Source organism: Adiantum capillus-veneris, chromosome 5 (genome assembly GCF_014529385.1).
Source record: "Adiantum capillus-veneris isolate H3 chromosome 5, ASM1452938v2, whole genome shotgun sequence".
NCBI lineage: Eukaryota > Viridiplantae > Streptophyta > Polypodiopsida > Polypodiales > Pteridaceae > Adiantum > Adiantum capillus-veneris.
In genome coordinates, this window is record NC_140935.1 from 92,563,664 (window position 1) to 92,624,611 (window position 60,948).

Genomic DNA, 60,948 nt, shown 5'->3' on the forward strand with positions numbered 1-60,948 from the left:
AAGAGTTGCAAGCCATCCATCAAAAGAAGGCTGCCAAGGAACAAGCAGAGCTTTAAAAAATCCAAGCAAGAGTTGAGGCTCGAGAACGACAACAACGTCTTAGACGCCAAAGAGAGGCTAATCTGGGAATCACGCAAGCATTTTTCGAGGACACAGATGACGACTCATTAGAATCTGAGCCACCCCTACGATACCCAATTGAGCTAAATAGCCCCTATGGAAAAGTACTATACAATGCCTTATTACATACGGGAGCTAAACACAATTTGTTATCCTATGGAGTTTGGTGTCAATTAGGGAAACCGACCCTATCCCCGAGTACGATGCAAGTCAAGGGCATTAATAAAAAGAAAACTGCTATTCTTGGAGTCCTTCAGACCCCTGTTGTCTATGACAATGGAAGCATAGTGCAAAGGTTTCTAGTCATGCCCGCAGGAGCTATGGAAGGCAACGTAAACCTGGGACGCACGTGGATGTTGGCAACCAAATGCACTATTGATTGGGATACTGGTAGTGTCACAACGCGACCACCGACTCTTACCCCTATCATTCAAGAAAAGTCACCTATGTTGCAAACTCTAGCAAAGTTGAAGGATAGCCAACATTCACAAGCCAAGATGGTTAACTCGTCTTTGCCGGCTACCCATGAATCTAGCACTTCAACACTTGTAGTTGCAACAAGCAGTAATATTGCAAGTACTCAACTTGCACGACCTAAGAGTACATATCAATGGGTCCCCAAGGCCTTACTTCCAACTACCTCAACCCTCCCATCCATTCCAAGAAAAAATTTCCCGGGAAAACCAAGAGCGCGCCCTAGGAGAGTCAAGACCAAATCACGATGGATTCCAAAACAACTATTAGAAGCCCAAGGCTACTATGATGGAAATGAGCAAATTTGGGTACCTAAACGTAAAATGTGTCCTTCCCTATCGACAACAAACCCATATGAGTCAAACAGTGTAACGCTAAAGCCAATGGCAGACCGTGGGAAGGGAAAGATCACAGAATGCTACACACCTAGTCCAGAGCTAGTTTGGGCTCCAAGGCAAAACCAATTTATTCCACCTAGCTCAGGAAGGGGGGAGTTCCATGAAGCTTCTAGCTCCTCATGTAATACATCCATAGAGGTAAAAGCTTCTACACAGCCTCCATCTATAGTAGTGGACCTCCATGAAGCTACAAAAGAATCCACACCTCCCAGTGTTCAAGAATCACCTGATGAACCACTTCAAGTTCGATCCTGGGAGAGTACCTTACCACCCTTGCAACTTGATGAGGCACCTAGGGTAATAGAAAACTACTGGCAAAAATCCTCACCTATTACCAACTGGAACAATTGGTTTCAAAGGGTGACGAAATCATTTCAAATGGTATGATCTACCCAAGGAAGGGGGGAGTGTTTGTGGACATCCATCATTCACTTGCTTCCCTCTCAACCTTTCTCCCTGACCTCTTAATCTCCAATCTTAGGGAATGTATATATAAAGCCTTATACTCACAAAAACAAGATAAAAAAGTAAAAGAGCAAGAGCCATAACACAAATCATAAAAACAAATTATGCACAAGAACACGACCCTTGTAATATTTGCACTCTAACCATCATCTATTTGCGTGTACAGATATGGCTAGTACGCTAGAGTCATCCACTCCTGCCTTGGGTGAGAGATACCCTCGTTACTTTTCACAAATATTTCACATGGTCTTTCCAGTGCTTGCATGTGAATGGGATTTGATAGGTACGCTAGCATGTGAGAGGAATTTTGAGGAGTTAGAATGGCTGATACGTCTCTTGACCACGTCTGATCCATACTTAGTAGAGAGCGTTTCTCCCATTGCACAAGCCTACCCTTTTGACCAAGATGACTATAGGCGTCTAGTGACCTTCTTAGTAAACATGGGCACCTATGATGAAGAAGAAAATTTACACGACTATACGGATGGCACATATGGTCTCATGGATGATGACTTTGTTTATCTCGATGACGAGGATAGGGGTTTAGCCTTAGGGTTTCCCCCAACCTCTACAATATCCTATTCCCTTGACTCTCTATGGGGAGTGCAAATAATTAGGTTAGGGTTCCTTATGTTTTTGTTGTGTTCAATAAGTGTTGGTACCTTTTTCCACTAATGTGCCTCCTGGAGGTATTCCTTTTGTTTCCTAGTGTGTACAGGAGCGTGTTGCTATTGGTAGGATTTGGACCTTCATGGAATCTTTATCTCAACTCACTCTTCAAATCAAGCGCGACCATCGACACAAACAGGTGTTTCTTGTCCATTAGCATTGCCCCTTATCTTTTTTGCATCTATGATTGTCAACTTTAATTGTGATTGGTAGCCTAATATTCACCGCATTTGCTTAGTATCAAACATTTAATTCAATGTAATTTTTTGTCATAATCACTTGTCTAGGTTTAAAAATCAAGCAGTCCGACAAACTAGTTTGACCAAGTTAGGTGTTAGAAATCTTCTCTTAATACCATGGGGAATGCCTTCCTAATAATTAATGGTTACTTAGGTTCTTAATTCGATTTAGGTAGCATTGTGTGAAATGTACCAGGGCTTTCTAGTGGGCTTGACCCTATTGACCTTTAGCTTAAGTATTATAAAGGGAGTTTACCAGTGTGATGAGCCTGGGGAGGTGTATCAGTGTTATATGACCCCCCAAAGTTACAAAATTAAAATGCTGAAAATGAACAAAAAAAAAATCAAAGTGCCACACTGTAAAATCTTAAGCTGGAAGAGAAATCTCAGCTTGATTTGGTACTTCACTCACATGTATTGCCTATGGTACTAGAGCCCTAGAGATTCCCAGTATGGGCGCTTTTACTTGAAAAGCAAAAAACCCAAGGCATACAAAATAAGCACACACATAAAAATTGAATCACTGTGAAAAGACTTTGGGGGGTCAAAGAAAAAGTAATCAGTCAGGCGATGATTTCATGAGAAATTCCTTTTATGGTAGCTTAACTACAAGGTCTTTTAGATATAGCCTCTAGTCATCCCTCGAACATGAATACTTGGCTCTCGCGATTAAACAACTTAATTGACCACAGAAAATTAAGAAGCTTACCCATGGTATTAATATTCGATCTCTAGTGCCTTTGGACCGTCAAATTAGCGACCCCAGACTTGTTTAATTTTTTACCTTTACATCTGTTTATGCATTTGATTACATTGCAATTTAATGTTCATTGCTGACAAATTGTTTGAAATTCTTTTACCAATCAATTTGTCTACTTAAAACTGCATATGCTTTTTAATCACTTATGAGAATGCAATTACTGTGCCAATGTTGTTTGATTTTGCAGTGATTGAAGAAGGCTAAGGACATTCATCTCAAATGCTCTTCCACCTCGACGAACGAGCTTCAACTCAATAGCTTCCGAGGACGGAATCTACATCAGGAAGGGGGGCATGTTAACCCTCACGGCTCACGGACACCCCATCACCTACGACGGACGTGTATTATGTATTTGGTAGAGTCAGGCACCGGGCTTGTCGGACCAATAGGAAAAGGGTAAGAGTGATCGCCGATGAGAGACGCACTCTAACTGGGACATTCAAGGGATTAGTTAGCTAAGCATGGGCGCCCAAGTGTGAATGGGGTGAGCTCATATAAAAGCCAACTAAACCTAAAATTCACTCATTCTCTCATTTGTGCAATAGAAGAGTGCTCTTGCTCCATCTCCATCTCCATCTTCTTCTTCTTCACCTCCTCGTGTGTGTGTGTATGTGTGTGTGTGTGTGTGTGTGTGTGTGTGTGTGAGAGAGAGAGAGAGAGAGAGAGAGAGAGTGCGATCGAGCATTGCGGCGGCACGACGGCGGTGAAGCGGTTGAGCGCGTCGTAGCGGCGTCTCCTTCTTATTCGCGGCGAGGAATCCTCCACGGCGGGAGCATAGAGCGGTGAGTGACACACCATTGCCCTCTTTTGAGCTTACTAGTTAAGCTAGTTGTGTGCTTGGAGCTGTCTATGGCTCGCACACAGTGTTAGGCAAGGCCCTTGCTTCGACAGTGCGGCAAGGAGCGCACAATATCTTATTAAGTTAAAGAATTATTCTTTTAAAGATGCTAAACTGATGCAAGGAACCTAGCTTAAGGATAATATGAACCTTGTCAATGCTTACAATGATGCCTTCAAGTAAGCATATGAAAATGCATTTTAAATGAACAATGTTTTTATCTCATAAGACTCATTCTATTTCTTTTATTGTGCACAAAATTTAAGAGGTATGCATTCTTAGGAATGTGTTTGTGGTGACGATGTCTCCCAAACACCAAGTAGAACTTGTCACTCTACTTTCGAAGTATGATATGGACCAAAGAGCAGACATGCTTGCAGCAGCTAAGTCTTGCAAGCACCAAATGGATTAGTCATCCATTTTGGAATGATGTTTTAGGGTAAAAAGGGATCCTCTACCCGCTAAGAAACATGGACTAATGACTAGGCTTTATCTTCTCTACCTCATAGTCGAGGACGACTATGATTTCAAGAGAGAGGTAATGTCATAAAATCTAATATCTAGCAAACCCAAACGATTTTCTCATATTAAAATCATCATTCAATGTGGGAGAATAAACAGGAACAAGAGTTAGAATAGAGACATGTGCTTCTAGACCTATATCAGTAGGGGACCAAAAGGAGAGATGGTTACATGTCAATAGAGGTCCAAAAGGAGATTGTCTACCAAAGAGCAATGTGTAATAAGTGCTTTTAGACTTATCTCAACAAGGGACCAAGAGGAGAGATGGTTACATCTCAATAGGGGTCCAAAAGGAGATTGTCTACCAGAGAGAAATGTGTAATAAGTGCTTCTAGACTTATCTCAGCAGGGGACAAAAAAGGAGAGATGCTTACATCTCAATAGGGGTCCAAAAGGAGACGGTCTATCAAAGAGCAAGGTGCATCTAATGGAGCTCAAAATACCTTAGGGTTAACTTCATTAAATACCTCCAAATGTTAGTGTTAAAAGTCCTTAGACCTAGGACCTTATGCAAGCTAAGGCTGAGCTTGAGGTGGGAACCCGACCCAATCTTGAGGTGCTTGTCGTGCTTGCTGACTAAGGTGCTTGTCATGCTTGGTGACTAAGGTGCTTGTCATGCTTGATAAGTAAGGTGCTTGAGGTACTTGTCGTGCTTGTTGTTTTGCTGACTAAGGTGCTTGAGGTGCTTGTCATGCTTGATGAGTAAGGTGCTTGAGGTACTTGTCGTGCTTGTTGTCTTGCTGACTAAGGTGCTTGAGATGCTTGTCATGCTTGATGAGGAAGGTGCTTGAGAAGATTCCCATGCATTGAGGGTAAGGTGCTTGGGTCAAAAAGAGACCCGACAAAGGAGGGGGACAACCCCAAAGTTAGGGGAATCTTTAACTTAACCTTCCACCCAGCCAAAGGGCACCCCCTTTTTTAAGGAGCACATGGACACATGTCAAGCTCTCCCTATGCTTAGCCACGTGATGTACTTGAATCCTATTGGCTTGGCTAAAGAGGGGTCCAATGAGCTTCTAGTTCAATTCAACAAATATAGATATTTTCAACTTCTCTCTCTCAAAGAGATAAGGAGGACACCTGTCCTAATGCTACCCATGTTGCTTGAAATACATTATGTATGTGATTGGCTAGGCTTAGAGGGGTCCAATGGGCTTCAAGCTTGTGATACAAGGAAGGGTATGCTTGGGTGTATACACTCTATTACACACTCATTTTTCACACATTCTCACTTGGTGAAAGTAGAGGAACTCCACCTCCTTTTCCAAGCTTGTTGAGAAGTGAGAGCCTACACCAACACTCTTCGCTATGGAATGCAAATCCAACCAAGAGCCATGCTTCAATGCTTAAGCTTGCCATCTTCTCCATGTTCATTACTATGCTATTATGTATGCTAGCAAGAAGAGTGATGATAAGTGAGGAACTATTTCTTTCTCCTATGGAATGTTTCTTCTTTATCTTCCCTGCCCTCATTCCCCGCTAGCTCTCTCCACCTTTGAAGGTGTTTGAGGCCTTGGGACTGAGGCTTAGGATAGTTAATGTTTTTCTACAAAGTTTATGTTATGCTTGTGATGCATGAAGCTTTTCATCTTCATTCCATCACCTCGGTCACAAGGAACACAAAGATTGTATTATACCAAGTGTCTCTTGATGGGAGAAACTATGATACAAATGCCTATTGGAGGGGGGATCGGCTCCACATAAATCCGGTGAACTATTGTCAAGTTCTCTAAACTCTCTCTCTTGCAAAAGCATTGTTTAACTAAGTACCATGTTTATGTTGCTACTATCAAAATTAAGTTCACCCGCTATGCTCACAAAGTAATCTCACGTAAGTTCTTTTCTCTAATCCGCTACTCTCAAAGTTCATAGGCCATTTCCATTACAACTTTCCATGTAATTTTTTGAGATTTACATATTTTCACTCGCAATCTGTAAGAATTGTTCCTAGAAAAGTGTTAAAAAGAATAAAATGGATAAGTTTCATGACCATAGGTAATTGAGGTTCAATGGGTTAGAAACAAAGGTTAAGTGTGATATGGTTGAAAGATCAGCTAGGACAAGATTGTTGGGTCAAGTCTGAGTGTATATAGTGTATAGGATTCAAGGACATATCGGAAGGAATAAGCTAAAAGAGTTCAACCTATTTTATGAGAGGAAAGTATGGAATTAGGTTGAAGTAAGGATTTGGTTGTAATGTAAGAAGAAATCATGACTTCAAGAGGGAGGCAATTACGGGGTGGGAGAGGGGAGAAGATCGAAGCTCACATCATAGATTTGTTTGTAAGGAAAGACCTTTAGAGATATAAGGTTGGGTGACAATGTACATACTAGGGCTATGATAACAATTGGAGTGGAGCAAAATAGGAGTTTTGTAAAAATATTCTCAAATTACTTCAAGTGACTTGAGTGGCTTGACATGATTAGCAGTCTACGAGTGGAGGGGGAGGCATGAAATGAGGTGGGAGGGAAATAGGACGAGATTAGGAATCACTTAACTGTTTAGGGGGGAGGGGCCTTACAGAGAAAGGTGGGTTAAGGTTGACACAAAGGAGGGAAAAGGTCTTATACAAAGGTCTAGGGGGAAAGGTCGTATAAAATGATATAGGGAAGTCTAGAAAGCTTGTAGCTAGATGGTTCAATGGACTATTTGTGTATGGTTAAAAAAACGTTTGTTTTGGTTGTAATTGGTCCACGAGGGGATAGCAAAATTAGAGAGTAGGCCAGAGTGAGGTATGAGACAATCATATAATCATGGCCAGGAGTAAAAGTTACAGAGGCTTGATGAAGTTGCTACTTGATGGAGCAATACACGAGAAGGACTACTAGGCTCTGGTCCCTCTTTTTTCTTCTCTATTAGAAGCTCTTATTAACAAATGTAGGTCACACCTTGCTAACAATACATGAGAATGACTACTAGGCTCTTGTCCCTCTTTTTTCTTCTCTATCAGAAGCTCTTATTAACAAATGCAGGTCACGACTCGTTAAAACATCAAAGCTCCCTGAGGGTGATTACAACATCTAAGATGAAGTTGGTAATACTTTTGCTCAAGTGACTATTAATGGAATGCTTTCTGATACCTTTCCTCTAAAAATTTATAAGACAGGTTCTCCTTAGATGTATGCAATAGCATTCGATGCTTTGGGATGGCTGGTTTAGCACTATATGCAACATTATCCAAAATTGGATTTAAAATTGATGATGACTCTACCCCAGTCATTATAGCTCAAAGCAGGTGCAGAAAGCTAAGAGGTTCAATATGGCCTTGAAGTAGAGATGGGATTGGCTTGTTAGAAAAATTCAAGAAAAAAGTTTTCAGTTGGTCCTCATTTCAACCTTCTCCACCCTCAAGAACTTTTGAACTGAATCACTACTTACTGCCTTTTGTTGTTTTCTTTCTCTTGTGATGTAAACCATCCAAAGTAGCCTGAGCCAGATTTATTCTCTAGCTAGGATGCTTTTGTGGGGGTTCAGAAGACACTAATAGGATTTAACCAACCACTCCACTTGTCACCTTACTTTGGGTTAGGGCTACATTTTTTCTTGTAATGAAAATAATTTCTTCACGTGCCATCAATGCCCATATAGATAGAAGCAAGAAGCATGATACCCTCTCCCATTTTCTCTCTCTCTCTCTCTCTCTCTCTCTCTCTCTCTCTCTCTCTCTCTCTTCACACACACCAATATTCCCTAGAGACATTGGTTCCAACCAACAAAAAAAGACGCTCTCACATATTTCTAGTTTGTGTGTCAACATTTGAGGATTTAAGCGACACAAATAGTTGAATTTCGCACTAGCTTCGTTTCACAATCAAAATGCAGAGGGTGACCCCCCCCCCCCGGACTAAAGAACACGGGGTCTTCAATGAAGACCCCGTCATGGGATCCACGGCAAGGAGTTGCACGACCAAAATGTGAGGTAGGCTCGGCTGTCCGATTTTAAACAGACGTGTCCGAGTTTACTTTTTCCTGCCTGCGATTACTTTATAGGGTTTATTTTTGGCTTTGTGGACAACAAAATGCAAGTGCTCGTATGCCATGGCCAAGGTCCTGGGTTCGAATCTCGAGGGGGGGGCGACGTTGACTTGGCTTTTTGTTAGACATCGATCGTCCTCGAGATTCATGCATGCTCTCCCTACCGTGGATCCCATGACGAGGTTTTCATTGAACAATGACCCCCCCCCCCCCCCCCCCCCCATCACTATCTCACACGGGCATGGGCAGGAGGGGATTAATGGCCCACGCCTTTCTCCTGGAGCGCGATCATCGTGGGCCGTTGATCTTGTAGGACGCCCCGAATTTACCGATTTGCCCGAATTTACTAAATTGACCCAAGTTTACATAGCGACGGGTTTATCATAGAAGAAACCCTTCTCCCAATGCTTTCAAGAAGCACGTGCAAGTGAGGTGGCTAAGGTGATAGGCTTGCAAAGGTGATAGGTGGCGTCTCAAATTTGATGCACTCGAGTTTATCTATTTTACTGAATTTACACAAAGTGTATCGGATGGCTGAGATCGCACCCGATCCCTCGAAATGGACGTGGGCCATTGATCCCCTCCTGCCCATGAGATAGTGAGCCCCTCCTCCCCAACAACAACAAAACCCAAACAAAAAACAAAAAAATCCACATTAAACAGAGGTGAACTCGTCATACCTGAATAGAGAGAGAGAGCACTCCTACAAGGGAGAGTGAGCTCTTTCTCTTGCAACGACAGCAGCCAGCGCTCGCCCATATGAGATCTGCGGGAAAAATGGCAGCTGCGTAGATGTGACAGATTTGTGGTCAATTGAAGGAAATGGCTATGGCGGGCAGGATGAAGGAGGGCTTGCTGAGGCTGGGAGATCTTTCCTTGTTGGCCATCGCTGTGGGCTGTGGCTATGTGGGCTACAACATGAACGCTAGTGAGGACGCTGCTGCCAAGCAGGAGCGAATCCGCCATGAGGAGTCGCTTGCCCATCGTCGCCGTGTTGAAAAAACCTTCTTCCAGCTCGCTAGACAGTACGATCTCAAGGTTGATGAGCTGATTAAAAAGCGTGATGAGGTATACAAGATCAGAGACGAGACCCAGACTCTCTCTGCCAGGGTTCTTCAGCATAGCGTGGAGGTTGGTCGTGAAATAGAAAAGCTTCAGAAGCTCTTAAAGAACAGAGAAGATCTCCGAGTGCAAGCTTCCTCTGTTCGTCGGCAGAAACGCACCCTCAATGCCGAAGTGGAAGAGTTATCAAAGCTTGTCAAGATTAAAGAGGATTTGCAAGCCAGATCTAAGTGCGCATCAGACAGTCCTGCCTTGGCTGCTAATGATGAACTCCAGATTCTCTCATCAAAGGTGCAAGAGAGAAATAGGGTGCTTGAAGCAGAGATTGAGGAACTTATGCGGCTTGTGAAAGTCAAGGAGGAGTTGCAGGCAAAGGCAGAAGCTCTTGATGAACCCACCATTACTCGTCTAGGTGACCCGCTGTGCAAAAAAGACGATTCTGTTCGAAGCTGAAATCGCTGCAGAAGGCCTACAAGGTGCTGTAAGGGTTTAGGAAATGAGAAACTGGTTTCTGTAATCGTCAGAAGCATTGCACTTCAACTCTTTTGATGCTGCATGTTTTCAGCGTTTTATGATGGAAATCGTAGAAAAGGCTTATAAATTTCTGATGTTCTAGGTATAGCCTAGGTAATCCAGTCTACTATCATGAAATTACTGAAGTTTTACATGCACGTGATCCATATTCTCTGCGTAATGATTTGCTCGCTACATACGCTTTTAGCCGTTGCCTAGTTTTGGTGCATGAATAATAACATATTGATATAGAAACGCATCGCATATTGGTGAAGGAGAGACACATTACTTGCAAGGCTTCATTCTTGCAAGTTCAAGTATTTGAGGAACCAGCATTGAAATTGTATTATTGGTTCTGTAAATCTTTTTAGTCCAATGCCTCGAATTGGAAAAGAAGAGACTTATTTATCTGTGTTGTTTTATGTTTTTGTCTTTTATCATGGAATTTTATTCTTAATGTAGGTATGTGTGTTCTAATATCATTGGTAGGAGGTTCTGAACTGCACATCTATCGAACAACAATCACTTAAGCATGTAGGCATACGAGCAGTCATTTAAGTCATTTATTAATAAGTGACTTTGACATGACATATATAAAAAGTGCTAAAAAACCCTGTAAAGGAGTCACTTGGCCTTCAATTTTTAGATAGATCAGAACCCAGTACTGTAGCGGCATGTAGCGCCCATGACACCTCAACACTTAGCGTTTCCATCGCTAGTACCCCAACATGATCAGTGTTTTGCAGCAGTTCAGCCCATCATTTTTGCACAAGATCAGCCCAACGTTTTTGCGCCAGATCAGCCTTAGTGATTTTGCAATTTTGCAAGACATTAGCATCATCAATCAATATTCAACATTTAGCCATTGTATTTGCATTTGTGCAAGTAATCTAAATCAAGTACTTGCTCTGGCAACGGAGCAAGGGGGTCTTTGAGGGTGGTTGTGTAATCACTTCGAGCGAGGGGACGGATACACAAAGATAATTGCAATGTACACGCTTGGCAGTTTAACACTTAAAGCACTTGAAAAACTATGAAAGAAAGAGAGAGAGTAGGCGACACGACTTGGCGGAGTTCCGAGCTAAGATGCATTGGCCCCAAAGACAGGTGCCCCTTTCGGTATTTCTTTATTATTATTGCTTGCAAAGTACAACTCCCAAGGGTCCGACTCTCTGTGAGACTCTGCGTCCAGATGCCTTTTGAGAAGTGGCCCTCTAGGCACTTATAAAGAGTACAAGGGATGCCAAAAGCAGAGCCCCAAAAGCATTTAATATGAAAAGCATCAAGGCTAAAAGCATCTGCACCGAAAAGCTAGCAGCTAAAAGCTGCCAAAATTAGCCAGCGTAGTTTGCGGAATTTTTGTACAGCTGCCATGTCATCAACCAACGCAATTTGCGGAATTTCGTACAGTTGCTAGGTGGCATGTCAAGGTAAATTTTGGGATTCCGTACGGTTGCCACGTGTCTATCACTCCGTGCATATGGTTCTTTGTGTGTGTCCTTTTTATGATTTAGGCCCCCTCGGCAAGACTTTACAAGTTGGTATTTCTGTGCTTCTTCTTGTTCTTCTAGGTTTCAGGCCCCTTGGCCGGAATTTGCAAAACATAGTCAAGTTAGCCTAGAACCTGAAGGTCACTCAGATGACGTAGATGATCACAAATGCAAGCACTACATAGAGAGAATTGTTCAAGGCAAAGAGAATTCTGGCTTTGACCAAGAGCTTGGTATGGACCACCTTTCTAGGAAGAGTGAGTTTATGACTGGCCAAACGAACGCATGGATGAGATGCGTCTATGACCTTGACGTAGAAACCCTTACTCTTAAAACCTAGTGTCGTCTTTCTTTTCTCTCTCTCTCTCTCTCTCTCTCTCTCTCTGCCTCTCTCTTTCATTGTGTTCAGTTCAATTTCTCTCAAGTGAAGTAAAGTAACCTCGTGTTTGTGAAAGTACTAGATTTGAGTTGAAATCCTTGAACCCTTCTGTTGCATCTGACATGTGAGGTAGGGAAAAGGGTGCGATCACTTCCAGAGAGAGAGAGAGAGAGAGAGAGAGAGAGAGAGAGAGAGAGAGAGAGAGAGTTCTATTATCGTCCTTGGAGGTCAAATATAACCTATGGGACCAAATGAACATGTCACGTGGTGTGAATGGAGGTCATAAGTGACTCTCGATGCTCAAAAATGGGTGAAATGAGCGTTGCAATAAAGAGTCCACATCGTGGTTGGGAGAGGAAGGTATGTAGGGAGAGCTCATGGCTGAATATATGGGGAAAAGAGGACCTAATGTGGTCAAAAGCTGAGCACTCAAGTAGTGTGTGGTACTCACTCTCTCGCACTTGACGAGGGCATAAGGTGCAAAGTCGATGAGACTCCTCGCCAGGGCCCCAACGTCCTGTCTCGCAACGTAGAGAATGGGAGCTAAGACGAATGGAGGCAATGGTGCGGATCGCACTCAATGGGATGGGCTCAAGGATGTAGGGATGGGTTCGGTTACCTCGTTTGGAGAAGAAGAGAGATTTGTAGTTTGGGGCAACCTGTGTGGTGTAATGGCTGAAGCGAGAACCTCCGGATTTCTCCCAAGCCGCGATACATTGGTGTCGTAAGAAGGCCTCATTAACTTCTCATTAACTTGGGAGTCGATGGACGCATCCTTGACCAAGTGACATGCATCCCATCTTCCAAACATTTCTTGATGTGAAGCATCCACCCTGAACTTAGTATTTTGCTCTTGCATGTCTTTTGGACCTTTTGACTTACTTCATATGCGATTCTAGGAAGTTGATGCAAAGGGCTACGTTACATGCTTAAGACCTCAATGGGAAGCGATCCGGACTCAAGAAGTAAGAGCATGTAGGGTGTTTGTGTCTTGACTTGGAGAAAGTCGGTGAGAAAACGCTTTTGAACATTCTTAAACTCTTTCCAAGTAGACTTCTCGATGCTTCCACCCCACACCTCCACTCCATAAAGAAGCACGGTGTCACCAATGTTTCAAAGAGGTACTTTTTGAGAGCCCAACACTTGATCTCTCCAACATTGTGTTGAGATGTCGAGCTCTACACCTTGAGTTGGCATCCACTACGGGTCTTGGCCGCTTACGACATTTACTCACTGGCGCGTTAGGTGACCGACACGGAGGATCTCTGCCAGTGATTCTATAGCTGGACTACACTTATAGTGCCAGCCTAGTACGCTTCTAGCGAGTTCACACTTAGTGACCGCATGTACATATGTGCTACTTTTCAGCTTTAGCACTAAGTCATTTTTTGTACTCTCTTTTCTGTGAAGAAGAAGAAGCTTTCCATCTCTGTGTGCTTTGTGCTTGTCTTGTGTAGCTCTCTTGCATCCGTTCCAAGATTTGATTTCTATGCTTATTCTGGAGGAGAAGAACCTTGACACATCTTCTTCTCATGGCAGAAATAATTCTGAACAGGCCTTGTATTCTAACTCCAATAGAGGTAGAGGTAGAGGTCGTGGTCGAGGCCCAAGGGGTTGCAGGGGCCAATTTCTGGAAGGTCAATTAAATCAAAACAATACAGGTGGCAGGGGAAACCAGTCTCAAGGCAGGGGGAGTCAAAGAGGTCGTGGTGCAGGATCAAGCAGGCAGCAACATACTCCAGATAGCAGAGAATGTTGGACTTGTGGTGAAAGAGGTCACATGTCACGTGACTGTCCAAAGAGAAAAGCAAGTGGAAAGAGAGAACAGGGCAACTATACATCTACTAGCAGAGATGCAGATGACAGCAAAAACGAGCGCATGTTTGTTATGCAGCATATAATGAATACAATGACTGCAGAGAATTCCACCCAAGATGATGTTTGGTATGTGGATTCAGGTGCCTCTAATCACATGACGTCTCGTGGAGAGTGGTTTAGAGATATGCGCAAACCAGATGTGTCAGGCTATGTGCAGAGGAGATGACACAGCTCACCCCATTGCTCATGTAGGAGACATACCTCTAAATACGAAGAGTGGCAAATCAAAGTACTTAGCAGATGTACTTCATGTCCCAAACATTACAAAGAATCTTGTTTCTGTTGGACAAATGGTTGAGCAGGGTTTGCAGGTTCGTTTCAATCCGAATGGCTGTTATGTAGAAGATTTTCAGAATGGCTGTAAGCTGATCACAGAGGGCAAATGTGTGGGCAGAATGTTTACGCTGAATGTAGACATGCCTGAGGTAAAAGCTGCATTATTTGCACAGGGCACAGGTGTTGTGGCTGATGTTGACATTTGGCACAAACGCATTGGCCATGTCAATGAGCAGAGATTGTGCAGCATGCAATCAAAACAGATTGTAAAAGGTTTGCCCTAATTCAAGGTGAATGGTATGCATAAAGTGTGTGCAGCATGCCAGTTTGGAAAACAGTCAAAGGGCTCATTTCCACATGAGCGCAATGTATGTAAAAAGCCACTTGAGGTGGTGCACACAGATGTTTGGGGTCCAACCGATACTGCAAGTATACATGGTTGCAGGTATTATGTCTCTTTCATTGATGACCATACAAGGAAAGTATGGGTCTACTTCATGCGTAACAAAAGTGAAGTGTTTGTCACTTTCAAGACTTCAAAGTCATGATTGAGAAGGAGACAGATATGCAAATCAAGACATTGAGGTCAGATGGAGGGGGAGAGTACTTCTCCAATGATTTTTCAGATTTTCTGCGAATGCATGGTATATGCAGGCAGTTTACATGCAGATATACTCCACAGCAGAATGGGGTCGCAGAAAGGAAAAACAGACACATTGCAGAGATTGCACGTGCATTGATGAATGAGAAGAACATGCCTCATCATTTCTGGGCTGAAGCTGTAAGTACAGCTGTGTACATTATGAACAGGACACCTACAGCTGCGGTGCATGATGTAACACCTAAGGAAAAGTTTACAGGTACAAAGCTTGATTTGGCACACTTGAAAGTGTTTGGCTGCATAGCTTACGTGCATGTACCAGATGAGTTGCGTAGGAAATTGGATCCTAAAGCAGAGAAATGTATTCTTGTGGGATATTCCCTTGAACAAAAGGGGTACAGGTGCTACAATCCTACTACACGAGAATTACGAGTGAGCAGAGATGTAGTCTTTGATGAGATGAGCAGTTGGTACAGTAATGCACATGGCACTATTGGGGTTGATGTAAAAGATGATGTGGTTGTACAAAATGTGAGGCCACAGTCACAGGTTTTGAGTGGACCACAAGAGTCCTCTTCTCGTGGCTCTGTTGAGAAGCCATGGAATGGTAGACTACGTACACAGGTTACTCCACTAGCAGGTACAGGGAATGTATCACGAAAAGGAAAGGAAAAGGTTGATGAACCTCCCCTTATGGTTGATGCATCATCAGGTTTTTCACATGTAAACATGGATTCAGATGGTTCTGAACAAAGTCTTGATGAGGAATTTGGAATTCCGGCTGTCAGGACACCTGGTGTAAGGAAAGTACAAGAAGATGCTAGAGGGCAAAGGAGTGACCCAGGACCGCGCAGATCTAATAGAGTCATAAATCCAGTTCAAAAATTGACTTATGATGGGTATCTAGCGCATCACCAAGCGTACATGGCTAAGGTGATACAAGATGTGGAGCCCACATGTTTTGAGGATGCAGTTGGAAATGTGCATTGGGATGATGCAATGAATGAAGAGATGGCTGCATTGGAAGCAAACGACACATGGGAGTTGGTGCCATTGCCAAGTGGCAAGAAAGCTATTGGCTGTAAATGGGTGTATAAAACCAAGCATAAGGCTGATGGTAACATTGAGCATCACAAGGCAAGGCTGGTCGCAAAGGGTTATGCACTGACGTATGGCATAGACTATGAGAAGACCTTTGCTCCAGTCAAAGATGACGACTGTGAGAGCTGTCATAGCAGTGGCTGCATCTAGAGGATGGATTATGCATCAAATGGATGTAAAGAATGCCTTCTTGAATGGTGAGTTGTAAGAGGAAGTGTATATGGATCAGCCACCTGGTTATGTCGATCCAGGTTACCCAGATTATGTATGCAGACTTCTCAAAGCTTTGTATGGTTTGAAGCAGGGCTCTAGAGCATGGTATGACAGGATTGCCAAGTATCTTGTTAGTATTGGGTTTAGGAGAGCTCATACAGATCATTCACTCTATGTACGTGAGAGTGATGTGGGGATTGTGGTCATTACCATATATGTAGATGACCTTATTATTGTGGGTGACAATGCTATGGAGATTGACCATGTGAAGGGTCTTCTCAAACAGGAGTTTGAAATGAAAGATTTGGGCGAGTTGCGCTACTTTCTTGGCATTGAGGTGATCAAGACTCCAGAGGGTGTATAGCTGTCACAGAGAGTATGCTTTGGACATGTTGTCAAAGTATGGCATGGCTGATTGTAAGCCAATTTCTATTCCCTTGGATGTGAATGCAAAGCTGAGTGCAGAGAAGGGTGATGTTGTTGAGGATGTCAATATGTACAGGAAGATGGTGGGTAGTCTAATCTACTTGACTATCACGAGGCCAGACTTGAGCTACACAGTAGGCTTGGAGAGTCAGTTCATGCAGCTTCCGAGGAAGCCACATTTGGATGGAGTACGACGCGCACTTAGGTATGTGCAAGGGACTCTTGACTACGCATTGTTCTATGCAGCAGATGCACCATTAGCATTGTATGGGTATATAGATGCAGATTGGGCAGGTAGCATTGTTGATAGGAGATCTACGAGTGGCTTCATGTTCTCTTTTGGGAGTGCTGCTGTTACTTGGAGCAGCAAAAAGCAGCCTACGGTTGCTATATCGAGCACAGAGGCGGAGTACAGAGGTGCAGCAGTTGCGGCGTGCGAGGTAGCTTGGCTACGCACATTACTTGAGGACTTGGAAGTGCAGGTGGACCATCAAATTTTCATTCATTGTGACAACCTCAACAGCATGCAGTTGGCTAGGAACCCAGTGTTCCATGCTAGGACCAAACACATAGAGGTCCATTACCACTACGTTCGAGAGCGAGTGTTGGCGGGCGACATTGACTTGGTCTACGTCAGCACAGAGGAGCAGATAGCGGATATCTTTACCAAGGCCCTCGGAGCTGAGAAGCTTCGACGTTTCCGGACTATGCTTGGACTCTGCGACATGCAGAGCTCGAGGGGGGAGTGTTGAGATGTCGAGCTCTACACCTTGAGCTGGCATCCACTACGGGTCTTGGCCGCTTACGGCATTTACTCACTGGCGCGTTAGGTGACCGACACGGAGGATCTCTGCCAGTGATTCTACAGCTGTACTACACTTATAGTGCCAGCCTAGTTTGCTTCTAGCGAGTTCACACTTAGTGACCGCATGTACATATGTGCTACTTTTCAGCTTTAGCACTAAGTCATTTTTTGTACTCTCTTTTCTGTGAAGAAAAAGAAGCTTTTCATTTCTGTGTGCTTTGTGCTTGTCTTGTGTAGCTCTCTTGCATACTCATTCTTTACACATTGCACATGTTCTCAAATGCATAATAAGCCCTCTTTCCGGCTTCCAAGCGACGCATTGCACAATCCTTCCATTTATGATTGGATGGAACCTCAAGGCCAAGGTACTTGAAGCGATCTACCACTTCAAGTTGCTCATTGTTGTATACAATGCATGGATTTTCGTCATTGAGGGTCTTTACAAGCATAACCTTGGTTTTGGATCCATTTACGATCAGTCCGCTATGTAGGCAAAAGCGTTCCAAGACACTCGTAAGCTTTTGTGCATCTTCTAAGGTATGCGCCAAGAGCATTACATCATCGACATAAAGCAAAAGCATGATCACCGCATTTCCGATCTTAACCTCTTCTATGCCTTCTTGCTGCATAAAATCAAGAACCATACATTCCAATTCATCAATGAGTAGCCCAAAGAGGGTTGGGGAAAGTGGGCATTCTTGTTTGACACCAATGGTGCTTGCAAAAAATTCTGAAATTCCATCTCCCATACGTAATCGACAGATCACTTTTTGGTAGATGCGAAAGATTGCATGCATAAATTCTCTTGGCACTTCAAGGCTTTGCATACGTCTCCAAAGATTTCCTCGCGGTACCATGTCAAAAGCTTTTTTGAAATCCACAAAGCAACAATATAACTTTTTTCCTTTCAATCGAGACGCTTCCATAAGAACTCGAAGAGTGACAAGGTGATCAATAGTGCTATGATGCTTTCTAAAACCTACTTGGCCAAGCGTACATTTGCCATTCTTTTGAGCCCATTCACTTACCTTCATCTCCATGATACATTTAAATAACTTTGCCATCAAAGAACCAACCATTATAATGCGATAGTTGTTCACATTGTTTACATCTCCTCCTTTGTGCAAAGGTTTGATCCAATTTGCACTTCAATCATGAGGCATGCCATGTTGAAGTGCAAGGTTAAACATATCGCATATCCAATATCGTGTTTTCTTGCTTGTCCATTTAATCATTTCAGCCTTGATACCTTGAAGGTCCCCTGCCTTGCGAGTAGCAAGTTTCTCAAGCGCGCGGCATACATCTTCAATGGTAAAGAAGGGAGACGTAAACGGAAGGGAGCTACAACACTCCATCTTATTAACATTGGGTTGCTCATAGAGGTTCTTGCAATGCATATACATATCCTCAAGAGTCAAGTCACCAAAGCTCTCAACGCGCTTGCCTTTTAGATTTTGGCAAAACTTGCCGCATGCATGTGCTTTCTCTTGCGCTAAGAGAAGTTGTTTTTTGACTTCCACCTTCTCCTCTTCTTTTGAACAAGTGCTTTGCATGTGTGTGAACATTCTAAGTAAACTTCCCTGTCTTTGCTTGCTTCCAATCTTAGCAAGTGTTTTCGGGCTTGATTACATTCCATGTTGTTATGTCCCGCGCAGGAGAGGAGATCTAGCCCAGATGCCGTCGGGATGGGCGTCCAGTGTCCGGGCGGACGTAGTGTGAACAGGCCAGTGTGGCCGGCCATTATTATAAAAGGGAGGCCAAGGCCTCATTTGCAGTTATCGACCCCCATTGGTAGAGTGCCAGTGGTTAGCCCGCAAGGCTAGGAGTGCGCGAGGTCACCTCGAGGAGGTGAGGCTGGGTGGTATGGGATGCTCGGTCTTACAGGTGCACGCCTACGTCCTCGGACGCTGGCCCCAACACGGGGGAGCTGTCGGATGGTGGCTATGGTCGGGTGGTTTGTCAGACGCATGTCTGTAGGCGGTTCGTGTGGCGGGGAGATCCACTCCCCTGCTTCGTTTCATGGTATCAGTGCGCGAGGTCACCTCGAGGAGGTGAGGCCGGGTGGTATGGGACGCTCGGTCTTACAGGTGCACGCCTAGCCTCGCGAGCTAACCACTGGCAGTCTGCCAGTGGGGGTCGATAATTGTAAATCTAACGCCGTAGACAGTGAGAGTTTAGTTGGTTGAGTTTGGAAGGGTAGAGCGGTAGCCTACGTTATATTTGGTATCATTAGCTACATTGTTTCTACTTTCTTCAAAAAACAATCATTATGGTTGAATAATAAACCTTTGGCTGCCCCCAACTCAAAAGGTCAGGTCGGCGATGAGGCCTTGGCCTCCCTTTTATAATAATGGCCGGTCATACTGGTCGTGTTCACACTACGTCCGCCCGGACACTAGACGCCCATCCCGACGGCATCTGGGCTAGATCCCCTCTCCTACGAGTGGGACATAAGACATGTCAAACCATTTCTTCTGGGTGCTATCCTTCTTAGACCTTTTGCAAGACGTGTTTTTTACCGAAAAGCATTCCTTCGCACAAGAGCAAATTACTTCTTTGAAAACTTTCCACTTGCATTCTAATGTTGGGCTCTCTTGATGCTCTATCATGCCTAACATTTGGTCCACCATATCAGCATATATATGTGCTCGTTTGAAGTCTAAACATAGGTAGAAATGATTCACATCATGATTGGAGGCTACATACTCGAGCTGTTTAACACACTTGAGGTCAATACATAACATCCTATGATTCGATTCCGGATTCCATTCACCAAGTGTAAAGCTTTGTATGCATTCTAGAGTGGCTTCCAAGAACAACATATAGTTAATCACGCTATTACCATTGTGCTTTCTACATGTAAAGTCATTGGTGCCTCGCCATAGAGATACACCATTTGCAATGAGCATTCCGGTATTGTTGCACATATGTAGAAGTGACTTTCTATAGTGATCCAGCTCTTTTGCATCATTAGAACTTCGATTATACATGTATGAGTCATCCATTCTTCTTGAGACATGCGGCATGTCGACTTGTTGTGTGTCGTGTTGTAACGTATTTGTGTGAGCATTCATGTCTCCAAAAACAATGACTTCACCTTGATCCTTGTAATGAGCAATGTCTTCCTCTAGTTCAACAAAGGGCCGATCTCTATCCATATCCAAGCGAGCATAAAAGTTGGAGTCATAGTGAGGAATGTAGCAACCAGCCACAAACATGACGTGACCATTTGGTGGGCTGATTTTCAGCCATAAGTAGCGTTTATACTTATCTTTTTTGACAATGGAAACATCTTTCAAACCCTTTTTGGTCATACATGCTATGCCTCCTTGGCCTCTCCGTTGCTTTGCATTTTTGACCCACATCAAAGAATGCACATCGTATTTGTCAAATCCAAGAATTAGTTGCGCATCATGCTCCCATGTTTCGATAAGAAGTATCACATCGGAGTCATTGGTAAGCTCATCAATGCCAATTCTTGTATTCCATGGATACTCGTTACAATTCCAAAAGCTTATTCGCAAGCGTGAGTTGGTCTCATAGATCATGTGTCCTTATTTGTTGGGTGGACTTGCATCCTCCTCAAGTGGCTTTTCTTCTTGAGATGACACCTTAACCTTCGTGCTTTTTTCCTCATATGCTTTGCGACGTACATTTTGTTGCATAAGAGTGCGATCCTCATATACATTACAACCCGTTCCTTTGAGGTAGATCCAACTATTGTCAAGGATGATCTTTCTCTTTACCTCATCAGCCATGGTACATACAATAGGTCTTTCTCCCGAGCAAGGGACTCCTTGTTTTCCAACTCGATGTGCACCATAAGCCATGATTCCTGACATGCCAAAGTGTGTAGCAAAAAACTCTTCAATAGCAACCGCAAGAGATTGGGGTGTTTCCATGCTTTCCTCCTTGATTCCACGAATGACGATGTTCTTTGAGCGTTTTTGTCGTTCTTGCAATTCTTGAGTGTCCACATTCTCTACATTCTTTGCTTGGACAACGGCTTGTGTGATAGGAGATGTAGAAACCACATTATCCTTACATATATCAGCCCATGATTTGGATCCATTTCTCATCTCACATACATCATGTCGTATTGTATCTATCGTTTTCTCTTTCAATATATGATCACCCTCAACTTTGCTCAAGCGCTCTTTCAATACATTCATGTCAACAAGAAAAGCTAACACAACTGCTAAACCTAAGCTTACTCCAGATGAAAAGGTAGCACAAGGAATTGTAGGAGGATACATCACTTCGAAAGAACAAAGCAAGTATTCTAAGGAAGGTCGTTGTTTTCATTGTCACATTAAGGGTCACATAAAACGAACATGTCCTAAGCTTGAATCAAATGAATCTAAAGAACTCACAGTACCCACTACATCTGTCAATGCAATGAATGATAACACGATTGTGCCCAAAGTTTCTCAGGACCCTCCCATTGATGATTCTCTCATTAAATGTTATGGTCGTACATCGGGGCACCGTTTTGTCATATTGTTTGACCCAGGTAGTATGCATGATGTGATCAGCCCCTCTCTTGTTGAGAGAGCCCGCCTCGAAGTTAGTCCGAGATCTCCTATCGAGGTCTCTGGCTTTCGTCCTGGTATGGACGCTCTCATCACGAAGGAATGCCTTGATGTGTTGTTTGCAATCCAACAAACTGCCTTCATTAGAAGATTTGTTGTTTCTTCTCTCTCAGGATGTGATATGATTTTAGGCATGAAATGGTTTCGTGCAGTCAACCCTCTCGTTGATTGGGAGGCTAGCACTTTAACTCTTAATGCCAAAAGTGATTCTCCTACTGTCTTTCATGGAGTGGATACTTCTCCTTCTCCATCTCTTATTGCTAATATGCAGGACAAGGTTGAAAGGATTCGAGATAAGGAGACTCTCTTTCTCTTTTTCTCCAGAGCATGACACACAGGAATTGCATGATTATGAGAAGCATGATGATTTGCAGGATAATGATTTGCATGATGACTTGGATGATAAAGACAAGCATGATGAATTGCATGAACAAGATGTGATTGTTCACAAGGATGAGGTGTTAGTTGATGCTTTTTCTAGCGAAGCTAACCTCGTTGTAGATGCGATCAATCACCAAGAATTGATCTTGGCTTTCGAGTCAAGGTCCACATATCCCCTACAAGAAGATTCGATAGATCCTGAAGAAGCAATCTTGGCTCTCGAGCCTTGGTCCAAAGATCCCTTACAGGAAGTATTATGTGTTCGCATGATTGATACGCACGCATTGTTCGAGTGTTTCATTCGTGAAGGTTTCCTGTATTTTCGTCAACATCGTTATGTGATCCCTTTTACTAGGCATAACATATTGAATGTTGAGCACGTTTCTTTCATGGATGAGCACGAATGTATGCGGATTGTTTATGAAAAGTTGAAAAGTTTGTATGTCAGGAAGTCACATTCCATGTCTCTTCCTTGGCATGACACAGTTTCCGAAGGAGCACATGATTGTATGAGCACCAAGCATGGGCATTTCCATTGTGATTTGCCACAGTTGATTGTTTTTAATCAAACAGAAAAGATTCTATCGCATTGTTTGCATGTGTTTGATGAACGGTTTGTCACTCCGTCTTAATGTTCATCGACATTGCATACACAGTCTTTAGAGAAGACAATATTTTTTTCCTTCACTTTACATGGAATGGGTATGTTCATGGTTTTGTGTTGGAGATTGTTTCAAGAATTTTCAGCCATGGAGATTCTTGAAGACGAAAGAAGCAGGACTCTAGACGAAGTTGGAGATTCAGAAGACTTTGTGTCGCTTTCGGCGCGGCCCAAAGAAGCAAGCGTTGCAGACCTTTATGAAGTTCAAGTACCGCTCGACCCAAACAGCAGAGTGGGCCGACGAAGAGTCCCTTCCAGGATTCCGAATGCTGTTGGCGATCTCCCTCGACGCCGTACAGTTCGGTACCAGTATCTCACTTTGAAAAGGAGGTGATGTCACGTGACACATCCCAACCCTATGTGTCCGTGGACAAGCTACACCACAGTAGGGTTCAATCAGTCCGATCAAGTTAGATTAGCAGTGATCTGGCACTTTTGTGAGTCTATTCGTAGACCATGCATGCCTAGTCACTTAGTGTCACCAGGAGGTGTATTTTTCTTGTTGCCTTCCGTAAATAAGTATTAGATATATTTATTTTATTTTTACTTGTTTGTCCCAAAACCCTTGAAAAGGTGCAAGTGGACATTGCATGGCCAGTGTGAAACGGCTGCAGCCAAATGGGTTTCTCACCGGGCCAGTTTAGCATTGAATTCTGATGAGTATGGAAGCTCGTGTGCGCCAAACTGGAATTTGGGTCACTCGTCAAGTCACTGCAACTTTATAAGTTGAAAGGGGCTAGTAAATTAACCCACATTGTAGATGTTGGTCAAATGGTAGTCTTCAATGATGGTCAGGAGACCGATAGGGACGCCATGGAAGCATCTCCTAAAATTTAGGGAACTGCTATTTTTGACCGGAAAATGTGTTCGCGTCATTAGCTCTGGAATGACAAGGGGAACATTTTATTGCTTTGCTGCCAAGTCAATTGACGCACCAGTTGAGATATTTTTAGCAGGGAAAGCCCAAACTCGGAAACTGGGCGACGTGTCAGCCTGTGAGCGATTCTGCCACTCTGGGAGGCAAAAACGAGCTGCATATCAACAAAGGGGGCGCCATTTTCAGCCTCAGGTGGATTGTAGCAGGTACAAAAGCTATGGAATGCTTACCTTGCCCTCTATGCACAGTATGGTGACGGGAGTGATGCCCCGCACGCTACATACTGCTCTCTTTCTCCCCTACGTACAGTATGTTATGCCCCACTAGTGGGCTTCTCATTTGACCTATGTACAGTTCTGGGGGTTTATGCGCGTTTACCAAGGCAAGAGCCTTCTGAACAGGAACCGGATTAGCTAATTGCTAATCCCCCACAGGTACGCACAGTTCCATCACGAAAGATTGCGAGTTTGGAGAGTTTTCTCGCGTGAAAACTTGTCCAATTCACAGGGGAACTGTCCCATTGCGTGCGGGGGCCCTTGGGACACGCGTAGGCGTGTTCGCTCCGCTAAAAATGATCCGAAACAGGGAATTACAGCGTACTGTGTTTTCCTGCAGGTTTAGGGTTTCGCACCTAAACTGCAAGGGAACATCGGGGGAGCCTCGTGAGAGCCTTGGGATGCGTGTACAGGCTTTTGGGCTCCCGGCAGTGAAAAACAGAGAATTACAGCCCGCTGAATTTCTGTGACAGCTCACCAGAAAGCTTCCAGATATCGAGGGAATCTGTCCTAGACAGGTGTTTTTGACCTACAGGGGTTTTTGCGCCGTTATGCTGCCAATATCAGGTCGAAAACCTGCGTTTTCAGCCCTCGCCAGGTTTGGACAGCTTTGTGAAAGCTTGTGCGAAGTGGTCGGATCGTCTACTTTAATTTGAATAAAGAAATACCGAAAGGGGCGCCAGTCTTTGGGGCCTACAGGGTGCGCAGTGACATTCTAGTCGCTGGACGCAACTGTGTTCTCTTCCCTTCTCAATGCTTTGTGTAAAGTTAACAGGTAATTGAAATAGTACCGCCCTCTACGTTGTACAGGCCGGTTATATGGTTCCATCGATTGGATAGTCACTTTTTCTTCAAAAAGTGCAGCGTGGATTGTTGTGGGTGAAAGCAACACAGAGCTTGTCGATATGGCAGAGAAGAGAGACCAAGTACCTGAAGAGGGATCTTCCTCACATGGCACAGAGAAAATTCCTTCAACTCTTCAAGAAGAGGACAGGTTGTTTAGAACTCAACTGCGTTGTTGCATGGACATGTTTCAGCAGTTGGCTAACAACCCAAGGATGCAGGAATTCTTACAGGCTCCGACACACGGTTTTCAGCCTCCTACACAGGGCATGACTGAGCCGTTGCAGGAAAAGGAGATTTCCAATGCGCAGAGGACTCATGATGCTCGAGGGAAAGCCCATGTGGTTGAGCAACTAGCGGTGTCCAATGATCCAAAGCAACTTGCTTTAGCTGGACAGGAACCGTTTGTGAATGGTCAAGGGAGCAATGAACAGGCTATGCGTCAGACCCTTCCATTACCTAATACTTATCCTGGTTATTTTGGAGGTGGTTCAATGTTTCAAGCTATGGCTGGACCTTCCACAGGTTATATGCCAGGGAATGTGTTCGGGACAATGCAAACAGGCATGGGTAACCCTATGTACGCGAACATGGGTGTCCAACCAGGTTTTCAGGGTGCCTATGGCCAGTTTCGAGTGCCTGGAACACAATTTGGTATGGCTGGTTTTTCGCAGCCATACGTACAAAATGCAGATATGACAGGGAAAACAGTTGATGCGAGTGCTGGAATGAACACTCATGGAGCACCATTGTTACAGGCACCTGTTTATGATAATGTGGCTCCTTTGAGTCAGCCTAAGGATTACAAGGAAGGTGGGCAGGGAGTGAAGTTTGAAACTTTCAGAGGAACTGAGGACCAATTGAAGGCTTTGACCTTCATATAGCAGTTCGATGCAGCTTATGCTGGAGGCAACTTCACGGAATCTTCAAAGATACGCAAGACTGCCACTTTCTTGAAAGGGAATGCGCTTCAATGGTGGACCGCATTGTTGAACCAGGGTCAAGCCCCAACAACGTGGGTCCAATTCAAACAGCTTTTTGCGCCTGCATGGTTGACAAACACTTTTGAAGTGGATGTAATGACGGAATGGCACGAGTTGAATGCTAAACAGTGTGCGGATCTGGAAGAGTACAATAAACGGTTTTGGGCCGCACTGTTGCCAGTCACCTCTTACAGGTTTGTGCCATTGTCAGAACAGATTGAGAAGTACTGTTGCGGATTGCCCAAGAAAATCAGGGACTACTGCACAAAGACTACTGTCATGAATATGTTTTAGTTGATAGAGAATGCAAGAGTGGCTAGCAATCTGTCGAAGGGAGATTCCGATGGATTTAATACCCACAAGAAAGGGTCCCAGGGCAAACAATTTTCAGCCAAGGGCAATGTTGCAGCAAAGCCTTCTGAGTCTCCTGCAAAGAAGCCCTCCACTGCAGAAGCTGATACGTCCAAGAAGCAGTCTAAATCTTCTTCGGAACGAGGACAAGGACAAAAAAGGCATTTTTCTGGCAAAACTTTTCAAGAAAGGAAAGCTCTTAGGGAGGCCAAGAAATGCTACATTTGTTGACAGGAAGGACACTTTGCAAATGAGTGCCCACAGAAGAAGTCACAAGATAAGGATGACAAGTCAGACCATAAAGGGAAGAAGCCAAAGCCGAGTGCAGGACTTGTTCCAGATTTGGTTGGAGATCAGCCAAACACAGATGCCACGGAGCTGTGCAGAGCTTGGGGCAAAGTTATAGACCAGACAGTGCTGGTTTTCTTTGATCCAGGAGCCCGTGCAAATTTCATATCACCAGAATTGGCATCAAAGTTGGGCATTCGTGCAGAGGAGATGGGTATGACAGGCGAAGCAGGTTTGGCATGCCCAGGACATTCAGAGCCTGTTACTCCCATTCTAGGAAAGCTTCGTCTGCACATTCAGAGCTATGTGGATGCGGAAGAATTTCATATTATGCCGCTTGAGGGCTGTGATGTGTTATTGGGTATCCCATGGTGTTACAGGTTGCATGCTATGGTGGATACTTACAACAAAAAGATTACCCTTGTACATAGAGGAAAGACTCATGTCCTTGATGTAAAGCTTAGAGGCGAGTCTGTTCCAGTTGTTTCTGCTTCTGCTATTTCATCTGTAATAAAGAATCATCTTTCTACGTACTTGATCTTTGCAAAAGAAGTACCTCAAGTTGTATCTAATTTGTCTACCTTAGATAAAGACAGGTCAACTTTTTTGAGTGGTTTCAGTGATTGTTTTTCGGACTCTTTGCCAGGGGAGTTACCTCCTGAGAGACCTGAGGATCATACTATAGATCTTGTGCCAGGTTCTAGTCCACCGAATAGACCACCATACAGGGTTAGTGCAGCCCAGCAGAAAGAGATTATGGGTCAGGTCAACAAGCTTTTAGAGAAGGGGTTGATTCAGCCCAGTTCATCCCCTTTTTGTTTGCCTGTACTCTTAGTGCAGAAGAAGGATGGTTCATGGCGCATGTGCATTGACTATCACGCCTTGAATAAGAATACTATCAAGAACAGGTTCCCCATACCGAGGATAGATGACATTCTTGATCGGCTTGAGGGAGCGTCATTGTTTACAAGAATAGACCTAAAGAGCGGGTATCATCAGATACGCATTAGACCAGAAGATGTCCATAAGACTGCGTTCAGGACAACATTTGGTCTCTATGAGTTTCTTGTCATGCCATTTGGTCTCACAAATGCTCCTGCCACATTTAATAGAATGATGGATAGAATTTTTAGACCACATAGAAACTTCGTGGGTACCTTCTTTGATGACATGATTGTCTACTCAAAGTCTGAAGAGGAGCATAGGGATCACTTGACTGCAGTTTTCAATGAGCTACGCAAGAATAGGCTACTCATTAATGCGAAGAAGAGTGAATTCTTTTTGCAAGAGATTCACTTCCTTGGGCACATTGTTTCAAAGGATGGGGTACGCATGGATCCCGCTAAAGTGGAAGCAATTAGGTCATGGCCAGACTTGAAGTCCGTACATGACATTCGAAGCTTTCTAGGCTTATGTTCCTATTACAGGAGGTTCATCCGAAATTTTGCTGAGATTGCTTCTCCACTCCATGCACTGCAAGGAAAAGGAGTTACTTTCAAGTGGACAGCCAAGGAAATTTTAGCGTTCAAACACTTGAAAGAGAAGCTGACTTCAGATCCGGTAATTATTTTGCCAGATCTTTCTAAACCTTTTGTGGTTCAATGTGATGCGTGTGGCCATAGTCTTGGTGCAGTTCTAATGCAGAATGGCTGAGTAGTCGCATATGAGAGCAGAATTCTTTTGAAGACTGAAAGGAACTTGCAAGTCTATGAGAAAGAATTGCTGGCAGTAATTCATGCTCTCACTAGTTGGAAACACTATTTGCTAGGGGCTGATTTTGTTGTCCAAACGGATCATCAAACCTTGCGATATTTTCTTACACAGACGAAGTTGTCTGAGAAGCACATGCGATGGGCAAACATCTTGTCAATGTTCCATTTTCAGATTGTGCATGTGCAAGGGAAAAAGAACGTGGTGGCTGATGCGTTGTCACGAAAGCCCCAAATTTCAGCAGTGTCAATTCTGTACCATTGTGAACTAGAAGAAATGAAGACACAATATGCTGAAGATTCAGATTTTGCAAGGATCTATGACCAGCTTGTTGATGGGCAACATCATGAGCACTATATGCTTAAGAATGACTTTCTCATGATGCATGGAAAGTTATGCGTTACTAAACAGTTACGACCAAAGATTTTGATGGAAAGTCATGCTCCACCTTATGCTGGGCATCGTGGAATTGATGCGACAGTGAAAGGGGTTGAGGCATTCTTCTATTGGCCAGCTTTGCGTCAAGATGTTGACACATTTGTAAGATCATGCTTAGTATGCCAAAAAGTCAAATTTGACAGACAAAAGCAACCGGGATTGTTGCAGCCATTGCCGATCCTTGATAGGCCATGGGAAAGTATAGCAATGGACTTTATCTTTGATCTTCCAAGGACGCAAACAGGAAATGATGGGATTTGGACTATCATTTGTAGGTTCAGTAAGCAGGCCCATTTCATTCCTGTTAGGAAGAAGATAAAGCCAGAACACATGGTCAAGATATTCATGAGCAATATCTTTAAATATCATGGGATGCCTCAGTCAATTGTCAGTGACAGGGATCCACATATGACAAGTCTTTTCTGGAAGGCATTGTTTGAGAACATGGGCACTACGCTCAAGTTCTCTTCTTCGTTTCATCCGCAAACTGATGGACAGTCAGAAGAGGCAAATTCTACTGTCTTGGACCTACTTAAATGTTATGTCTCAGAGCACAAGGCAACTTGGGAACACCATCTCCCATTGGTTGAATATGCTTACAATAGCACTGTGCATACATCAACAGGTAAGGCACCATTTGAGATAGTGGAAGGAGGAAAGAAAGTCCCACCCATTTTGTAGACTAAGGACAAGATATTTGAGGCAGACAAGTATGTGCAAGATATGGATGAAACATACAGGAAGATAAAGATTGCTCTTGAGAAGACTCAGGCTAAGCAAAAGAAAGCTGCTGATCGTCATCGTCGTGAACTTGTATTTTCACTTGGTGATTGGGTACTTTTGCGCTTTGAAAAGGCCAGGTTAAGGAAAAGAAAGGCAAGGAACGCTTGTTTCCTAAGCTCAGTATGCGATATTATGGTCCTTTTCAGATTTCAGAAAAGATCAGCAATGTAGCTTATAGGTTAAAGCTACCAGAAGGCTGGAAAATACATAATGCTTTTCATGTCAGCCTTCTAAGGCCCTTTGTTGGTGATGTGCCAGAGAATATGCTTGATGAGGAACAACCCGAAGTGGAAGAATTGGATGAAATCCTTGTTCCTGAACAGATATTGGCACATAAAGAAAGAAAGGTTAGAGGAAAAGTTGCAAGACGCTATTTGGTGAAGTTCAAGAACTATCCATCATTAGATGCCAAATGGATGGAAGAGTCTGAATTGCTTGATTCACCTTAGCTATTTGGTGAAGTTCAAGAACTATCCATCATTAGATGCCAAATGGATGGAAGAGTCTGAATTGCTTGATTCACCTTAGCTATTGCAATTGTATCTTGAAGCCTTTCAAATGGAACCCACAGTGACTTGATGCAACCTTTTTGGAGCAAGGCAAGAGCATGGTTCATGATGCCCAAGAGAGTAGTTAAGCAATTGTATCTACTCTTTCCATACAGAATTTAGCTAGAGAAGTTTGTGCTCAAGAGTACACTAGAAGACTTCTATGCTTGATATATGTCGTAGCCAGGCTGGTGGGATTGTTTAATCGTCCAACGCTACATTTCCGGAAGCATGTATATCTTGGCTTCCCATCATAGAATATATGTGATATCAGGAGATATCTGCATGTATTATTGGCATGCAAGCGAGGTCGCTTGCAGTATTTCAAGGGTGGGGTGTGTCACCAAGAGGTGTATTTTTCCTGTTGCCTTTCGTAAATAAGTATTAGATATATTTATTTTATTTTTACTTGTTTGTCCCAAAACCCTTGAAAAGGTGCAAGTGGACATTGCATGGCTAGTGTGAAACGGCTGCAGCCAAATGGGTTTCTCACATCAGGAATTTAGGTCGGTCAGACAGGGATTGCCCGGGCCAGTTTAGCACTGAATTCTGATGAGTATGGAAGCTCGTGTGCGCCAAACTGGAATTTGGGTCACTCGTCAAGTCACTGCAACTTTATAAGTTGAAAGGGGCCAGTAAATTAACCCACATTGTAGATGTTGGTCAAATGGTAGTCTTCAATGATGGTCAGGAGACCGATAGGGACGCCATGGAAGCATCTCCTAAAATTTAGGGAACTGCTATTTTTGACCGGAAAATGTGTTCGCGTCATTAGCTCTGGAATGACAAGGGGAACATTTTATTGCTTTGCTGCCAAGTCAATTGACGCACCAGTTGAGATATTTTTAGCAGGGAAAGCCCAAACTCGGAAACTGGGCGACGTGTCAGCCTGTGAGCGATTCTGCCACTCTGGGAGGCAAAAACGAGCTGCATATCAACAAAGGGGGCGCCATTTTCAGCCTCAGGTGGATTGTAGCAGGTACAAAAGCTATGGAATGCTTACCTTGCCCTCTATGCACAGTATGGTGACGGGAGTGATGCCCCGCACGCTACATACTGCTCTCTTTCTCCCCTACGTACAGTATGTTATGCCCCACTAGTGGGCTTCTCATTTGACCTATGTACAGTTCTGGGGGTTTATGCGCGTTTACCAAGGCAAGAGCCTTCTGAACAGGAACCGGATTAGCTAATTGCTAATCCCCCACAGGTACGCACAGTTCCATCACGAAAGATTGCGAGTTTGGAGAGTTTTCTCGCGTGAAAACTTGTCCAATTCACAGGGGAACTGTCCCATTGCGTGCGGGGGCCCTTGGGACACGCGTAGGCGTGTTCGCTCCGCTAAAAATGATCCGAAACAGGGAATTACAGCGTACTGTGTTTTTCTGCAGGTTTAGGGTTTCGCACCTAAACTGCAAGGGAACATCGGGGGAGCCTCGTGAGAGCCTTGGGATGCGTGTACAGGCTTTTGGGCTCCCGGCAGTGAAAAACAGAGAATTACAGCCCGCTGAATTTCTGTGACAGCTCACCAGAAAGCTTCCAGATATCGAGGGAATCCGTCCTAGACAGGTGTTTTTGACCTACAGGGGTTTTTGCGCCGTTATGCTACCAAAATCAGGTCGAAAACCTGCTTTTTCAGCCCTTGCCAGGTTTGGACAGCTTTGTGAAAGCTTGTGCGAAGTGGTCGGATCGTCTACTTTAATTTGAATAAAGAAATACCGAAAGGGGCGCCAGTCTTTGGGGCCTACAGGGTGCGCAGTGACATTCTAGTCTCTGGACGCAATTGTGTTCTCTTCCCTTCTCAGTGCTCTGTGTAAAGTGAACAGGTAATTGAAATAGTACCGCCCTCTACGTTGTACAGGCCGGTTATACTTAGCATAGATGCATATCCTCCGGTTGTACACAGCATGATCATCGGAATTCCCATTAGAATCCATTCGCATCAGTTAGGGGAATTTTCCAGTGCATTTAGCATATTTTCCTATTTATTGGGATTTTCACTTATTATTTTTAAGTGACTTTCCAACAAAAGTAGGTAGGGCAATTTTGCTAAGTTAATATATAAGCAAACCAAAGTTCACACTTTCTGGCAGAAGAGGCAGCAGGAGCTCCCCGCTCAACAGGCAACTTCTCATCAGTACCCCCCCTCATGACCCCCATCGCCATACCTCGCCCTTCTTCAGTGTTAGTTCCCCAACAAGACAGCCCTGTCCTTGGCGTTTTCCCGCGATCAACTCACTTCAGCCTGGCGATTTTATCCCTGCATGCTCAGCGTTTTTGCATCAAATCACTAACGCTAGAGAGCAGTAAGACCTCAGCGATTTCATCCTTAAGTGCCAGCGTTTTGGAGCCAACAAGACCATCAGCATTAGCGTTTTCCATTTGCAAAAAAGCCATACTTCAGCCAGCGTTTTTCATCCAAAAATGCCAGCAAATCCTCAGCCTTTCCCAGCGTTTTCAGCCCCAGCAATAACGCTAGGAAAGCTGCAGATTCAGCAGGGAGAAAAACTCAGAATTCAGCAGTTAGAACAGTAGCAGATTCCCCCATTCAGTTGCAGATGATCCCCCAATTTTAGCCCAAGAAAACGCAGCCAAAACAGTCCATTTTCAGCCTTGAAACAGTCCAAGAAATTCAGCATCTAGAAGATCTCAGATTTCAGCCCAAGTCGCGGTCGTCATCATCGGCATAGTCCCATTGCATCAGTCCATTGCATTCGCATTGTACACCTTTGTGCAATCATAGAATAGACCACTCTCGCCGACGAGAGTGGGGCCTTCGGAGGAGGGTTTTACAACCTCTCGGTGTCGTATCTCTTCTCTCTTCTTCTCTCAGTCTCAGTCACTTGCACGCACAATATCCACTCACTTTGTTCGTGACCAGAGCACTCTACAGACGGAAAGCTCTCTCTTTTTCCCTAAGAACTAAAAGGAACCTTGAGCAATAAAGATCACTAATCTTGAGAAAATACAACATTCATTCCGCTGCACCTAACACTTTTGGGACAATTGCTTATGAGTGAGAAGCTTTTCAAGTTAATGATTTTGGGGCTCTGCTTTTGGGCATCCCTTGTACCAATAAATAAGTTGGTTGGGCCTCACTTCTCAGAGCATTTGGACGCAGAGTCTGCGAGCAGGCACCCGCCAACTCTCTTGTACTTTGAACACAGATTAATACAAAAAGAAATACCGAAAGGGGGGCCAATCTTTGACGCCAATACCTTTGGGCACGGAACTACGCCGGGCCGTGTCATCTTTGTGAACTGTTTTGAAGTGAATCTGTCACGTGACACATCCAACCCTATGTGTCCGTGGACAAGCTACAACATGATAAGGGTTCAGTCAGTCCAATCAGTCTAGCGTAGGAAGTGTTCTGGCAATTTTGTGAGTCTGTTCGCAGACCGTGCATGACCAGACTTAGAGTAGTTGCATATCCTCTGGTTGCACTCAGCACTATCATCAACATTACCATCAGAATCCATCAGATCCTATCAAGAGCATTTTTTACAGTGCATAGACCTATTCTCCCTATTTTTGACATTTTTCACTTATTATTTTTAAGTGACTTTTGTTGGAAAGTAGGTAGGGCAATTTTGCTAAGTTTGTATAAATAGAAACCTAGCGCTAGCACTTTCTAGCAGAAGAGGCAGCATGAGCACTTTGCTCAACAGGCAACTTCTTAGTAGGACACCTCGAGATGGCCTAGCGTTTTTGCATCCCCAGCAATGACCTAGCGTTTTGGACAAGATCAGCCTAGCGTTTTGCTTTGGCAGGGCTACCGGCGACTACAAGGAACAGATCAGCCCTAGCGTTAGTGGTTTGTACAGCAGATCAGCCCCGACAACCCTAGAAGACAACAAATCCCCTAGCGTTAGCAAGATTCCACCGCAGAAGACAGTTTTCAGCCTAGGGTTTTTGGAACAACATAGACACTCAACGTTTTTGCAGTTCCGGTGCGACAAGACCATCAGGAACACCAGCGTTTTCAGTTTTTAGCATTCCTTACCCGCAATAGAACCCCCAAACCTCGCAGATCTCACCTCCCGCAGCAGTTCCTCGCCGCACGGTGGAATATATCGAAGTTAGCAGTTTCAGCCCGGAAAACGCAGATTTCAGCATCTACGTTTTCAGCGCGTCGTCGTTGCATCGTCGTCATCGTCGACATAGAGTCAGAATTCAGCAGATAAAGGTTTGCAAATTTCAGCCCTTAGCATTTTCAGATTTCAGCCCGCCTCGTCGTTGTCCTCACCGTTGTCGACATCGTTGGCAAGTCCAAGCATTGTAGAGATTTGTGCAATCATAAGTAGACCGCTCTCGCCCTAGAGAGTGGGGCCTTCGGAGGAGGATTTGACAACTTCCCTGTGTCGTATTCTCTTCTCTCTCTATCTCTCAGTCTCATGCACTTCCATTCACACTATCCATTCACTTTGTTTGTGTCCATTGCACTCTCTCACTGAAGGAACGGAAGGCTCTCCCTTCCGTAAGTGAAAGGAACCTTAAGCACAGTTCGGAGCACTCATTTTGAGCAAGGTTCAAACATTCATTCCGCTGCACCCAACATTGGTATTAGAGCTTTGGCAGTGTTCTGTATCACTCAAGGAAAGAACCACAAGAATCACAAGATTTTTTTTTGCTTGTTGCGATCGCACGAACCCAAGCTCACTTGGGCGTGTCGATTCCTATTCGTGTTTTTGAAGAGTGACAGGAATCCCAAGAAAGAAGGGCTTGTCCAGCCTCCCCTTATGCCTCTTTTCACTCATTGAGAGCGGACCGTGCACTTAGCGGCCGGCCAATCGACGTGAGGTGGAAAAAGCAACCTTGGTGTGAGCGCAAGGCCGCCAAGGGGTGCGTCCGCGGAAAAGAGCAGAACTCGGGTGAAGAGAAGATCCTTCTCTAACACAGATTGCAAGCTAAAGAAGAACCTCAAGAACCTCAAGACCCACAAGAACCTCAAGAACTCAAGAACCCCACGAACCAAGATCCCCAGGAACCCAAGTTCCTTGTGAACTTACGAACCAAAGACCAGAAGAACCCAAGACTTCAGTGGATGGTCATCACTCGAAGCGGAATGGATACTTCGCTTGGAGGTGATGAGCATGAGAGAGGCGAAGAAGAATTTTCCCCACCAGGAGGTTTTTCCGACCCTCCCCCTTTCCCATCTACGACAAGGATTGCACTAACTCCTATGAAGGAGTTGACGCAGTTGTTTATGGACAACAAGTTGGAACGCGAAGCAAGAGAAGTAGAAAGAAAGGCCTACAAAGAAAGCATGGCAGCCATCGATCGTGAATACCACACAAAAATGGAAGCCATAGAGCGTGAGCACGAGCGCGAGAACAAAGAAAGACTAGTAGAATTTGATCGCGAGAACAAAGCAAGAATGCAAGAGATGTTGCGACTCTTTTCAATGTAGGCACAAATGCAAGAGATTCGGAAAAAGGAGACTCTCTCAGTCTCTTCTTCTCCAAAGCATGATACACAGGATTTGCATGATGATAAGCCTGATGATTTGAATGATAATGATGAGCATGATGATTTGGATGATAATGACAAGCATGATGATTTGCATGATCAAGATGTGATTTTTCACAAGCATGATGATTTGCATAAAGATGATGTGATTGTTCACAAGCATGATGAGTTAGTGGATACTTTTTCTAGTGAAGCTGACCTCATTGCAGATTCAATCAATCAGGAAGAACCGATCTTGCCTTTTGAGCCTAGGTCCCAAGAACCCTCAGGAAGAACCGATCTTGGCTCTCGAGCCTAGGTCCAAAGAACCCTCACAGGAAGTAATATGTGTTCGCCTGATTAGTCAGCACACATTGTTTGAGTGTTTCATTCATGATTGTTTCCTGTATTTTAGTCCACGTTTTTATGTGATCCCTTTCCAAAGGCATGCTATATGGTACGTTGAGCAGGATTCACTCATGAATGAGCACGGATGTATGTTGATTATTCATGAAAAGATGAAAAGTATGCATTCAAGGAAGTCACATTCCATGTCTCTTCCTTGGCACGACATAGTTGTAGAAAGAGCACAATAAAGTATGAGCACCAAGTATGGGCATTTCCGTTGTGAATTGCCACAGTTGATTGCTTTAGACCAGAAGAGAAAGACTTGTTTTTGTTTTTTTTTTCTTTTCTTGTGTCCCTTGCTTTATAGTTTTATGAGTGCTTTATTCCCTCTTATAATTCGTGAGTTCAAACTATTCTGAACTTATGAAGGTATATGCTTTAGACCAGAAGAGAAAGATTCGATCGCATTGTTTGCGTGTGTGTGGTGACCGGTTTGGCACTCCGTCTCTTTGTTCATCTACATTGCATGCACAGTCTTTGAGGAAGACAAGATTTTTTCCAGTCACTTTACATGGATCTCTGTTGTGTCGTGGTAGAATCTTGACTTGGGGTGTCCAAGTTTGTTACAATGGTATTAGAGCGCAGTCGATTTCTCTTCCATCGGGAAATCTGATCCTTTTCTCGTGGCACTTATGGATTCCAACAAGAAACAATTGACTTCTTCTGCATCTGTGAATGCGGGAGGAGATCACAAAGAAGATTCTCATGAGCAATCTGAACCATTGTACTTGATATAAAACTTAAGGGCGAGTTTGTCCCTATTGTATCGGCTTCGGCCATTTCTAAATTAATGAAATCTAGTCTATTTGTTTACTCTTATCTTTTTGAAAGAGTTGAGTGATGAGGATAGGACAAATATGTCTGAACTTGATAAAGAACTCCAAGATTTTCTCCACTCATGCCGATTGCTTCTCAGAAGACGTGCCAGGCGAGTTACGACCCGCTCGTCCTGAAGATCATACCATTGATCTGATTCCTGGAAGCACACTACCGAAATGGCCATCTCACCGTGTGAGCCGGGCCCAGAACGAAGAGATTATGAACCAAGTGAAAGACCTCTCGGAAAAGGGTTTTGTCCAGCCCAGTATTTCACCGTATTGCTCTCTAGTGTTGCTGGTTTTGAAGAAAGACGGATCTTGGAGAATGTGCATCGATTATAGAGCTCTCAACAAAATCACCATCACGAATAGATTTATGATTCCTAAAATCGATGATATACTCGACAGATTACAAGGATCCGCGTGCTTTAGCAGGATTGATTTGAAGAGTGGATATCATCAGATCCGAATCGTGTCGGGAGACGTCCACAAGATAGCCTTTCGGACGACTTTTGGGTTATTTGAGTTTTTGGTGATGCCTTTTGGCCTAACCAATGCTCCTGCGACATTTAACCGGATGATGGACAGGATTTTTCGAGAGTATAGACTATTTGTTGGCACTTTCTTTGACGACATCATTGTTTTCTCCAAGGATGAGGCAGAACATAGAGTACATTTGCTTCAAGTCTTTCGGGCATTACGAGATCACAAGTTAGTGATTAATGCGAAGAAAAGTGAATTTTCCCTACCAAAGATACACATTTTGGGACACATTGTGTTAGCAGCAGGAGTGCAAATGGATCCGGACAAGATAGAGACTATTCGCGATTGGCCCGATTTGAAGAATGTCCATGAAGTTAGAAGCTTTTTGGGATTGTGTTCGTACTATAGGCGGTTCATTCAAAAGTTTGCAGAGGTTGCTTCCCCTTTGCATATCTTGACACAGAAAGGAGTCTCTTTCTCGTGGGGACCCACAGAGGTGACTGCCTTTCAGACTTTGAAAGAGAAATTGACTACGGGACCAGTTTTGACTTTGCCGGACTTACAGTGTAAGGTGCAGCGGAATGAATGTTGTATTTTCTCAAGATTAGTGATCTTTATTGCTCAAGGTTCCTTTTAGTTCTTAGGGAAGGAGAGAGCCTTCCGTCTTGTAGAGTGCTGTGATCACGAACAAAGTGAGTGGATATTGTGCGTGCAAGTGAATGAGACTGAGAGAAGGAGAGAGAAGAGATACGACACGGAGAGGTTGTAAACCCTCCTCCGAAGGCCCCACTCTCGTCGGCGAGAGTGGTCTACTTTGATTGCACAAGGTGTACAATGCGTATTCAATGGACTGATGCAATGGGACTGTGCCGATGGCGACGACGACGACGACGACGATGGCTGAATCTGTGATCTTCTTCGACGGGAATCGGGGACTGTTTTGGAGCTCAAAATGGACTGTTTCGGGGCTGACTTGTGGCTGAATTTCACTGTCCTTGTCGGGGCTGACTTGGTGATGAAAAACGCTGATCTAACTGTGCATCTGGGCTGCGTTTTTCCTTGCTTAAGTACCTGCTGTAAAACGCTGATAACCTGCTGTAAAACGCTGAACAGGGGAGGCCAAAACACTGCAAATCTGCTGCGTTTTTAATGGCTGAATGCTGAAGAGAAAATGCTGGTCTCCCTGCAGGTTGAAGGCTGAATTACTGGCTGCGTTTTGTTGCTTGGAATCGCTACTTATGCAAGGCTCATGCTAGCGTTAGTGGGTTCTGGGGGCTGCTGCTAGTGGAGGGAGGAAACGCCTGGCTTCAAAGGTTCAAGGGGATGGCGATGGCTGTCTTGGAAAACGCCAAGGGAAGGGATCACGGTGGCGATGAGGAAAACGTTGAGGGAAGGGTGTGGCCTCGCCAAGGACTTGGAGAGGGTCTTGCTGAGAGAGGGTGGGACACCTGTTGCTTGGGGAAGCCTGCTGTGTCTTTGCTCATCTGCCAAGTTGTGCTAACTTGGGTTTGCTTATATATTAACTTTCCCAATTTGCCCTACTGAGTACCCAACAAAAGTCACTTAATAAATAAGTGAAAAATGTCATGGGATAAAGTCATCTGAAAAATCCCCAAACTGACTCTGATGGAATCTGATGGAAATGCTTATGCTTATGCAAGGTGCAACCAGAGGATATGCATCTACACTGAGTGACTGGGCATGCACGGTCTATGAATAGACTCACAAAAGTGGCAGATCACTTCTAATCTAACTTGACTGGACTTGACGGAAACCCTGCTGTGGTGTAGGTTGTCCACGGACACATAGGGTTGGGATGTGTCACGTGCCATCCCCTCCTTTTTAAAGTGAGGTACTTGTGCCGAGCTGCATGGCTTCCTTGTAGTCTGCCAACAACTCTGGATAATCCTTGAAGAACTCTTCATCTACCCACACCGCTTCATGGGTTCCTCGATCTTTGAACTTCAAGAAATACTATCGCACTTGTTTTTTCGAACCATGGCGAAACCGATGCAACAAGACTTGCTCCGGCTCCATGACTTCTGCTTCATCGATGATCTCCGGTTCTTCTTCTTCCGAAATGTCCTTTGGAGGTGTTCCCTGAAACACTTTCAACTAAGAAACATGGAAAACGTTGTGCATTGACCATGAGTTAGGCAACTTCAATTTCATTGAAATCTCATTAATCTTTTTGATGACTGGAAATGGACCATACATACGAAAAGATAACTTAGAACATTTCTTTCCAACTTGCTTAAGATGCTGTGTCATGATTCGTAGATACACCCAATCTCCTTCCTTGATCGAGACCTCCTGACGATGCTTGTGAGCCTGTCGAGAATAAGATTCTTGAGCCTTGCTTAGCCGAAGCTTCACACTCTCAGAAATCTCATCCAGTGACTGACTCTCAGCATTGGCATCAGGCATTTGACTGACCGATCGAGTCAACAGTGGCTGGAACGGCTGCCAAAAGCTGCCTCATATGGAGTTCGACCAATAGCAGAAGAGAAGGAATCATTGAGAATAGCCTGTACCAATGGGAGATAGATCTCCCATTGAGACTGTTGATTATGAACATAAGACTTCAACACATCAAAAGCAAACTGATTATAAATTTCCGTTTGACCATCTGACTGTGGATGAAAAGCGGATGAAAAATTCAACTTTGTGCCAAAATTTTCAAAGAGTGCACGCCAAAAGTTGGACGTAAACTTAACATCCATATCTGAAACAATGGACTTTGGCAAACCACAGAGGGGGTACCAATGCTTTATGAACAATTGTGCAACATCTTGTGCAGTAATTGTGGCCTTACAAGGAATCAACATGCAAAATTTGCTGAAACGATCAACAATAGTTAGACATTGAGTGTTCCTTGAATGCTGAGTTGGTGGTAAGTTAGTCACAAAATCCATAGAGATATCCTGAAAAGGTCCCTCGGGAAAAGGCAGCGGAAGCAAGAGGCCTTGCTGCTTACCCTGAGAAGCTTTTACTTTTTGACATATAGTGCAATGTGTGACATAACTAAACACATCTTTTCGCATTTTAGGCCAATAGAAAATTCGTTCAATCTTTTCCAATGTGGTGTTCATACCCCTGTGCCCACCCGTGAGAGAGTCATGTGCATCATGCAATATGGCTGGCCTGAGAGAGGGCAACACACATAGACGCTGGCGAAAAAATAACAATCCATCACGAATGAGATAGTTGCTGGGCCCTTGGGAAGCAAGAGCCTGCAACCAATACTTACCAAACTCCGAATCTGCATACTGATTCTTTATGCTGTCGAAAGACTCACCTTGTATAGAAAAAGTGGTTCTCGACTCAAGAGCCAAAATCTGTGCTTTGCGACTCAACGCATCTGCAACAAGGTTAGCTTTTCTAGGCACATATTCAATCAAACCGCCAAATTGCTCAAAAAATTGTGACCACCGCGCTTGGCGATCACTCCAATGTGCACTAAGCATAGACTGTAGCCACTTGAGGGCTTGATGATCTGTGCGCACTGTAAACTCTCTACCATACAAAAAATGCTTCCAATGCTTAAGAGAGTGAATGACAAACAAAAGGTCTTTATCATAAACTGAATAATTCTTTTCCGCACTATTGAGCTTCCGGCTAAGGAAAGCTACTGGGCGACCATGCTGTTGGAGCATAGCGCTTATGGCGACATTGCTCGCATCCGTCCATACCTCAAAGGGATCATCCCAAGAGGCTAGGATAAGACACGGTGCTTCTGTCACCGCAACCTTGAGAGCTGCAAAAGCCTCAATGGCTGCCTCGGGCAAGTCTACGCGCTGACGGCGAGTCTTTACCCCTTTCAAAACATCAGTCATAGGTGCAACAATGCGTGCAAAATTCTCTATGTGCGAACTATATGCTTGACATACACCAAGAAAAGAACGCACATCATATGCAGTTTTGGGCAAATCCCAATTACGAACCTGTTCCACCTTCGCGGGATCTAGCTTGACGCCTTCTGCAGAAATGATATAACCCAAATAAGCGACTTCAGTAAGAAAAAATTCCGACTTCTTAGCTGCAATATACAACTGACACTCATCCAAACGAGTTAGTACCCTTTCAACATCTAGTTCATGTTGTTCCCACGATGTAGAAAAAATGAGAATATCATCTAAGAAGATGAACACACATACGCCTATCATATCGCCGAAACCACCTACCATGAGACGATTGAACGTACCTACGGCTCTTGTCAATCCAAAAGACATAACAATATACTCCCATTGCCCTCGCTCGGTGCGAAAGGCGGTCTTGAAAATGTCGCCTTTGAATACCCGTACTTGATGGTATCCACTTTTGAGATCGACCTTGTTGAAAACCTTTGCCCCATTGAGCCTATCCAAGATATACTCAATGCGAGGCATCGGAAACTTGTTCTTGACGGTCATCTTGTTTAATGCCCTGTAATCAACACACAAACGAGACGAACCATCCTTCTTGCGAACGAACAAAATAGGAGCAGCAAAAGGACTTACACTAGGACGTATGAGTCCTCTAGCCACCAACTCCGTGAGTTGTCGCTCTAACTCTTCCTCCTGTGACTTGTTCAAACGGTAGGGAGCCTTACTGACCGGCTGCGCTCCCTCCATAAGCTCGATGCGATGGTCCTTCGGCCCCTTCGGTGGGAGACGAGGTGGAAGATCATCCTGCAAAAAGAGATGTTTAAATTTCGTAAACAACTCCGAATACTTACCTGGAGCCTAAATGCTCTGGGAAACTGGGGCAGCATATATGAATGCCGCTTGTGCTCCTCGTCAAAATTCACGCTTTACCTACACATGCGAGATGAGAGGCAAAGAATGCAAGCCCTCCTCAGCACGAATGATGAGGAGGGAATCTGTTTTGGCATGCAAAGTGAGAGATAGAGCCTCCCAATCAACGAGAGGGTTCAATTCACGAAACCATTTCATGCCTAATATCATATCACATCCTGAGAGAGGAGACACAAGAAATTTCCTACGAAAAGAAGCTTGTTGAACGGTGAACATCACATCAAGGCACTCCTTCGTCATGAGAGAGTCCATACCAGGAGCAAAGCAAGAAACCTCGATAGGAGATTTCTGACTAACCTCTAGGCGGGCTCTCTCAACAAGAGGGGGACTAATCACATCATGCATACTGCCTGGATCAAACAATATGATAAAACGCTGTCCTTTTACATGACCATAACACTTCATGAGAGATTCATCAATGTGTGTGTCACGGGGACGTGGCAACTGTTAACTATGTCACGAGGACGTGGCAACTGCTAACTTTAGTTGTTGGTTTCTTTCCAAGGGGTTTTGTTTTGTTTTTGAGACCCTCTTCTTGAATTAGCAAACGGTCGGACATTGCATGGCCAACGTGAACGGTAGTTTCACCCGCAGATGGGTTGTGGTCGGCAATGGAATTCGGATGGTAAGAGGATGTCTAGGCTCAGAGCAAGATCATATAGGTCCCCCCGTCGCACTTAGCAAGTTGGTGGATACTAGGAAGTGAACTCAATTAAGGCGTAAAGTCAAGGTGGGACTACCAACAAAAAGTATCTGATAGTTGGGCCACATTGCACTTTTGGATGCGGTCCCAATGAGGATAGATGGTTAGAAGACCAGTGGGAGCCCAACGGAAGCATCTCCTAAAATTTAGGGAACTGCTATTTTGGGCCGTGAAATGTGTTTGCGTCATTACCTCCGGTATGACTAGGGGAACATTTTACAACTCTGCCGCGAAGTCAACTGGGCAACCGGTCAGGATATTTTTAAGCGGCGAACCCGAAACGGGCAAATGCTTGTAAATGCGCCAAGTGTCGATTTTTCATGAACTTTCCCCTTGCAGAAAAATGGGCGCTGATTTTTAAGCTGGGAGAGGCCTCATTTCAGCTTTTGTTCACAGGTTAAGAGCTATGGAGTGCTTCCTTTCCCTCTCATGTACAGTGTGGTGCTAGGAGTGATGCCCTGCACACTACACACTGCTCTCTCTCTCCCCTACGTGCAGTTATGTGATGCCCCACAAGAGGGCTCCTCATTTGACTGATGTACAACTGTGCGGGTTCATGCTTTTGTACTGAGGCAAGAGCCTCCTTGAGCAAGGAACAGGGGTAGCTAGCTGCTACTCCAAAGCAGGCACTGGTGAGGGTCATAACCTCACCATACAGGTGCAAAATCAGCGCTGTGTATGCGCTGTAATTTTACTGTGTTTCAGCCATACGGACCCAGAATCTTTGGGAATCGTGCCCCACTGGCAGAGGACAGTTAGGGGACTGTTTGGGGCTGAAAACAGGGCAAAAGCCAGTAAATACAGCGTGCTGAATTTACTGTTTTTGGGCAGGAATCAGAGGGTATACGCCAGTAGAAGCGAGTTCGAGCAAGGGAATTGGTTTCGCGCAAGTTTAGGGGCTGTTATGTTGCCGAAATTTGGCCAAAATAGGCGGTATCTAGTGGGATATAATCAAAGGATTCCGAGGACTCTTCTTTGTACTTTACCCTCCTAAAGAATAAAGAAATACCGAAAGGGGCGCCAATTTTGTGGCCTACAGGTTGTCGGCGTCTGCTCGGAGCATTCTAGCTTCTGAGCGGTGTGTGTGATTAAGTGTTAATTCCCGTTACAGGTCTCCTTTGCAAAGTGCTCTGTGTGTGTGTCTAAAGTAAAGAATTTCGGGTGAAAGCCAACGCCTATCGCCCTACGGGCCGGTTTCATGGTTCCGTCGCCGGGACATCAATCACTTTTTCCTTTAAAGAGTGAGCCTGGATTGTTTAGGGTAAAGACACAGAGTGCAGGAACGCGGGGATTACACTATGGCCGACAAGGGGAAGGGAATTATGGAAGAGGGCTCCTCTTCAAAGGACATGCAGGAGATTCCTATGATTTTTGAGATTGGCGAGAGCTCACGGCCACGTCAATCTGTACATCCTGTCAACGTGAATGTCCCTCCAGTAGTACAGGGCTTTATGACTGGGCAACTTGAGGATGATGCGTTCAAGGCTCAGTTAGTTGCCGCAGTGAATGTCTTTTCGCAGCTGGTGCAGAATCGGAGGTTTATGGAATTCTTGTAAGCGCCTCCAGTGCAACAGCAAAATAGGCAACCTACGCCGAGTAAGGAGCTTGTTGATGCTCAAGCCCAGGTACTTCATGTGGCGCAGGAGGAAAGGGAACACTCGCATGTTGTGGAGTCGGGGGCTCCGAAGCAGGTTCCTCCCGTGCTTGAACAGGTGGCTAGAACGCCTATTCCACAGGTTATGCTAGTTTAGCCCGCCACCTTTCAGAGCCAGCATGTTGTCTTGAATGGACAGGGAGCTGGATACCAGGCTATGCTCTCAGTTTTTCCACCACCCACGGTACATCCTGGGTATTTCGGGGGTGGATCAGTGTTCCAAAGTATGGCTGGTTATGCACCTGGAAGTAAGCCGTACATGCCAGGAACAGTGTTCGGGGGTATGCAAGGCATCATGCCAAACCCCATGTATGGTAGTATCGGCATGTAGCAAGGTTTCCACTGCAACCAGGGCCAGTTTGGGGTGCCACAGGGTCATTTTGGTATGGCTGGTTTTTCTGGACAGCAGCCAGATATCGCACCTCTGACGCAAAATGTGAATGGCCAAGATGTGCCGATCATGCCTACTACAGTGCCCATGTTGCAGACCATTCCGTATGACAACTTGGGGGCACTAGAGAAGCCGAAGGCTTGCAGAAAAGGTGGTGCAGCGGTAAAGTTCAGTACCTTCAGTGGTTTCGAGGATAAGTCAAAGGCCCTCACTTTCCTCCAGCAGTTTGATACAGCTTATGCGGGGGGGAATTTTACAGAGGCCTCGAAGGCCAGGAAAGCTGTCACTTTCTTAAAGGACAATGCGCTAACATGGTGGACGACATTGTTAATGCAAGGACAGGCACCCGCCACTTGGGTTTACTTCAAGCAAATGTTTGCATCTGCTTGGCTATCAAATGAATTTGAAGCCGACGTCCTGACAGATTGGCACCAGCTTACTTCAGCTTCGTGCAAGAGCTTGCTGGAGTACAATAGGAGGTTTTGTAAAGCGTTACTCTCAGTGACCTCCTACAGATTTGTGCCACTGACAGAGCAGATAGAAAAGTACTGTTGTGGGCTGGCTAAAGGGCTTCGCGATTACTGTACAAAGAACAGTGTGGCTACCCTTACTCAGCTTATGGAAGTTGCGAACACTGGTCTTGCCTTGTTGAAAGGAGAGGAGAGTGGATTTCCGAGCAGTGACAAAGGAGGGCAGCAAAAGAAAAATTCAGCGAAGAAGCCCTTTGTGAAAACGGCTCTTGATGCGTTACAGGGGTCGGAAAAGGCCACCAAAGACAAGGATTCAGCTGGGACTTCTGGAGTGCAGGCAAAGAAACAGAAAAGGAAGCCTTTTGTGCGCAAGTCGCTCGAGGGAAAGAAGATCCTAATGGCTGAGAACAAATGCTTTATATGCGAGCAGCCTGGTCACTTTTCTATCAGTTGTCCACAAAGGAAAAGGCCAGCTGACTCAGAGGATAAAGAAGACCAGAAAGGCAAGAAGCCAAAACCCATGGCAGGTTTAGTGGCAGGCATGGTGGGTGATAGGCCCAGCACAGATGCCAGTGAGTTATGCAGGGCATGGGGTAAAGTTAGGGATGAGACGGCACCAGGGTAGTTTTCGTACGTCGAACGGAACCTCTCGTTCCGTCCGGCCGGACCCGTCCCGTCCCGTGCGTTCCGTTCGTTCCGTCCGGTGACTTTTTTCGGCAGTTTATGACCGTTGGCAGCTTTTTGACCGTTTTGCAACGTCCAGTTTGTAGGCCTTTTGGAGCCGTTTGCGGGCAGTTTTGAAGCGAAATGCCATGCTTATTGCTCATGGGCCATTGGCACATTGCCATGCTTATTGCCCAAGGGCCAATGCCCATTGCTCAAATGTCAAGCTCACATGCTCTTTCTCTCCTATTTAAGCAACCCTTCCCCTTTGTTATCCAACACAACCTACAACTACAAGCTTTAGCCCTAAGCCTCTCAATGCTCTACCCTCTCATCTCCATGTGCTTCCATTGAAGCTTCAAGCTCTCAAGCTCTCGAGTCTCCATTGGGTCTACCATCTCTCTCCTTCAAGCTCCCTTGGGTGACACCGTGACGGGTCTCTCCTTCAAGCTTCCTTGGGTCTCTCTCTCTCTCTCTCTCTCTCTCTCTCATCTATTGATACATCATACATCATACATCATACTAGTAGCTACTAGCTACATACTACATAATGCCGCCTCCTCTTCATGAAGCCTTTGAGAAGCATTGCCGATATTTTGAGCGGGTGGGGGGCAAGCAAAACTCTTGCAAGTGGTGGTGCAAATATTGCCCAAAAGCTATGACCTCTTCCGTCACCCGTCTCATCATCCACTTGACAAAGATGGGAGGACAAGCGGGGCCATGTCCTAATATCCCCGAAGATATCCTTGCGGAATGCAAGAGAAAGTATCTTCCATTGAAGACACGCAAGGGTAGAGTCACCTCGGATGAGTTCGTGTCGCCGGATGTTGATAGCTCCGATTCGGAGGAAGAGGCCTCTCCAACTATGTCCATGGCTACCGGTGCCACCGCGGCCTCATGTGATGGTAGTGCCTCCTCCAAGAAGTCCAAGAAGTCCAAGGGGTCTTCAAGTGATGGTGGCCGGCCTCCGAAGATGGCAAAGCAAACTTCTGTTGCGAAATTGGTGGGTGGATGCTCCGGCCCCTTGTCTTTCCTCAAGGAGAGACAAAGAATCGCGGAAATAGAGATTGCCCGCACGGTTATTGAATGCAATCTCTCCTTCAACATTCTTCGGTTGGAGCGATGGAAGAGGATGTTCATAGCAATTGCGGCGGTTGGTCCATGCGAAGGGTGGACGGGTGTGTCATACCATGACATGAGAACAAAGAAGCTTGATGAAGAGAGGGCAAGGATTGACAAGTCACTTGAGCCCGTACGTGCGGGTTGGGCAAAGTATGGATGCTCTATCCTCTCCGACGGATGGAGCGACCGCAAGAAGAGGGGCATCATCAACATTCTTGTTTCTTGTCCTCTTGGCACGTACTTCTTACGGGCGGTGGATGCGGGTTCGAGAGGGAAGAAAGTGACCGGGGCATTCGTTTGGAAGCACATCCGCCAAGCCATTCTTGAGGTAAAACCGTAAATCGAGCCTTTATGTCTTGAGCAATTGCCAATGAGTCCTATGTTTTAATTTTTAAGTTTTAACTCTTCTTGTCACAAATGCCTCTTGTGTAGGTTGGTGCAGAGCATGTCGTGCAAGTGATTACCGACAATGCTTCAAATTGCAAGGCAATGAGTAAGAGGCTAGAGAAGGAATTTCCATCCATAGTATGGACTCCATGTGCCTCTCATTGCCTTGACCTTCTCTTTGAAGACATAGGGGAGCTAGGTTGGGTGAAAGATATCCTCAACCAAGCACTCTCCATCATCAATTTCATCAACGGCAAAGTGAGGGTGCTTGCCATTTACCGCACCTACTCCGACCTTGAGTTGACGAAGCCATCGGCCACTCGCTTTGCCGCCATGTGGCTACTTCTAGAGCGGCTCTATGATGTGCAAAACAAAATACAAAAGACCATGGTCTCCGATGAGTTTAAGGAGTGGATGAATGGAGAGTCCGCCGCTTCCCAACAAGATGCAAAAGCCATCCAACGGCTTTGCTTGCGGGAGGAGTTTTGGCAAGAAATTAAGGGTCTTGTCGTTGCGATCTTGCCCTTGTACAAGGCTCTCCGCATGACTGACATGGAAGGGGCAACTATTGGGCTTCTATGGCACTTCATGGAGGAAGCTTACAAGGAGATTGAGAAGTCTACAATCCTAGATGGGGCTCCCGATGGAACACGGTATAACTACATATTTATTATTACATATGTCATTCTCTATATATTTAAATTCTACATGCTTGTTTCTCTACTTAGTACATTTCCTCTCTCTTCTTGTAGTGATTACCTCGAGGACTCTCCCAAGAGAGACGACATTCTCCTCCTAATCACAAAGCGGTGGGATTGGATGAAGAGACCTATCCATTACTTTGCGGCTCTCTTGCATCCGGCTTACAAGAAGCCCGAACTCTTTGCAAACCAAGAGCTTATTGAGGAGCACAACAATTACCTCTTTAAGGTGCTAAAAGAAGAGGACATTGGAGCATTTATCCAAGAGGTAATCAACTATAGCGACCAACGAGGCACCGCATTTACTTCCAACTTGTGTTGGAAGCGGCAATCCTTGGTGAAGCCTTTATTTTGGTGGGAGAGCTTTGGCTATCAATTGCCTACTCTCAAACGACTTGCTCTGAGGGTTCTTGGCCAAGTAAGCGACAAGCCTCAACCTTTTACATTTTATGCTTAATCTCTTCAACTATAGTCTCTTATAGCTTATGCCTCTCTTGATGTGTTTTAGGATTGCTCATCGGGAGCATGTGAGCGTAATTGGTCCGCATACTCCCTCATCCACACCAAAATCCGAAACAAGCTCTCAACGAAGCAATTAGAGCGACTTATCTATTGTCGCTCCAATTTACGCATGTTGCGCTCTATGCATGAGATGCCTATGGCTCGACAGGTATAAATTATAAATTATAATCACTACTCACTCCATTTTCTATACTCTAGAGTCTAGTCTTTAATTAATTTGAATATACTAATTATGTTTTCATTGTCCAATGTTGTAAATGTCAAATAGGTCAACGTGGATGAGCTCACACTTACGATTGACACTCTAAAGAGTGTCAATAAACAGCAAGACCCTGAGGAGCAAATGATTTTTCGTGAGCTCTACTTGGAGCTTGAGGAGATTGATCGCCGGGTTTCTCGCACACGATCACGCAAGAAGGTCGTCATCCATGGAGTTACATCGGCTACAAGAGGCAGAGGTGCCAGGGCTACAAGAGGTAGAGGCAAAGCATCAACAACACCCACGGAGGCTCCTAGGACCTATGTGCGGCGAGGCTCCGGAAGCGGCTCTTGTGCGGCGGCCATCACTTCCGAGGATAGAGAGCCTCGAGAGCCAGAGTATGATGATGAAGGCAACCTCATTAGTGATGGAGATTATGAGCCGTCATCCTTCGACTCTTGTGAGGAAGAGGATGATGTTGATGAGCAAGGCTCAAAAGAGGAAGATGAGGAAGATGATGAGAGCACTAGTGACTAGTGACTTTACTATTTAGTCTCTCTATTATGGTGTGCCACTTTTTGAGTACTTTGTAGCCCTTGCCACTTGGTCCCCCCACTTTTTTGTATCCCTTGCCACTTTTTGAGTACTTTGTAGCCCTTGCCACTTGGTCTCTACTTATCAAATTTCAATGATCATTTTGGTTTATGTAATGCTCATTCTCTTTAGTCTTTGAGTCTTGACTCTTTACATTGTACTATGTACTATGTAGTATTGTAACTACTAACTTGTAATCTATACAAATGTCAAGTTTCTATAAGTAAGTATTAAGGCCTAAGCCTTAGGCCCTTAGACTTGAGAATTATTTGTTTTTTTAAATTTGAACGTACATAACGTCATCGTACATCATAATTTTTTTTAGTTCGTTTAGTACCGCACATCATCGTACGCGTACAAAACGTACGGGACCGTACGAGACTACTATGGACGGCACTCATCTTCTTTGATCCAGGTGCCAAAGCCAACTTTATCTCACCAGAGTTAGCTATGAAGCTGGGCATCAGAGCTGAAGAGATGGGGTACACAGCAGAGACAGGGTTGGCATGTCCTGGCCACTCAGAGTGTGTTACTCCCATCATTGGAAAGCTGCGTCTGCATATTCAGTCGTATGTGGACACAGAAGAGTTTTACATCATGCCGCTGGAAGGTTGTGACGCCTTGTTGGGGATCCCGTGGATGTTCCGAGTGCATGGAGTCTTGGATGCCTACAACAAAAAGATCACTGTACATCATAGGGGCAAAACTCACATCTTGGATGTAAAGCTTAAAGGAGAGTTAGTCCCTATTGTATCTGCTTCTGCTATCACTTATGTAATAAAGAATCATCTTTCTGTGTACTTGATTTTTGCACGTGATGTCTCAGAGAGTGATCAGTCAAATTTATCTGTGTTAGATAAAGAAAGGTCAGCATTTTTGCAAAAGTTTAGTGACAGTTTTTCTGATTCATTACGGTCGCAATTGCCGCCAGAGAGACCTGAGGACCATCGGATAGATTTGGTGCCAGGGTGTAGTCCACCAAATAGACCTCCCTACAGGGTTAGTGCGGCGCAACAGAAAGAGATTATGGGCCAGGTTGAGGAGTTATTAGAGAAGGGGCTGATTCAGCCTAGTTCTTCACCCTTTTGCTCCCCAGTGCTCCTAGTGCAGAAGAAGGATGGCTCATGGCGCATGTGTATTGATTACCGTGTGTTGAATAAGAATACCATCAAGAATAGGTTCCCTATTCCTAGAATTGATGATATTCTCGATCGTTTAGAGGGTGCTGCAATTTTCAGCAGGATAGACCTTAAGAGTGGGTACCATCAGATTCGTATAAGGCTAGAGGATGTGCACAAGACTGCGTTTAGAACGACATTTGGTCTTTATGAGTTTCTAGTGATGTCGTTTGGGCTAACAAATGCTCCTGCCATGTTCAACAGAATGATGGACCAGATTTTCTGCTCGCATCTACAGCTTGTTGGAACGTTCTTCGATGACATGATAGTGTATTCGAAGAATGAAGAGGAGCATAGGCGTCACTTGACCATTGTGTTTGAAGAGCTGCGCAGTCACAGGTTACTTGTCAATCCTAAGAAAAGTGAATTCTTCCTCGAAGAGATCCACTTTCTGGGCCACATAGTCTCAAAGGATGGTGTTAGAATGGATCCCGCAAAGATCGAAGCTATCAAGACATGGCCAGACTTGAAGACTGTGCACGATGTCAGAAGCTTCTTGGGATTGTGTTCCTACTATAGAAGGTTTATCAGAAATTTTGCAAAGATAGCATCGCCTCTTCACTCTTTGCAAAAGAAAGAGGTCACTTTCAGATGGACCCAAAAATAGATTTCAGCTTTTAGTTTCTTAAAGGAAAAGTTGACTTCAGATCCAGTTATTGTTTTGCCAGATCTCAGGAAGTCATTTGTGGTCTAGTGTGACGCGTGTGGCAGTAGCATCGAAGCAGTGCTAATGCAAGATGGACGGGTAGTAGCTTATGAAAGCCGAATTTTGCAAGGGCCAGAGAGGACTATGCAAGTCTATGAGAAAGAGCTCTTGGCCGTGATTCATGCGCTTTCTAGTTGGAAGCACTACTTCTTAGGTGCTGATTTTGTTGTCCAAACAGATCATTAGACCTTGCGATACTTCTTGACACAGTCAAAGTTATCCGAAAAGCATATGCGATGGGCAAACATTCTTTCCATGTTCCACTTCCAGATTATGCATGTGGAAGGAAAGAAGAATGTTGTGGCTGATGCGTTATCAAGAAAGCCACAAATTTCAGCTGTGTCAATTCCTTATCATCATGAGTTAGATAACATGAAGGAACTGTATACTGCTGATGAAGATTTTGCAAGGATCTTTGAACAGTTACAAGAGGGGCAACATCACGAGCACTACCTCCTCAGAGATGGTTTTATGATGATGCATGGCAGGCTTTGTGTCACTAGGCTACTGCGACATAAGGTCATGGAAGAGAGTCATGTCCCACCGTATGCAGGACATTCTTCTATTGGCCTACCTTGAGGAGAGATGTGGATGCCTTTGTGCGAGTATGCGTAGTTTGCCAAAAGGTCAAGTTTGACAGGTAAAAGGCACCAGGGTTGTTACAACCACTGTCGATTCCGGATAAGCCATGGGAAAGCATTGCTATGGACTTTATCTTTGATCTTCCAAGGACGCCAACAGGGAATGATGGTATATGGACCATTATCTGCAGGTTCAGCAAGCAGGTCCATTTTATCCTTGTCAGGAAGAAGATAAAATCTGATCAGACGGCACGCTTGTTCATGTACAATGTGTTTAAGTACCATGGTATGCCACAATCGATTATCAGTGATCGTGATCCTCGCATGACCAGTTTGTTCTGGTGAGGATTGTTTGAGAACATGGGCACTACGCTCAAATTCTCATCTTCGTTTCATCCACAAACTAATGGACAGTCAGAAGAGGCTAATTCTACTGTCTTAGATCTGCTAAAATGCTATGTGTCAGATAATAAGGGCAACGGGGAACAGTATTTGCCTATGCTTGAGTATGCGTACAATAATACAGTGCATTCGTCTACTGGCAAAGCACCTTTTGAGATTGTTGAAGGCGGCAAAAAGGTTCCTCCCATTTTGCATACAAAGAACAAGATCTTTGAGGCAGATCGATATGTTGAGAACATGGATGAGATGTATAAGAAGATTAAAGTTGCCTTGGAGAAGACTTAGGCAAAGCAGAAAAAGGCTGCTGATCGCCACCGTCGTGAATTGCTACTATCACCTGGTGATTGGGTTCTGTTAAGGTTCGAAAAGGCAAGGTTAAAGAAGATGAAGGGCAAGGAACGGCTGTTTCCTAAGCTAAGCATGCGTTACTATGGGCCTTTTCAAGTGCTTGACAAGATCAACGATGTGGCTTACAGGCTGAAATTGCCTGATGCATGGAAGATTCATAATGCCTTCACGTGAGTCTTCTAAGACCCTTCGTGGGTGATGTGCCAGAAGATATGCCAGATGAGGATCAACCAAAAGCTGAGGAACTTGATGAGATCCTGGTACCTGAGCAAGTTTTGGCACATAAGGACAGAAAAGTTAAAGGACAAGTTGCAAGACGCTATTTGGTGAAGTTCAAGAACTATCCGCCTATGGATGCAAAGTGGATGGAACAGCATGAACTATCAGAGTCACCAAATGTATTGCAGCTTTACCTTGAAGCCTTTGGGTTACAGCCTACTTATGCCCCAACCCAACGTGTGCAAAGGAGGGGTAATGATAGAGCTAGTACATCAAATGTACATATGAATTCAATGTAATAGATGGAAATGACAAAAGTATGAAGGCCTCATTAAGTCATTTGTATCTATATGTTATGACCTTTCTTGCGGATACATGCGATGATAAAAGAGTGTTAATAGCACAAGATCATCAGTGGCGTGTATTTATGGTATGCAATCGAGGACGTTTGCGATTTTCAAGAGGGGGGTATGTCACGGGGACGTGGCAACTGTTAACTATGCCACGAGGACGTGGCAACTGCTAACTTTAGTTGTTGGTTTCTTTCCAAGGGGTTTTGTTTTGTTTTTGAGACCCTCTTCTTGAATTAGCAAACGGTCGGACATTGCATGGCCAACGTGAACGGTAGTTTCACCCGCAGATGGGTTGTGGTCGGCATTGTAATTCGGATGGTAAGAGGATGTCTAGGCTCAGAGCAAGATCATATAGGTCCCCCCGTCGCACTTAGCAAGTTGGTGGATACTAGGAAGTGAACACAATTAAGGCGTAAAGTCAAGGTGGGACTACCAACAAAAAGTATCTGATAGTTGGGCCACATTGCACTTTTGGATGCGGTCCCAATGAGGATAGATGGTTAGAAGACCAGTGGGAGCCCAACGGAAGCATCTCCTAAAATTTAGGGAACTGCTATTTTGGGCCGTGAAATGTGTTTGCGTCATTACCTCCGGTATGACTAGGGGAACATTTTACAACTCTGTCGCGAAGTCAACTGGGCAACCGGTCAGGATATTTTTAAGCGGCGAACCCGAAACGGGCAAATGCTTGTAAATGCGCCAAGTGTCGATTTTTCATGAACTTTCCCCTTGCAGAAAAATGGGCGCTGATTTTTAAGCTGGGAGAGGCCGCATTTCAGCTTTTGTCACAGGTTAAGAGCTATGGAGTGCTTCCTTTCCCTCTCATGTATAGTGTGGTGCTAGGAGTGATGCCTTGCACACTACACACTGCTCTCTCCCCCCTACGTGCAGTTATGTGATGCCCCACAAGAGGGCTCCTCATTTGACTGATGTACAACTGTGCAGGTTCATGCTTTTGTGCTGAGGCAAAAGCCTCCTTGAGGAGGAACAGGGGTAGCTAGCTGCTACTCCAAAGCAGGCACTGGTGAGGGTCATAACCTCACCATACAGGTGCAAAATCAGCGCTGTGTATGCGCTGTAATTTTACTGTGTTTCAGCCATACGGATGCCAGAACCTTTGGGAATCGTGCCCCACTCGTAGAGGACAGTTTGGGGCTGAAAACAGGGCAAAAACCAGTAAATACAGCGTGCTGAATTTACTGTTTTTGGGCAGGAATCAGAGGGTATACGCCAGGAGAAGCGAGTTCGAGCAGGGGAATTGGTTTCGTGCAAGTTTAGGGGTTGTTATGCTGTCGAAATTTAGCCAAAACATGCGGTATCTAGTGGGATATAGTCAAAGGATTCCCAGGACTCTTCTTTGTACTTTACCCTCCTAAAGAATAAAGAAATACCGAAAGGGGCGCCAATTTTGGGGTCTACAGGTTGTCGGCGTCTGCTTGGAGCATTCTAGCTTCCAAGCCGTGTGTGTGATTAAGTGTTAATTCCCGTTACAGGTCTCCTTTGCAAAGTGCCCTGTGTGTGTGTCTAAAGTAAAAAATTTCGGGTGAAAGCCAACGCCTACCGCCCTACGGGCCGGTTTTAGTGTGTGTCAGAGTCATGAGAAGATGCAGGTTGTGTTGTGACAGAGTTTGTGCTAGCTGGGGGTGCCTTTGGTTCTATTGGTGGGACTGTCTTAGGACATGCTTTCTTAATGTGCCCCTTGACGTGACATTGAAAACATTGACCTTCTTTAGCATAAATCACTTGTTCTTCAGCCGTGATATATCCTTCTATAATTCCTTGTGAAGCTTTTTCATCAGCGGTCAGCTTAGGTTTTGCAGGTGTTTTAGCTTTACCCTTAGATTCATTGTTAGAGTTCTTTTCCGAGGAATTAGAGGAAGAAGGGCTAGAAGAATCACCATTCTTACCATTCTTTCCGTTCTTTACCATTCTGTGTGTTCTGAGAATTCTGCGGGGTTCCTTGAGAAGTCTTGTTTTCCTTGGGCTTTCCTATGTTGTGCTTCATCTCGTGGGCGAGAGCAATTGCTACCGCTTTGTTGAGATCGATTGGATCGAGTACCTCGACATCATACTTGATATATTCGTCCAATTCGTAAAGAAATGCCTCCTTGCGCTTCTTATCCGATTTGCGTAATTGAGTGCCAAGCTGCAAAACCCGATTAGAGAAAGACATAATCGGCATACCGTTTTGCTTGAGAGCTCGCCAATCGTCCTTTAGTCGTGGAAGGTACTGAGGTGGCATAAACCGCCTCTTGAGCTTGTCTTGGAAATCAGCTCAACTAAAAGAGAGGGGCGTGAAATCGTCGGCCGCCTCTAGGTGTGTGGCTAGCTGTGCCTCTTGCCATGCATGGTACCAATTTATGGCATCACCGGCAAGGTACATAGCTGCCGTCAGTCAAAACTTTGCTATTGCCTGTTTTCTTAGTTGTCGCAAAATAAGCATTAAATTGATGCAACCAAGAATGAATAACAGTAGCATCCATCTTACCGTCATACTTACTGAAAGTCAACTTCTCTGTGATGACTGGATTGTGTGAATCCGCATCGTGGCTTGCGCCACTTGACGAACTCCCACGATCTTTGGGTGGTTTGGTCTTCGAGGCTAGGATTTGGGCAATAAATTCTTGATTGCGAAGCTCCCTTTGAGCTTCATGCTCGGCCTCCTTTTCTGCTTTTCTTTCATTTCGTTCAGTGCGCTCACGTTCGAGAGCAAGTCGATTTTCTTCTTGTTGGGCAGCAAATCTTGTGTTTCTTTCGTCGCGCTGGTGGTCCTTGGCTGCTTGATCTGCGGCCATTCTTGCAATTCTGTCGTCGCGTTCACGATCCTGAGCAAGGCGATTTTCTTCTTGTTTTGCGGCAAGAGCAATGCGCTCACGTTCTAAAGCAAGGTGCTTGTCTTCCTGTCTATCCATCATGGCCATCATATGCTTGACCATTGCCTCCATAGGGTTTGGCGTAGATGGCGAAGGGGGAGGGTTGGAAAAATCTCCTGGTGGGGAGCATCCTTCGTCGCCTCTCTCATGCTCATCACCTGAATGCGAAGTATCCATGCCGCTTCGGGTGACGACCATGCACTATGATCTTGGGGTCTTAAGCTCGCGAGGAACTTGGTTCTTGGGTTCTTGGGTTCTTGAGGATCTTGAGGTTCTTGAGGTTTTCTTTCGCTGTAAATCGCGTTGGAGAAGGATCTTATCTTCACTCGAGTTCTACCCTTTTCTGTGGGCGCACCCCTTGGCGGCCTTGCGCTCACTCCAAGGTTGCTTTTTCCCACCTCACGTCGATTGGCCGGCTGCTAAGTGCACGATCCGCTCTCAATGAGTGAAAAGAGACAAGGGGAGGCTGGACAAGCCCTTCTTTCTTGGGATTCCTGTCACTCTTCAACAAAACACGATTAGGAATCGCCACACCCAAGTAAACTTGGGTTCGTGCGATCACAACAAGCAAAAAAATTCTTGTGGTTCTTTCCTTGAGTAATGCAGAACACTTCCAAAGCTCTGATACCAATGTAAGGTGCAGCGGAATGAATGTTGTATTTTCTCAAGATTAGTGATCTTTATTGCTCAAGGTTCCTTTCAGTTCTTAGGGAAGGAGAGAGCCTTCCGTCTTGTAGAGTGTTGTGATCACGAACAAAGTGAGTGGATATTGTGCGTGCAAGTGAATGAGACTGAGAGAAGGAGAGAGAAGAGATACGACACCGAGAGGTTGTAAAACCCTCCTCCGAAGGCCCCACTCTCGTCGGCGAGAGTGGTCTACTTTGATTGCACAAGGTGTACAATGCGTATGCAATGGACTGATGCAATGGGATTGTGCCGATGGCGACGACGACGACGACGATGGTTGAATTTGTGATCTTCTTCGACGGGAATCGGGGACTGTTTTGGAGCTGGAAATGGACTGTTTCGGGGCTGACTTGTGGCTGAATTTCACTGTCCTTGTCGGGGCTGACTTGGTGATGAAAAATGCTGATCTAACTATGCATCTGGGCTGCGTTTTTCCTTGCTTAAGTACCTGCTGTAAAACGCTGAACAGGGGAGGCCAAAACACTGCAGATCTGCTGCGCTTTTAATGGCTGAATGCTGAAGAGAAAACGCAGGTCTCCCTGCAGGTTGAAGGCTGAATTACTGGCTGCGTTTTGTTGCTTGGAATCGCTACTGATGCAAGGCTCATGCTAGCGTTAGTGGGTTCTGGGGGCTACTGCCAGTGGAGGGAGGAAACGCCAGGCTTCAGAGGTTCAAAGGGATGGCGATGGCTGTCCTGGAAAACGCCAAGGGAAGGGATCACGGTGGCGATGAGGAAAACGCTGAGGGAAGGGGGTGGCCTCGCCAAGGACTTGGAGAGGGTCTCGCTGAGAGAGGGTGGGACACCTGTTACTTGGGGAAGCTTGTTGTGTCTTTGCTCATCTGCCAATTTGTACTAACTTGGGTTTGCTTATATATTAACTTACCCAATTTGCCCTACTGAGTACCCAACAAAAGTCACTTAATAAATAAGTGAAAAATGTCAAAAATAGGGAAAAATGGGATAAAGTCATCTGAAAAATCTCCAAACTGACTTTGATGGAATCTGATGGAAATGCTTATGCTTATGCAAGGTGCAACCAGAGGATATGCATCTACACTGAGTGATTGGGCATGCACGGTCTACGAATAGACTCACAAAAGTGGCAGATCACTTCTAATCTAACTTCACTGGACTTGACGGAAACCCTGCTATGGTGTAGCTTGTCCACGGACACATAGGGTTGGGATGTGTCACGTGACATACAGAAGTCATTTGAAGTATATTGTGATGCTTGCGGTCGTAGTCTGGGTGCGGTCTTAATGCAAGAAGGCCATGCCATTGCTTACGAGAGCCGATTGTTCTCAAGGCCGGAATTGACAGCACAACTCTATGAGAAAGAGGTTTTGGCGGTTATCCATGCTCTTACTCGGTGGTGGCACTACCTACTCGGAGTGGATTTTACTGTCTTTACAAACCATCAAAGTTTACGCTCTTTATCACAGAAGCAGCTATCGGAAAAGCAAATGCGGTGGGCGAAATCTTGTCACAATTTTACTTCGAGATTGTCCATGTGCAGGGACGGAAGAATTTGGTGGCAGATGCTTTGTTTCGAAAGCTGTTGGTTTTGGATATTTCTGGAATCCGCGATACATTATAGGAGCTTCGAGGATATGGTCGATCAGTATGCCACAGATACAGATTTTGTAGACGTTTTTACACGGATACGGGATGGGATATTCCATTCGGAATGGCTACTTGATGAGGAAAACCATGTTGTGCGTTACACAGCCGTTGAGGGAAAAGGTTATGACTGAATGCCATCGTCCGCCTTTTACGGTCACCGCGGCATTGCTATCACCTTGAAAGGGGTAGAGAGATACTTCTTTTGGCCAAGACTCAGGAAGGATGTGGACGAGTTTGTGCGCAGTTACTTGGTATGCCAGAAGGCCAAGTTTGACAGGCATAAAGTTGAGGGATTGTTACAGCCTTTGCCCATACCCACCTGCCCCTGGGAAAGTATTGCAATGGATTTCATTTTTGATCTCCCGAGAACACAGAGTGGTCATGATGGTATTTCGACTGTTATTGACAGATTTAGCAGCAAGCTCATTTCATTCAAGTGAAGAAAACAGTCAAGCCGGATCACTTAGCGAGATTGTTTGTGGCTCAGATCTTTAGATTACATGGCATGCCTGAGACGATTGTCTCCGACAGGGACCTCAGATTTACGAGTTTGTTTTGGAAGGCAATTTGGGAGAACATTGGCACGCGGTTGCAGTTCTCGTCATCTTTCCACCCGCAGACTGACGGGCAATCTGAGATTGCCAATTCAGTGGTTTTAGATTTATTGAAGTCTTATATCTCGGATCAGAAGACTCAATGGGAAAAGTATCTACCTTTGGTGGAATTTGTCTACAACAACACGATACACTCTTCAACGGGGAAGCTGCCATTTGAGATTATTGAAGGTGTTGCGAAGGTTCCACCCTTGCTAAGCACGAAAGATAAGATTTTTGAAGCGGATGAGTACACGCTCGACTTGGCCACGCCTTTTGCCAAGGTCCACGAGGCTTTGCAGAAATCTTAGGAAAGACAAAAAAAGGCAGCAAATCGCCATCGTCGCGATTTGAAATTGAAGGAGGATGATTGGGTGCTCTTACGTTTTGAGAAGGCACGCCTGAGAAAGAAGAAGGGAAAGGAGAGGCTTTTTTCCAAAGCTTAGTATGCGATACTATGGACCTTTCCAGATCTCCGAAAAGATCAATGATGTCTCCTTCCGACTGAAACTGCCTGACACTTGGAGGATTCACAATGCATTTCATGTGAGTCTCGTGAAACCTTTTAAAGGAGATGTGCCTGAAGATGGGGAGCCTGATGAGCAACCCGGAGTGGAGGAAAACAAGGAGATCCTTGTTTCTGAACAGATTTTGGCACATAAGGACAGAAAGAATAAGGGTAAAGTAAGAAGGCAGTTCTTGGTTAAATTCAAGAACTATCCTGCATTGGATGCGAAGTAGATGGAGGACTCGGAGAAGGACCTAGCAGATACTCCTTAGATTGTGAACCTTTACCTTGAAGCTTTTGGTTTAGCATAGTCTACTCCAAATGGAACCCTGAATTCAGCTTGGCCGGAGATCTGGTGCAGTGGGTTGCACAAGAGGGGAGTTACTCTGCTCCTTTGTCAACAGATGCCTTGATTTTTAGAATATTAGTCACTGATGTCTCTTTGAGCTTCAGGGATACTGAGAGATGACAGTATTCTGCTATATGACTTTATGAAGTGGAATTCTGAAAAATATGAATCTGATTTGTTCTTGACTTGTTTTTAAGTGCAGGAACTCATAGACAAAATGACTGCAGCATTTTGGTCTGATTGATCTCGAATAGATATGGTTGCAATAGGGGTTAGTCAATCGGGCATCTATGAGGTCCTGAGTGGATTTAGGTGCGATTGCTAACTGCATTGCCGAAAAATCATGGTCAAGATCCGAATGAATGTTGAATGTGATTTGTCATGTGATGTCAAGTGATGTCGTGTGATGTGACTGTCGATTGGTACATGTGCTAGATGTGTGTTCCTAGTGCGTAGGTACTAACAGTCAGTGTCTGCTAAGGCAGTTTATGGCTTCTATCTGTTTTGCGGGCGTAATCGAGGGCGATTACAATGCTTTCAAGAGGGGGGTATGTCACAATCTGGACATGTGGTTGCCCCTGGTACACACATTTACCTGGTTGGCTGGCTGCAGAGAAACCCTAAATGCTAACGTGGTTGGTTGTACCCAGAAATTGCGGAGGAAATACCACGTGGCAGGTTGTACGGACGCCAGTGCGTTTTGCGGCAGCTGATTTCAGCTTTTGGGACTTGCTTTATGTTACGCAATTGAAAAGAGAGAGAGAGAGAGAGAGAGAGAGAGAGAGAGAGAGAGAGAGAGAGAGAGAGAGAGAGAGAGAGAGAGAGAGAGAGAGAGAGAGATTGTGAAAAAGCAGAAAGCTTTTATCTTTAAAAAGCTTACCAGCTTTTGGGGCTCTGCTTTTGGCATCCCTTGTAATCTTTAAATATGTGAGCAGACCTCTCACAATTCAGAGCATCTAGACGCAGAGTCTGAGTGTGAGCGCCTGTCTGCACTCTTGTACTTTGAACACAGATTAATTTATAAAGAAATGCCGAAAGGGGCGCCAGTCTTTGGGGCCAATATCTCTAGGCACGGAACTCCGCCGGGCCAGTGTCGAATCAATTGTGAATTGTGAACTGTTTTGAAGTGTTTATTTGTGCTATCGCGGTAGATTCTCGACTTGGAGTGTCCGAGTCTATTACAGAAAGACTCAAAAGATCAAGAAAGGCAAGAAGAGCTGATCCCGCAAGAAGTCT

The 60,948-nt window shown here is 44.8% G+C and overlaps 2 protein-coding genes across 2 annotated transcripts; both read left to right on the top strand.

Annotated features, from left to right (window-relative positions):
• The first annotated feature begins 9,123 nt into the window (after positions 1–9,123).
• LOC147457735 (uncharacterized) lies at positions 9,124–10,444 on the top strand. The gene has a single exon (XM_086512557.1). The coding sequence runs from the start codon at positions 9,284–9,286 to the stop codon at positions 9,974–9,976; it is 693 nt and encodes a 230-aa protein (XP_086368683.1). The 5' UTR covers positions 9,124–9,283; the 3' UTR covers positions 9,977–10,444.
• Positions 10,445–46,237: 35,793 nt separating this feature from the next.
• LOC147457736 (uncharacterized) lies at positions 46,238–49,422 on the top strand. The gene is made up of 3 exons (XM_086512558.1): positions 46,238–47,168; positions 47,321–48,646; positions 48,767–49,422. Exons 1-2 carry the CDS (start codon positions 46,317–46,319, stop codon positions 48,431–48,433), a joined length of 1,965 nt encoding a protein of 654 aa, XP_086368684.1. The 5' UTR covers positions 46,238–46,316; the 3' UTR covers positions 48,434–48,646; positions 48,767–49,422.
• The last annotated feature ends 11,526 nt before the right edge of the window (positions 49,423–60,948 follow it).

What these genes read in the sequence shown, in the direction of transcription:
- LOC147457735 (XM_086512557.1), top strand. Translation starts at nt 9,284, where the DNA reads ATGGCTATGGCGGGCAGGATGAAGGAGGGCTTGCTGAGGCTGGGAGAT.
- LOC147457736 (XM_086512558.1), top strand. Translation starts at nt 46,317, where the DNA reads ATGCCGCCTCCTCTTCATGAAGCCTTTGAGAAGCATTGCCGATATTTT. An exon ending in CGGGTTCGAGAGGGAAGAAA is followed by an intron (nt 47,169 to 47,320) that starts GTGACCGGGGCA and finishes CCTCTTGTGTAG; the next exon opens with GTTGGTGCAGAGCATGTCGT.